At 44.1% G+C, this 72,089-nt stretch overlaps 2 protein-coding genes across 2 annotated transcripts in view; both read right to left on the minus strand.

Annotated features, from left to right (window-relative positions):
- Positions 1–47,695: 47,695 nt before the first annotated feature.
- LOC142581862 (acetylcholinesterase-1-like) lies at positions 47,696–52,633 on the minus strand. Its single transcript, XM_075691308.1, has 3 exons — positions 52,165–52,633; positions 49,190–50,262; positions 47,696–48,076 (listed from the first exon to the last, which is right to left on the minus strand). Exons 1-3 carry the CDS (start codon positions 52,579–52,581, stop codon positions 47,944–47,946), a joined length of 1,623 nt encoding a protein of 540 aa, XP_075547423.1. The 5' UTR covers positions 52,582–52,633; the 3' UTR covers positions 47,696–47,943.
- A 16,640-nt stretch (positions 52,634–69,273) lies between these two features.
- The window catches only part of LOC142583532 (acetylcholinesterase-1-like), a 3,626-nt gene continuing 810 nt past the window's right edge, over positions 69,274–72,089 (minus strand). Inside the window, exons 2-3 of the mRNA XM_075694020.1 lie at positions 71,014–71,347; positions 69,274–70,419 (exon numbers count right to left, since the gene is read on the minus strand). Of these exons, the coding sequence (XP_075550135.1) occupies positions 69,274–70,419; positions 71,014–71,347 (1,480 nt within the window). The remainder of the gene's footprint in view (positions 70,420–71,013; positions 71,348–72,089) is intronic.

A 72,089-nucleotide genomic window follows, 5' to 3' on the forward strand; every position in this document is an offset into this window, starting at 1 on the left:
ATAAACGTCGGAATGACCTCTCCCTCCTAGCTGACAACAGTGAATCTGTTTGGATTGAAATTGATGACGAACATACACAAACTGATGCTGAAAAAACCATCTTAGCTTGCATATATCGCTCGCCATCATCGTCAGTCTCAGAGTTCTGCTCTGCACTATACGAAAGCCTAGATAAGATATCCTGCGAAAGAAAAAACGTTGTTATTATGGGAGATATCAACATTAACCTTCTGGATGAATCCAATCAGAACGCGGTTGAATAATCGAATTGCTTTGGGGCTTTGGTTACGAACAGCTGCTTACAGTACCAACAAGATGTATCACAGGTGGCCCAAGCACGCTTATTGACCATATTTTATCTAACTACATATCATGTGAAGAGTGTGGCGTAACAACACTCGACATTACAGACCACTATCCCATCTTTTGTCGCTTGTCTCATGCCTCACCACGCGCTGAGCGTTCTTTCCAAAAGTCCTTCTTTAACAAAGTTCAATTCATAGATTCCATCTCTTCTTTTGACTGGTCGACGATAAAATCTGAATCAAACGCTGAGCTAGCTTTTGTACGCTTTTCATCTGTAATACAGCAATGTGTCCATGATGCAACCACTTTTGTTCGATGTAACAAGAAGTATCCAGCACCCCACAACCCGTGGCTCACAGATGCTTTGCTAATGTGCATGCGCAAGAAAGAGAATATGTACAAGAAAATTAAACGTTGCCCATTTAACTTCAGATTGCAGAAGCGATATGCTTGCTACAAAAATGTCCTAAACAAATTGTTAAAAGATGCCAAAAAGAAGTACTATGAAATTAAAATTAATGAAGCTGAAGGTATCGCTAAACAGTGGAAGCTCATAAACTCTTTTTTGAACAGAAACTTAAAAGACTCGCCAATAAGTGAGATTTCAAGCTCTAGTGGCACGTATCGAAATCCATCAGACATCGCAAATGAATTTAATAATTTCTTTTCCGATAATAATAAGCCCCTTCCTACCAGTCCTATAACAGCACCCCAGAGACAACCACAATATTTTTTTTTTACATCCTACCATTCCGGACGAAATATACAATGTCATACAACAACTAAAGCTAACAAGTGCAGGTCTTGATGAAATACAACCAGTGCACCTAAAATATGTTGCTGATATCATTGCTGACCCATTTTCTTATGTAATTACCCTTTTATTTAAATGCGGTATATTTCCATCTAAACTTAAGAAAGCCAAAATAATACCTGTATTTAAAAAAGGTTATAGAGGGTTGATTTCTAACTATCGCCCTATTGCTATATTATCCGTGTTCAACAAAATTATAGAGAAATGTTTTGAAAAGCGCCTAACTAAGTATCTAACAAAATTTGACATTCTTTGCACCACGCAGTTTGGCTTTCGAGCAGGTTACTCTACTAATCTTGCACTTCTTTCATTCACTGATCGAATTAGGCACCACACTGACGAAGGTAAATATGCAGGAGCAGTGTTTATTGACCTCACCAAAGCGTTTGATTCAATTCTCCATAACATTTTAATTACTAAATTAAACGCAATCGGCGTTGTAGGACCGGCGCTGGCTTTTGTTCGCGATTATTTAACTAATAGACAACAGGCTGTTAGTATTTCTAATCACCTTTCTAACTTCAAATTAATTGATAGGGGAGTTCCTCAGGGGTCTATACTAGGCACATTACTCTTCACTATCTACATTAATGACTTAACTGCCCATCTTTCGCATTGTGATCCTTATCTCTATGCGGACGACACTACGATTCTAACTGCTGACACGTATATTAATAGCCTCACTTCTAAGCTCAATACCGATTTGGAAAACATTGTTCGCTGGTGTCGTTGCAACTCTTTAGAAATTAACCGTAGTAAAACAGTCTTCATGCTATTTCACCCCACTCAAAAGAAAATAATAAATATTCCAACCATAGCTATCGATAGTTACCCCATCAAACCTTCTACTCATTGTCGTTTTTTGGGGGTTGTCCTCGATTCCAATTTAAAGTACACTACCCATATTTCACATCTAAAGCAAAAAATTGGATACGGTATCCGGATTCTTATAAAAGCACGTCCATACTTTTGACTACCAACCTTGCTATCTCTTTATCATGCATTTATTCACAGTCACTTCAATTACTGAATTGCGACTTGGGGCAACACATATAGCTCTCATCTTGTTCCTTTACAATACGTCCAGAACCAGGCCATCCGCATTATTACTTTCCAGTCACCTCGATGTAGTGCATCTGCTCTTTTGCAAGAGCATCGCATTATCACAATTCATAAACTATTTCAATTAAACATGGCAATCCTTGTCTATAATTCCCTTCACTTAAACATTCCCCAAATAATCTTTAACACTGAACAACTTGCTAATCATAATAATACTCGATTTGCATTAGCTAACAACTTCTTATTACCCAAAATCAGAACTAATTTTGGCAAATTCACTTCTTCGTTCACAGCGATCTCTTACTGGAACTGTATTCCAACGGACATAAAGCTGTCTCCCAGTATAGGCAGCTTTAAAAAGCATTTATTCTCATATTTACTTAATTTGTAAATGCTGTAATGTAATTTAACATGTTCTGTTTGCTTCATTATGGGTAAAACATTATATCTCTTTAACATTTCACATTTCGCCATTTCACCAACATTTCATCATATCTGTCCACTTGTTTCCTTGTGTCAGTTATTGTTAGAACACTGCCTCATAGGCTACATTTCACTTCCCATGTTTTGTTTTGTTTTCAGTTCAGTACATGATGTAATTCTATACAGTGTTATGCCATGTTTTCAGTTTACTTGTTTTCTTGCATTAATACATGTTAACAATTCTACCTCTTTGCTATATTTGCATTAACCTGAATTGTTTTGTTACTTTTATTTGTTCATAACGCCATTCTTTGCACTATCATATGTTTTGGTTCCTTTGCTGTCATGTGTAATTATTTGTAGACAACTTTAAAACTTTGCTGCGGTTGCTGTAACCTAACTTGTTTTGATCTTTCTAATTAGAACAGGAGGTCCCCCTACAGCCTTGCGCTTTGGGACCTCCTTCTGTATATCTTGTTACTGTGATTTTATTTTCTTGAGTGAATAAATAAAATTCTTCTTCTTCTTCTTCGCTATGTTCGTTCGTTCGTTTACGCCGACGTTCGCCGCAGGAATGGGCGCCTAAGAGATGTGCTCTAACAGACAAATTACCGCACGCGGAGCCAAATCCGCTTCCGATCGATATGCGAAACTCCGCAAACAGGCTGTCCCGGGCACTGGGCATGCCCCAACCAACATGGCCGACCTGCCGCTGGAACTCTTGAGGTTAAGAGGTACGTTCTAAAAGCTCGCACGTTGTCAGGAACGATGGACAGCAGTGATGGCACCGTCAGTCCCACAACTTTGACTCCTTGTGTAAATACTACACGCACTGTGTGCAGAGAAGCGTACTGGTTGGTTTAGCATTGCCTTTCATTTTAATACGGAGGTCGTGGCTGTAAGCATACTAGCGGAATATTGTGCAAAATACATTTATAAATGAATACCTTATTTTACAGTTTGCCTCAGACATGTACACCACGTATTGAAGGGCTAGTTTGTTAGACATATTGACAAGCGCACATTGATTGTCTTTTCCCGGTGTCCGTTTTTCATCGCCTAAACACTGTTACGAAGTTACCACTTGGTGCAAGGCGGGGTTCCATGTATAGGAATTTTCGTGAATTTTGTCGCCGATTCCATAGGTAAAGGATATTGTTTAATCAGCGTGCGTGTACAACGCTTATAGTAGTGTACCATCTCGAGCAATAATAACAACAGGAAAGAAATTGCTTTCAAAACGCTATAACGGCTAAACAGATTTTTCCAGCACAAAAATGCTTAGTGCAGCCAAACATTAGAGGGAGAGCTACTTGTTGCATGTTAAGGTGCCATGTTTGAATACAGGCATCACGAGTAACTGTTTCTTTCAAAGAAATTTAGTGTTCCCACTCATATCGCTCACGACTACAGCTCTGGAACGTACGCGAAGGCAAGCGAATACGCTGGAAACTCCTATGAGACATGCATGCATAGCTCGACCCACATAACCGGTAGATGTCCGCAGAAGAAATTTCGACGACGGACAACTGGACTAGCCGCCATTGTTATACTTTAACTGTCAGTGGTCTGTTTTGGCCCGCGTTCACGCCATAAAAAGTTAGGAATCTTAGAGCCCTTCCCCCATTGTAGGGTAGCAAACCGGACGTGCTTCTGGTTGACCTACCTACCTACCTTTCCTTCCTTCTTTTTCTCCTCCTTCTCCTACTCACAGTTTTGGCACTGCTTTGTTCTTCACCGTCACCACAGCGTGACAATATTTAAGGAGCTGAGGGTATAAAGAACAGTGGACACAAGAAAGCTTTAAAAGTGTGTCAGCTTCACACGTTGGCTTGCCTTGTCGTTAGGGTTTACCGAACCATAACTACGCTTAAGTGCTGTATCGGGCAAAGACAGAAGCAAAAAAAAAATATAGAGAAAGAGAGATGCCTTGTTTCGCAGTGGCTCACTCTGTCCTTGTCTTTTATTTTCATTTCTCTCTGATAGCCAAAAACCTTCGCAGTTGGCAAGAGTTGTCTCTCGCGAGAGCAGCGTCGTTATTCTTGCCTTATCAACCGTGAAAATAAGGAGTCCATGTGGAGCTTCATGCTATATTTTAACTATTCACGGTGCAGAAGTTCGTGGCAAGTGTCTCGGAGCTCGTTATTTCCGGAATAATAAGGTAGTTTACGCCACATCGTTGTTTGGGTCAGTGAGCTTACGGGGAAAATAAAATGAAAATGGGGTGGGGAGGGAAGAGGGGGAAGATGGTTGTGGCACTTCTAGCAGTTATCACGGTGGTCGACGAGTGCTTTTCAAGAAATAACATATCGGGCTGCGCTCATGCGTGATCCGCACACAAGTGCGTTATATATGAGCTGGCGTTCCTTTAGATCTTTACTACGTTGGGCAACTAGGAAAGTAATTCAGGAATGAAAGGCAGTGTATTTAACGAAAGTGGGTTATATTATTTTCAGGGCGTGTATAGCTACATTTTCCCCTTTCCGTAGAATTATTATAGCTGTAACGAAGTTTCTTCTAATCGCGACAGATACACCTATGTTTACATAACCACTTACTGTCGAACAGCGTCTCTGGCGAAGGGTTTTACTTATGGAAGAACTAGTGAACAATGTACTCCGTGGGCAGTTCTGATTCAATGTGGTCTCCTCTCATGCTCTCTCAATTGTCATTCAACTCGATATATTTCGAGATTAAATGTATTACCACGCCATTATTATTTTCTTTTTCTTTGCGGAAAGGCGGGGGGGGGGGGCATATATGCGCAGATAACAACACAAAGCAACAGTAATTACAATGCCATAATTTTAGTTCTTTACAACAAGCAGTTGCGTTTTCCCTTGCGTCTCTACGTGCTGAGTAAAGAATTTCATTGCATCTCATTGTACTCCCATTTACTTTCACCACGCTGAAGTATGCGCCGAGCTAAGCCCATTTAGTGGCCTTCAAAGGTCAACTTTTGTTGCAGTGAAACACTTACTTTAGTAGTATACTACTAAAGTCCATATACGGACATTAGCTCAAATTATAAGGGACGATCGATGGTATGGGCAGCGGGATCGCGTTCGTTGTTTCATTGCTTTGCCCCTATCCTATGTCTTAGTGTGTGGAAATGATAGAGCGTCCGCCCTATTGTTATTTCATTTTTATACCTATTTAATTTGTTAATTTCTCGCAGAAAGCTTGCGGTTTCTATATATGTGTAATAGAGCAGCCGGAGACGCACTGCTTTCAACCTCTCCAGTGGAACTTAATTTAATCCTGCACCTACCTTCCTACCAGATTAAAGCAGCAGCACGTGAAGCTTAAAAATTCTATATTTTTTAACATCTTCCAAGTACAAGTACTTTTTCTTACAAGAACCGAATAAAGTTATTTTACGCTTCAATGCATTTGTGGAACGTAGAAAACATGCAAAGCTTGGCCCATTCGTATGTGACTACTTAGATGAACCAGCGATGTCACAGCACTTAATACAAATAACCGGTATGGCGGTGATCAGACCGAGGGGAAGAAAGTCAGACTGGTGGGGAGAATGTGCTAGGCGACGCTTCAGTTTATATGATCGTCGGCACTTCCCTTCTTCAACTCTATGCTCATGTCTTTTTCAATGGCGCTCTTCCGAAAATGTCTGGCTTGATCTTCAAATGGAATGGTTTTCCGCAAAATGGCGGCCCGCGCCAGAGCGCGACGCAGAATAGCGTGTCGGCCATCCTCGGCCGAGACACGTCGGCTAGTAATGGCTCGATAGCACGACATCCGGCACTTCTCCGCCCTGAGGGAATGAATACGCACGGTCTGAATGACCGACGTACTAAGCACAAATATTTCATTGTCCCACATTCCGGGACAGATGCGCACCTGTCTTCTTTCGTTATGTTCGCATTCTCGCGCCATCCGCGACATGGAGTTGCAAGCACCGTCCCGTGATCCGCTGTTGCCGTCAGCGATCGGTGCCCGAATTCTCAAAGCTTTTCGTCCGCAAGTGTTCATTCCCACTGGCATCTCACCTTCGCTACTAATGTGCCTAGCACCAGGATTAGCTGGAACTTCATCTTACGAACAATTTTAGCTTAAGAACTTTCTGTGAATGCAGGCCCCGTTGCGCACGTATACTGCGAACACCATTGCTAGGATCTTAAGAACATTTACGCACTGCAACTTAACCGCTCTCCACTTGTTTACTCACTTAGCCGCTGGAACAAATACTGTCACTTATTCCGTTCGTTGCAATTAAAAGTACACGTATGTAAAGAAAGACGAAGTTGGGTGTTTGTGGCGCCTTTATAATAAAAGACGAAGGCAATCAAGTTCTTTCAAGTTCATGTCACTACTGAACAGAACTTCTTTTGGAAAAAGTGTATAGTGAATAGCGTTCACGTGTGCCGGGCTCGGAAATTCCTTTGTACCCCATTTTGGTCCCCTATCTTTTCGGCACATCAGCGTCTGTATGGCGGAATGACATTCATATGTGTCTTTTGCAGCTCTCTGCCATTTATTCAACTCGCTCGTTTCAATGTATCTTTGTGCGTGTTTGTCACGAGGTTATGTACGCGTACACCCTTCTGATTTAAAAAAAAAATATTTGCCATAAGGCCATTGTTTATGCAGGCCTCATCAAGCCATTCCTAAATGATTGTTGTTGTGTGTTATTCCTCCTTTTAAAATGGCTTACGAGGACGATAATATCTGAGAATCCACATTGAAACGGAGCATTGGTTCATGCGGGCAACCAAGCTCGTTATTTTTAGCGTTCTCGTATATCTTACTCCTTATGAACATTAAACAAGAAAATGCAAAGCGCTGTCTATCCGCGGGAATACTGAGCTGATCATCTGTTCTTCGCCCTCCGAACATGGTCAACTATCCTTTCAATTTCTGTAAAAAAGAAAACCCTGTTACCAGACAGCCAGTGGTATTTGCGTCTCTGTGGCTTCTTTCTTCTTTTTTTGTTACAAATTACAAGCTTTGTTCAATCGAACGAGAACTTTACTTTTTATTTCGTGTGTATTTGAATAAACACCCGACCTCAAGCTTCCTATTATCGAATAAACCCTAGTCGTACGACTATTCCTCAGAAATTCGCTAAGACGAGTAGCACATAGCCGTGCTGCTACGCTGACAGACATCTTAACCGTATACATTGCTTGGCAAGTGGCTGCATACCTAAACCAACGCGAAAGTTAAGAAACGATTGCATAATTTCAGTTTATGTTTCTCCGTATAACTCTCGGCTTTATAGCTCTACTGTCCAAAGAGATGCGTCGGTGATCCATTGGCACTCTGATTATTCGTGGTTTCAGTTTTATGGCTATCACTGTGCAAAGCAATAAAAAAATACTTATTCATTGGAATAAAACGGACTATCTATGTGAGCCGAGTCCAAACAGCTCTCAAGTACGTGACCTAGGTACAACTTATTTAGAATAGGAACTCTACGCATTAAAGGTTAAGAAAAATGGTGCTAGGAAAGAAGGAGGTGACCTTTTCAGAGCACAAATCATCCGTGCAGAAAGTGACAGGCCGCACCGGGGAGCCAGTCAGACAAGTTCGTCAACATGGGCACGCGTGCCGGCGACGAGCTGCCATTACGATAAAATTGTTTTGCCGTTACGTTACGTTACACACATTCACAATCACCGCATTCTAATAGGGCGGATAATTTATACCAAAAGCTGTAAGCGATAAACGGCCACACTTATACGATTTGATGAAAGTGCTAAGTACGCAAGAGCTGGTACCCTGGAGCGCTACTGCTTGGCCGCATGAAAACTGTGTGCCCGCGATATGCGAAAAATACCATGTGATGGCTCACTCGTGTGCGCTAACAGCTCCGCTGGTGCAGTTTGGATAAGGTGAACGGTGCTTCCTTCGGCAACCTCGACTTGTTTCGCCAGTCTATGACATTCCTTTGACCTGTGGCAAAAGGTATATCGGTCAAATAGGAAGGTGTGTGAATGACAGATTGAGAGAGCACGCCTTGAATAATAGAAAGATCGAAAGAACGCATTTGGCGGATCACATGAACTCTTGCGAAGTGTTTGAGGCATTATTTCGTGACGCAAAGATTCTAGGTAAAAGGCACTGTGAAGAGGCCCTCTTGATACTAGAAACATATCCCACAAAAATAGGGGAGAAGATCGCATCAGTGAGCCTTCGTTAAGCCTGGACACAAAATAATTTGCATACCTTGACGCGCATATGAATTAGGCGTTTCTTGTTCATATATTCATATCTTGCATTTTTTTCATAAACGGATCTGCGCATGTGCCTGTGTCATATATATTTTTGTCGATGTTGTCGAATAAACAGGTGAAAGTACCTCCTGTCCTGTGAATGACCTTCCTTTTGTGCCATGTTCCTTGTTTGCGCTTTGAAAAATATTTCTCAATTGCAAATATGGTTTAAAGAAGAAGAAAAATGAGAAAACTGTAAAAAGGTGAGGTAAAGCTAAACAATTAATTAGACAGCATGGAAAATAGATATTGTGTTACGGGAAGCATTTACGCCCGATTAACAGCAGGTCAGGTTTATGCACGATGTTTGTAGTGTCATTAAGCTCATGGCTACATTCACCTGGCACATCCTGTGTAACTTTTTCATTTATTGTGGTTACTGGGTTGTGTACAATGCTTATTCAATCATTGGAAACTTTATCTTGCACTCCTTGCATATGGGAATTAAGGAAAAGTTCTGAATTCGCAGATTCAGCATCCCATTCATTGCTTCCTAACCTGCCACTGTGGCCACTTGTTATGAAGCATCAGGCTGACCTGCTACTAACCACAAAGTAGTCGGCTGGGTTATCGGTCACGCGGCCGCATTCTTCTGGCATCGCAATGAATGAACGTTCATTCAGTTAGATTTTGGTGCATGTTGTGAAACGTACACGGTTTAACAACCAGTGTTCGTGCAGAGTAATTAAAGAAATCACTGAAATCAATTCATTTATCCCCTGTCATGAAGCTTTCTAAATGATATTTTTTTCCTTTTTACGCCATTTCGCATCGAAAGAAAGACGTTTATTTACACATTGCAAAAGTTATACATACACTCGCATATAGGCAACCTTACACAGCTAGCTATCTTGCGTGTGAGCTACTTCCACACATTGCTCGTTCAGTGTAAAAAAATTGATGAAGCACGTTTTTGTTGCTGTAGCGTGTACTACATAAAAAAATTACAGCCCACCGAAAGTGGTGCAGCAAGGGCACCTTGTTCTAAACTCAGCTGATCTCTTGGCAGACTTAGATGTCTTGTGCAATCACAGTGACGGTCAGAATAATTGGTATTGTTGCTGCTTTTATCGGGGCCCTCCACCCACCTCCGCTTTCCTCAAATGGTTCTCTTAGTGTTATGATGAATGACAGACCACGCTCTAAAGACTACCGCCCTTTCTGTGCGACTACCTTCTCAGATGCATAAGACTAAACTAACTGTACCTTTTCCCAAAGCGCAGCTTGACATTTTCCTGACCCTGAGGCTGTAAGTAGTCGTGCCAACACAACTGAAGTTCGTCAGCACAACAAACCTTTCCACAATGACTCTTCACACTAAAATTTCGATTAAATACCGCATCGTGGCGTTGCCCTTACTGAGAGTCTCGTAAAGACCTATTCGATGACGCCCAACATGTCGAATCTCGCAAGCGAAAGTAGAATGAGTTTTTAAGCCGCTACGCAGGTAATCCGCTGCGATAACAGTGCGCGTGAAAGCGTTCTATTTGCATCAGGGGATTTCTGGGGACTCGTTGTTCTTGAGCAAATAAAGTCAGACATTATTGATGGGCCTGGTACGTATTGACACTAAGTAAAATGTAATTACCCTGTTTTCGTTTAATTGAGGCCTCTACCACCAAGGCAAAAAAAAAAAAAAGAAAAGAAAACCGTGAGAGTCACGCAGAACTCGGGAGCCTCCCTGATAGGTTGACTTTCTTTTTAGTTTGTTTATACTAGGGGAGCTAGTTTTGGGGTAGACAAAGAGAAGAGCCAGTGTGGCTTCGTTCTTTGTTATATCTAGTTTCTTGCCCAGTCACAGGCTAATGCTGTGTGTGGGCAGAGGTCACAAATGTGCTGAAGCCTGAAGTCCTTATCAACCTGAGGTCACGGGGGGGAGGGGGGGTAAAGAGGTGGTTCTGTAAGTCTGTTGCTCAAGTTCTGACTGGATGGGCTGCGGTGTCTTACCATGTCCCGATCTCTTGAGAGTGTCGCGGCAGCGGCCTTTTCGTTGCCTTGGGTATTAATTGCGGAAAGTAGGGATACTTGTGCATTATGCCGCATCCATGTATTTTGTGTTATGGTCTGCAGAGAATTTGCTGCGAAGTGCTCGTGCTCTTTGCCGGTCTTCTTTCCGTATAATAATTTGGATGCATATTGCGGGGTATTGATCCCTCTGAGATTGAGTCCCGTTTGTGCGTTGGGAGCTTCGATTTGGCGTCCAATCTCGCAGTTGTTTCCGCATCGTAACCGAACCTTAATAGCATGCTTCTGCAGGCGGGAGTCTATATGAGTTTTTGTCAATCTGAATTGTTTTGTTGCCTTCTGCGTGTTCTTCCCATGTGTTGTGAAGAACGAATTTGAGTAATCGTTGCGTACATGCTTTCTCGTGAATTGCCAACGCAGCCGTGGTAGCTTCTTTAGTAATGTTCAGTTTTTCAATTTCTGCATTCTTGAGGGCCAGATAGGAAGTGCAACGCTTGATTCGGCTCGTGATGAGCGCCTGAACGATACGCAGTGGGTGTTGCTATTTGAAGTGGTATCTTTGGTTTGCAGCTCTCTTAATGAGATGCATCACTTGGGTCGGCGATGCTTGAAATTTGGGAAGGGTCGCGGCTCCCGACCTGTCTCCAAGGCCGACGATTCGCAACGACTCCATTCGTGGTATTTCGATTCCGTTTTGCTCCGGCCGGGTTGCTCGTGGGCTGGTGGTCTGCCTCGAGTTCTCACTGTGAAAATGCATCACCGTGATTAAAGTCGAGCTTACCGACCCTTGAGGCGTTCTCTTGTTCGGCACCTCAATTTTTTTTTGTCTTTAAGTTGCCAACTAAAATGGTGATCGTTCTGTCCGACAAGAAGTATCGTACGTATCGAAACAATCACTCACCACAGTCGTTCCCCTGGAGGTTGTGGAGTACCGCCTCGTGGACCACGTTGTCAGTTTGGCGTCAGTTACCAGAATGAAGTACTGTTGATGTTTTGCTAGGTAGTCTAGTAGGTCTTCCTTGAGTTGTGATAGCACATCTAGCATGGAAAGGTGTTGCATGAAGCCAAAGATTGGATTGGGCATCGTATATTTGTCTACGAGGTGAAGAGTAAGGAGTTCGTGCACCATGCATTCCATCAGCTTTCCGGCACACGATGTGAGAAAAATAGAGCGGAGATTCCCTGCTTGAAGCGGTTTCTTCGGCTTTGGAATGATGATTTCGGCATGCTGCCATGCTGCTGGGGCTTCACTCCTCTCCCAGCACTCGTTCATGTAATTTAGTAGATTGTTTAATGATTTCTTGTTGAGGTTTCGAATTATTTTACAAGTGGCCTCGTCCATTCCGGGCGAGGTGTTTCGAGATACAACGTTGCCAGTGCCGCCTCGATCTCTGCGTGGGGAAAGGCTCTGTGCAAATCCTGATGGGGCGTGCCTTTGTATAGCTTTAGATTACTCCTTCTCGGGGTTTTTGCGCCCTTAAACTTTTTTTAATTTCTTCCAATACTTGCTGCTCGGTAGACTAGCAATAATATTGATAATACGCTGGCAAAGATACTTCACTATTAGCAAAGTAGAACAGCTACATAGGAATGTTTTTTTTTATTTCTGGGTGTTTATTATCTCTAACAAAGTGAAGGAATATAACTTCTGCCTAGAATGCAAATGTGTAAAACAGAATGCTTGTTTTCTGCCATGCATGCATGCATGCGTGCTTGCGTGACTGCATGCGTCCGTGACTGCGTGCGTGTGTGTGTACGCGGGAGTGGTGCGTCTGTGTGTGTGTGTGTGTGTGTGTGTGTGTGTGTGTGTGTGTGTGTGTGTGTGTGTGTGCATGTGCGTGTGTGTGTGCGCGCGCGTATGCGTGTGTGTGTGAAGTAACTTGGGAAAAGTGCTAAAAAGATTCGGCACAATTGACAATATTACGGGGGAAAAGATGTAGAAAGCTTACGACAAGCTTATTTCTCTTGTTTTTTGATTGTGAATAACAGTTGAATAAACTGAAAAAAATGTTGAAGCGGTCTTAAACGCAGGAACATTGGCGAAACATGCAGAACTCCACAGGGCGGGCGCATTAAAGCTTCCAACGGGACGTTCAATCAGTACCTAAGTGGTTGTACACTTGCCTTTTTTACGTATGCTGATTGACTTTCTGTGTGAATGGCGGTGAGGGACGTGTACAAGTTGAACAATTCTGACCTCTACAAGTGCATTTTCGTTAAGTTATGCATTGTACCCTTCAATTGTGCTCACACAATAGGCTAACGAAAGGACCGATTTGCGATTCCTCAGCCCTAAGTAAGCACTTAATGCTCCGGCGTGCGTACGTGTAGCTCGTTTGTCCACGATTTAGACACGCGTGTCTTACTAGATTTTCAGCATGTAGACTGCGGTGACCTAATCATGCATGACTAATTTACTGTGGAAGCGCAAGTTCGTGAAAAGACAGCGCCTTTTTTGCGCATCTTGTTCCACGCTATATCTGGCGGCATTAAGACACACATTGTACGATATCAAATAAAGGCTTCTCTAAATTATGTCGATTTTCCCCGATTTCAAAGAGTGGGTGAGAGATTTAACTGCAGAGGGGCTGGCCATTGTAGAAGTAGTCGCGTGCTTGTTACTGTGCAAGCAAGGAAAATAATGAAGGCAATGACTCTGGAAGAAGCAACTCAGAAAGAAGTAAGAAAATCATAATTTGAAATATTGTTTCGTATGGTATTTAAGCCCGAGTACTTTTTTCTCACGGACACGGGAAGGGATAAACACAAGCGCTTCTGTGTATCCCTTCCTGTGTCCGCGCGAAAACATTCGCACTAAAATACTATATCAAACATGTAGCAGCAGGAACGGGGAGAGGGAGGGGAATGGGGAGCTGGGCTCGCCGCATATTTATACATAATATGCATTAATACATGTATTAAATGTATATAATATGTATTAATAAGTAATATTAATACACAAATGTGCTGTTCCCTGGTTACGCCAGTGCTCCACATGGCAATTATATCGTATAGGTGTGAGACTATAACGGGTGCGCTCGCATGCGCTCTTATAAAAATTTGGGAAAAGAAAATAAGTTAAAGAAAGAGAAATAATAGCAACATTCATTGCGACATTTTACGTCTCTAGTTTATTGTCGGACATATCAGCGCATAATACAACGCATGGCCCAGAGCATAATGCACCAATGATGCGCCCTCCGCGAACAGGACTGCGTATAACTCCGGCTTTGAGTTAGTCACCTCCGGCATTGCTCTCGCCGCAAGCGAATAGATTTATTGAAGGTGTATCGGGGTTTTAAACTAATTTGATATTTTTTAAGCGGTAGCTATGACTCAAGAAGAAGCCAGACATGTGTTACACGGCTCATTACCGCACATTTACGCAACGCAATGTAAATACACTTGTGTACAGAGGATAGGATGCATATTAGATAAATTTGGGTGGCGAGAAATAATCCGGCAATCTTCACTGCCTCTCGTGGTCCTTGTGGTTTGGAGACCCTAGAAGATATCGCTTCGACTTAATAGGACTTTAGTTATAAGAAAATTCAAGGCCCAAACATGGTTTGCACTTATCAGCTGTGCATCTACGGCAGGCGTTTCCTTTGATTTATAAGACGAAAGCCCCCTCCTTGTAGAGATATCTTCACAGAGGTGAAAGGCAATGGATCTTACCGCTGCCTGTTGACGAGGTTATTTTAGCATTTTTGGTGCTTATTATCACATCCATTCCCACCTATGGGCCCGTATTACGTGAATGTGTAAGAGATGCTGCTTCTTCGAATTACCCGAAATGATATTAACAATGTGGCAATTAAGTGAGAACTCCGACGCGTTTGCGCACTTCCCTGACGCAGATGCATAATTCTTAATGATACTAGAACCTTCATTGGGTAGAAGAAACGTATTGGGCTTCAATTTTGCGCGTGCAAGATGAGTGTAGGGGCGCTCGATATGCCGGGCGTTACCGTTGAGCAGCACCTCGGTGTTTAGCGACATTCCTCTTTCTATGCAGACGGCGAGAAATAGGCTCGCAAGAAAAGCACTACCTTCGCGCTCTCCTATACCGAGTCATTATGGCAAATTATCACATTACGAGTACTTTTTTGGCATCTTCTTAATTGTCATTAATAAAATTAGCGTCATCTACCTACTTCCTAGTCATTACGTGCAATTTCGTGTGCTCTTCAAGTGTCTTACGCATATGTGCTGGATAACTTTAATTTCACTTATTACTATCGTTACTCGCTCTCGCCTTTCTGCTTCATCGCTGTAACCTTATCCTCATTGTCTAGACCGCGCGGCTGATCTAAGTGCCTGGGGCTTCACAGGCATCGCATCTTCTGCTTTGACCGCATCGCGCTCGGTTTACGCATATTGTGGTTAGTGCGCCGCGCAGAGGGCGGTAGACTGAAGAAACGGCTACGCCACCACTTGAACTGCCCTCTCACCTAATTTTCGGGGAGGTTAACTCGAATGCAGCATAAAAGAGGCCCTCCGTGCACAGACGTCGTTCCGCATTTGTGAGGTCCGAGCGCAAGCGGAACAAGAGAGGTAAAGTACTCGACCTCCTGTTCCCTCCAATGTAATAGGCTCCTGGAAACGAACTTAACTCGGGAGCTCTACCGGGGGCCCTTTGCATCGCGGGGCTCGCTTCCCAACAATCCTCGTGGACACAGCCGCGTGGTGCATTGAACGACCACGGCATATGCGCCACTACCGGTGCGGGGGCAGCTTTCTAGCGAGCGGACCGGATGCGTCGACGCGCCGCTTCATTAAGCTGGCCCGACCAGCCGTCCCCTTTTGGAGCATGGGTACTCGCGCTCACAAATTCAATCACCGCCTTTTTTACCGTTGGAAACGGGCGCACGCTTTGGGCTCCATCCACTTTCCCGCTATTGCCAGAGTGCGCGCTCCGCCCGCTCAATCACAGCGGGCCTTTCAATGTCTGCGTAATACGCGCATACGCCAAGGCGCTAGTTCACGTGCCATTGGCTCGCGCGACAATGCGAAATAGGAAGAGAACTGAGCACTTCGGCGGCAACTTCTTTCTTCCTCTATTGTCTGGAGGACTAAGCACGTAGAAACGTGCAGGAGTGCATTAGCAAGGTGGTACCAGAGCTGTGCTATATACCGTGACGCAGCCGAAGTAAGGAAGGAAGGAAGGAAATCAACTTTATTCAGGTCCTGCAGGCCACGAGAGCAAGTAAGGAGAAGCAAGCAGCTATACGTAACTATGATGAGAGTGCCTGGTTAGGTTAACCCAGCGATAGTATAACAAATTCGGCGTCTTCACCGTGCAAGTCGTTCTTTTTCTTTTTTGCGGGCACCTTTAGAAGCTTCAGAAGTCGCCTGTCGAATAACGTAGTAATGCCCCAGCGGCTTCTGTGCGGTCATATAGAAAAATGACGGAGACCGCTATCCGCATGGTCATCGTTTTTCTTTGCAATGACTTTCCGCTAAACACGGAGACGTAAATCTACTAAAATTGACTAAACTGTTTAACGAAGGCGTCAAATACCTGTTAGAAGAACTCTCAGGTAAATATTGTCACAGCCTATTAGGAGACGGGAAAGCCGGTGTCGAGGACGTGTAAAAGCACTTTATGAGCGCAGTCAACGCGACGTCGTTGTCGTCTCTGTTTTTCTATTGGCGCGCTACTTCAGCGTCGTTTTCATTGCCTGGCACATACCCGCGGCGACCATAGAGGATGTGGCAATATAGCTTAGAAGACACACTGAATGTCCAAAATTCCATTTTTCGTATAATGGCGATTTTTCCGTAATAATGAAGCGCAACTTAAGTGCGGTTTGTGTTAGGGATATTCTAGCAGTCTCATAAATCATATCAGGAAATTTCCCCCATAAGGAATGTCACAATAAAGCGGGAAGCTCTTCCTCCGTTTGTTCTTTGAAAAAAAAAAAAAGAAATAAAGAAAATAAAGCTTCGCCAGGGGGCGTGCTTACGTACAGTGCTCGGAGATAATGAGGAGATGGGCACTGCACACCTCTCCCTGTTTTTTTTTTTTTTAATGTCGTTTACGGCGCATGCAATACAACGACAAATTTCCACGGACTGAATACAAAAAAAGTACCACAAGGAGCTATATACCGGGCTTTTAAGCCTCCTATATAGCTCACTGAGCGGCTTCGCTGAAGCACGTTCGAAAATGATTGGAGCTCTCATCGGACACTCTTAAATCCCAAAGCATTAGGACCTCGCGAACGAAGCCTTGCCTTTTTTTTCCTGGAGTCTATTTTGTCCACTACCACTGCGTCAAGGAAATGGTCGAAAGGCCGACTGAACCGCGTAGTGTCAAGTTCTAGCAAAGAAAAACAATGTAGTTAGGTCGAAAGTGCTATTTATTGTAAAATGAGATCATTGCTTGTAATAGAGTTGCGGCAGAGACGCTATAAACTCTAGCTCAATGTATATTTTTTTTTAAATGGGATAAAAACAAGGGCGGACGTCTTTTCAGTCAACTCAATAAGACTGCAGGAACTGATGACTACCCAAAGCTTCAAGCTTGGTCGGCCGCTGCCTGCTTTATCACGTGAAATATTATTCCGATTTTCTTGCTATCTTTCCTTTCTTTTTCTATCTTTTCGGATTCGTCTTACAATTGATTACATCATAAAAACTCTCTTTCTCCTTTAATGTGACGTACAGAGAAACGATGGCTTGTTTACCCTTCCCAGGGAGTTTTTCGAAAAGAGCAGTGCATTGTTTTATAAGCTTTCGTCTTCGTGATCTAAAATATACGGAATATTTCGTTTGGGGAAACGTGTGCGCACTTTATGAAATATTTGTATGCGTGTGTAATGAAAGATTCAGGAACCATCCGAAAATAAGTATGTTTGCTTCGAACCTTTATGTTGTCCATTGTGAACGACACACTAACATATTCAAGCACAGAGGCTGCCCATGACTAAATATATGCGGCTTACTATTCGAACACAACTTACTTTTAGCAACTGAACAAGCGATATTGTCGGAACGAATGGAGAAAAAAGCAACTCGAAAACCCATACTTCCTCCTTGTGGTATTTCTTGGGACACTTATGAACAACGGATGTGTGCGAAAATAAGCCGTCTATTACTTACGTGCTAGGTATTCCTGCTTTCAGACCTAAATACACTTTGTTGTAAAGTAGAAAACTCAAACATTCCTAGTCGATATATGGTAGCTATAACGAAGTTAATTTGCTGGAAATACTTTTGCCCGCAAAAACTCCCTAGGCAATGCCTTCTTCTGTTTGAAACTCCACTACCAGGAAAACCAACAGTACAACCAGAATTTCCTGATTTTCTGCCCTGCCCGCACAAATGTGTGAGGGCACAAAATAATTTATGGCAGTCCTTCGACAAAACCTTTCAAGTAGCAGATAGCTCAAATATTTGTGGGCGTACAGCGTATTAACCGATGTAGTTAGTTCAGAAACGAGAGGCAGGGAAGCGTGATATCGCACGTGCAGGATGGCGCGCAATCCAACCGAAGTACGTGGCCGCCTCCTCGAAGACTGTCAGTGACGCATAACATTTGCATTTCGATTTCTGAAGGAGAAGTAAGTTTCATGTAGGCTTCTGATGGCGTCAAATAAACAATCTGTTACAAAATTGAGTTTTAATCTTATGACAATAGTGATTATGGGTTGGGAATATGTGACTACATAGCTAGCGAAGGCCAACCGATAGATTCCTGTTTGTATTTTCAAGAAGCACATTGTTGTCGCCTGCATTGCTCCTCGAATTTCAATTGGTTAGGCACTTTGCACTTCACCAAAAAAACACGCCAGTCTCACAAAGGCAAGTAAGTCGACATTTCTGTGGCACATCTTTACAAAGCCGTCACGGCAGTGAAAATTATTGGTGATGATAAGCGTCCAGATGGTTTTCATCATCAAAAAAACGACAAAAAACGCAGATTGTTCCAGACTATCTGGATACCATTCAAAACGACGCTTCATATCGATCATAATGCGGTGTGTAGTTTTATTTGACTAGCGACCGAAATACTTTCAAGAGCTGCAATACTCAAAATTAGCTAGGTAGTCCAGAACGTAGTCATTACTTTTGCTTCAAAGTTGTTTCGAAAGTGTCTTTTATAATAAGGTTAGATTAGTCTAAATTCATTAGCACATTTTTTTAGTAACCGGTGTGGCTGAAATAGAAGCCCAACCCAAGCACATGTGTGGGTTCATTTGTGTAATGTATGAGTTAACATTTACAGTTTTGATCCAACAAATATTTTATAAGGTCCTAAAAAGAAATTACTCCATAAAATATTTTCCATTCATGATCGGCTCGCGCGTGGAGAGGAAAGGGATACCTCCTCTCCTGCCCACAACAAAATAATTTGCAGGCTTCACCTTTGCCTCCTATTGTTTAAACCTCCACTTCTGGGAATACCAAGAGTACAACAAGGATTTTCTTATATCCGTCGTCGTGGTATGTTACCACAAAAGTTGTGACGGACAAAACGCCTCGACAGACATGTGTCTTCTAACCTAGTTGTTCCACCCCTGCAACTGGAAGCGAAATGAGATTTTTATTTTTCCTGTCCGCTATTGAGGACAACTAATGTAATAGTATACCTCAAAGCGAAGGCCGTTGGGCAATGTGACGTGAATGGACAATGTCCAGAGAAATCCTTGAAACGGTGGCCGCACCAATGCCAGTGGCCTGTCACATCTGTGGCTGAAGTCTGCAATAACGTTTTCAAGAGGCGTCGCAAAAGAAACAGCGGCAGAATGGTTTCTGTCAAGAGAGCGCGCGACAGTCAACAAGAAAGAAATCAGTGCGCCAGTAAGCACAACTGGCTTCTTCATAGGCAAGAAGCGACGCCCATAAAGAATTGTTAAAGGACGGGCTGCGTTGTTTCCTGGAGTGGGGATGGCAGAGGCCATGTCGAGTAGTTTCTTTCATCACGGTTGAGAACACGACCAAAGTGAAAACGTTTTATTCCCAACCACCTTTTCTATTGATGAAAATAAAAATGGGGGCGTGTGGGATCCCTTCCCTGTGGTGTTGCCTAGCGTGGGATGTCCGCTAGCCGCCCTGTGGTATCCCCTCCTTTTCTTACTCCCTGTGTTTAGCCATGCTGCTGCGGCCGCGAACGTATACCAAACCGTCCGATTCGCAGGGGTTATTGAAGATCGCTGGGAGATAGTTTTACGGCACCGGGCGTAATAATAGTAACCATATTAATAGTAGTAACGAATGAACTAGAGCCTCACGGCATTATCTGGTGCAACAAGCGCCTTTCGTTCTCTGTAACACACTTAAGCGCATGCACGAACGCAGGCAAACACGCACGCACGCATACCACGCACACACGTGACATGTATACATATATATAGCTCGCTGGAAATTATAGCAATTTTATTATTCAGGTTTGCGTTCTTCGGAACTTGAGAGAATTTTTATGCGTGTGAAGAATCGAGTTTTATGCTCCGCGATTGATACGCGGTACTCGGACCTCAAGGCGGACCGTACTTTTGCGCCACCAGAAAGCTTCGCTTTATCGCTAAGGGCCGAATGCAGTCACAATGCATCACAAAGGTTCTCGCCTTCGTGCGATAGAAAAATTCATTAACTTGGTATCTACCGCCGCTCACCTGTGGCGCAAGAGGGCGCAGCAACGAGCAACGTGCTCTTAGTATCGCGTTTCAATCGCTGAGCACGCTGCATGTACAGCCACTACATTTTTCTTAGCGGTACTGTAACTCGATTTCAGCTGTATTCTTGAAGCTGTAGATAAACTGAAAAGCAGACGAACACTCAACAGAGAGAACAAGAGGCATTTGTGTTAAGTCGGCCTCTGTATTTTTTTCTCTTTCCTGAACTTCACAGAAAATCAAATCACGACGCAAATCTTCTTTGCTAAGCGTGAGAATTATGCACTGGTAACGTAATTACTTCCCCTCTATTGGTAGAGATTTGGGAGGCTGAGGAAATATAATTAGACCCACGCGACGACAAGAAATAGAAAAACAAAGACAAGTTTACTCACTACAGACGTTTTTTCTTGTACTTAAAGCAAGAACGTCGAAGATGAACTAATATTATTTTTTACATACCAGATCTAGTGCTGGTCGGCAAGACATTTAGTGGATTATGTGAAATCTTAACACATTGCTTTGGTTTAATGTGCATAATTTCTTTCTTTCAGTTTGAACAGATTGCCATTACTATTCACAGCCAAGTAAAGAAATATAATGTGTCTAACTACCACGAAAACTTCAGATTAGAAGGTATCAAATGGGTATATAAACAAGGTTAGTTTCTCTGTAGCTATTTCGGCCTCCTTTCTGCTTGTTGAGGAAGAGCTATGATTATCAGTAATTCGGCAAGCAAACCACGCCATTAAAAGCAATTAGCCTGTTGATGTCTCCAGTTTCATACTTTGCCTATTGCAGCTTAAAAGTCTGGAAGCTGTGTTGCTATCAACGCCAAACAACAGCAGGCATGGGTCTTATCTCTGGAGAGCTTCTTCCTGCAGCCGTCAGATGCCACGATAACGACTTACTGAAACTAGCAAGATTTATTTTAGAATTTCCTTTCAGAATAACTTGAGTTACTAGAGACATCAAAATTAGACACCTTGCAAGGCGGCTTCACGCCATCGTTCTACATTTCTCAAATACACTGATCGGGTGAACGCGTGCTAAATACCCCAAATACATACAAGAGGTGCCCTGGCGGAGCAAATTCGCCTGTAGTTGCAATATATCGCCCTGGTGTTAACTGCGCAAAACGTAGACGAGACACGAGACAAGAGGATGACACCACAAGCGCTGACTTTCAGCAACGTTTGTTTGAAAGACAACCTTGAAAGATAACATAAAAAAAAAACGTGGTTGAAAGTCAGCGCTTGCGGTGTCATCCTTTCGTCTCGTGTCTCGTCTACGTTTTGCGCTGTTAACACCAGGATGGAAAGCTAACAAGCCCAAGCTGCTATTCTAGAGCAATATATCGCCTATACCACAGGCCTATTTTTTTAGAAGCTATACACTGCTCTAGATGAATTTTTCTTCCATGCGTTCGTGTTGTGCATGGCGCAAGAAAATAAATGAACAGCAACGATCAACCCCACTGTTGATCTGCTACAGCGCCTTTTGCGCTGGGCGTTGAATCATCCTCGTTGCATATTAAATTTACAGCACTAAGATTTAGTTCGCTTTAGTGTCAACGTTCTGACGTGTTGATATTGTAAGGGAGCTATTTAGACGACAGTAGCTTGTTGCGACTGGTTATGGTGCAGTGCACAAACGTACAGTTGGTAGATTGGTTGGCCGATCCTAGCTGATAAGGCGCTACCCACTACTTGGGATGGATCGCGAATCAAGCTGCAGGAAAAAGAAAAGCTCAGACATAATTGAGTAAGATCAAAGAAAATATACTAAAAGAATAATAAAGTGACTAACAATAATGAAACAGATTCATTCTTCGAACTCTTTTATTATAGGCTTTATTAAATTGTTAAAGTGTGGATGCCACTAATATTGTTATTTATTTGTGTGTAGGGCAAAAAAAGAGAAAAAAAAAGTGAAGAGCCAATTCAACTTCTAGTTGACGTCGACGAAAGAGAACGGTCTTCCTGAGCGATTTGGAGGAGGGGGTAGTGGAGAGTGGGCCTACTACGTCACCGCGCACGACACTCGATCGTGTCACCACTCACCTGAGGTGACTAGGAGGAGCGACGAATTGCCTAAATATTTTTACTGCACAATTTTCGGGATCGGCGCACATTTTTATACTCCACTACCTTCGGAAGTGGCCCACGAAGTAGGCTAGAAAAAGATAACTGGTACGAAAAAAAGGGGGGGAGGGGCAACTTTGCTAAGGAAGCCACTGTCTTAAATTTAGTATGGCCGTGTCTTGGTATTACTTGTGTCAGTGCAGCATTCTACATGTATCAGTTTGTAGCATTCTTATGTAAGTTTGCATGAATTGAATAGGTTTTCGCATACGTTGTAGAATACGTTTTCGCATATTGTAGAAGCCTACTGCTGACACTTCTAGGGGGCGCTCGAGTAGAGTCGCACCAACATAGTTGTCGTCTTCGTAGCATTTTAGAGATCGTCTTAATGGTATTGAGAAGCCATGGCAATATATCGGCCACATTTTCTTTTTTGTTTAATAACTTTCTTGGTCATATCAAAAGTATAATTTCTTTTATACTCAAATGCTTTCTGCCACATATCGGGGAAAAAACCGGCAGAACGCAGCAGTTCACGAGCAATTCCGTACAGTACTGCAAAATGGGCATTCTTACATATGCTTGCGAGGTTGTATATACTTCGGGCCTAAATTACCCGTCAATGGTACATTACAGCCACGCCGGACTGAGACACGAGCGCGAAATTTTGGACTAGAAGGCGGGCTTTCCTTTTCCACATTCGCAACTGCGCATAAAATAGCGATGATTCATTTCCTTGAGCCCAGATTTGGGCAAGACGGCACTTAGGGCCCGGTCACGCGCTCATCAAATACCTCTTTGATTTCATCAAGTATAACAGGTGTTCTCTATTCCTTCCCATTTGTGTCTCAACCTGGCACGATAGTCCCTGCTCTAACCGGCAGGGTGCTACGTTCTTGGTGGGCTGTGTTGCGCAGCGCGCTCTCATTTGAGTGCACACTATATCTTAGCATGTGTCATGTTTCTCTAAGGAGGCCGCATGCTACAAACGACGTTATAACTCGCGCTCTTACTTGTTCTTCCTGTTGTGCACTGTGGCTGATCAGATATCGTGTGAGCAGTGCGCAGAATGTCGTCAAGCCATCGTCTTTTGAATTTTTTTTAGTAGAGGATAGAATGTTATATTGTATATTAATAAATGATAAACGCGAAGCCCGCATTGTCAATGATGGCAGCGTCGGTTAGACATTCCTTGTTTAGTAAAGAAAACATGGGAGGTCATGCATATGTTAACATACGTTAGCATTTGTTAGCACATGTAAGAGACCTTTGAGAAAATAAATACGCAAAATAAATAAATAAAGAAAACGCGCTATCGGCGGCACATTTAGCTTTTTGCGCCAACGATTCTGCTTTGAGAAATTGAGCTAAGCAAGGTCGTTTGTAAACGTTACAACAAAAATCACCCTGTACTGCTTAGAAAGGATCTATGAACTTACACTGATGCATTACCATCTGTCGTGACGAAACAATAATGATGGAAGCACGGAATCTGTGTGTGAAAGTAAAAACGCTTTGGCAATATGGTTCCGCGAACTGCACCTGTACGTTTCTCCGCGAGCAGTTCCGGGATGCTGAGTGCCTTTCTTTATCTAATATGATGATCCTGCGTGAAAAATTGGCACTAGTTTGTCCCAATTGTTCTCTGCTGTTTCTTGGCATGTCTGTTTGCATGTTGACTTCAGGTGTTACGGTAATAATAATAATAATAATAATAATAATAATAATAATAATAATAATAATAATAATAATAATAATAATAATAATAATAATAATAATAATAATAATAATAATAATAATAATAACAACAACAACACATTTATAACCCCTATTAAAGGCAGTACATTTATTCAGGCCTGACAAAGCCATTGAAGGCTTCAGCAGCAGAGCCTGGTAGGCAGCAAAACCATACACTGTGCATTAACAGAATAATATCAAGCAGTGAGCTCGAGTATAGCAGACAAGAAAAAAAATATGAATTATACAGTGTCTATGAAAAGAATTTTCATTGAGCATAATGAAACACAGAAACACAGCAATGCCGGTGAACAAAAATGACCATTCGATTCTAGATAAGCAAACACCAGTCCTGGTGCAAAGAGATTACACACGGACAAACACAAGCAATTAAGGTAAACAACGAAACAAATACGCCCAAAGAAGTCTGATTACGTTGTACTTCGTTTTTGTGCAGAACATGTTGGGGGGTAATTTATTGAAGAAGTTGAAACAAAGTGAGCACGTGCTCTAGTGCCGTACAACGTGGAACAATGTGGCCTCCAAAAGCGGTCTTTGGGCCTTCAACAAGGACAAGAAACGTATGGAACAAGGAATTCACTAGACCAGGAGTCTCTTAACGCAACCGTTCGTATCAAAAGATCCTTCAAATTTGGCATCAAAAAAGAATGGCAGAAACAGGCTTCATGAGTCCGAAAGTACGTACTGCAATGTGAGAGGGTCTATATGATCCTAATACATTGTTGGTGAGTCTGACTTAAGCCGACAAGGGTGCGCCTATTCAGCTTTTCATTACATACAAGTATAACAGGGCAAGTTGGCTATTGACTTCGAATGTCAGACATCGAATGTCACTGCCATTTTGACAGGCAAATTCTAGAAAAACACTGTGTACCTGTCCTGACATTTTAAGAAACGACACAATGAGCGCGTAAATTTTTGTGGTTTTGTATTTTGTTCCCGCTAACACAAGTTGTTCAAATCAGTCAGAGTGGCGCCTAACTTCATTACTCATTGCCCATAGACCATTCCCACACAAATAGAGATTTCTTCAGTAATATTTTTTAACATGGTAAGCCATATCGTCCTTTGTATTTTTGTTTACGGACAGCATGCACTTCTTTAGCACAGTTCACACGATTTAAACTGTCTGGTAAGTACGCAATTTAGGATTGATTGGGCTCGCGCTGCGTTTAACTATGTGCGAAAAAATGCGGTAACGAGCGTTTAGCGTAGTGGCCCTGAACAGGGCGCCCGTAACGCATGGCCGTGCGGGCCCATAAAACCAGGATTGCCTACCTTTGCTTCACCTCCATTCCATTTAATGGCCGCCTGTGCACAACCCAGCACGTGCGCGAGGTGGCCTGGCGCTGTTACGACGCCGGCGCTTCTGCGGCGTAAACAATAAACAGCTATCCCGCAGCCGAGCTTCTCCGAGCACATTGCCGCGCACACTTTGCCCGGGCCTGTTTTCGAGGGAGCATAGGTGGCGAGAAGTGCACAGCGCGAGACCAGCTCAGCCCTGCTGGTACCTAATGGCACGCGCATTTTTTTTTTCGTTGGGTCGCCGATCCGTGAGAGCTAGTGACAGCCATTGTGATTATGAGCGCCGAGTTCACTTATTCTTCCGTGTTTGCCGTGGCACGCAAGAGGCAAAATTAACTATACGCTGAAACCATTCCAAGTGTGTGCTTGAGTGTTAATTGAAATTCACCTGTGTCTTATTGGTTCCGATTTCCATTTGCATCCTCGCCGACTTCATCCTAAGCGCTATCCCCTTTTTATTGAGATGGAGACTGGCTCTGAGGAATAGTGATTGGTGTGCATTATATGAGCGCTTTAAGGTCTTTGCTGCGAGCGAGTGGTAAAAGCAGATGCCTGGAACTTAGTATGGACTTGTCCAGGCTTGCAAGCAGAATGTCGCTGTCTCCTGCTACAAGCTGGTCTCCACTACAATGCACGACGAGCCATGATCGCTGAGTACATGACAACGGATACTATACAAACGGCTGCTTGAAGTTCGCATTGAAAGCCTATAGGATGAGCCTGGAAAGAACTAGATTGCAGTAGATTCCCGCTGGGCGTCATCGCAATTCTGGTTAAGTTTCCTTCTGATTCTCACTTACTTTCATCACAGTGCTTGTTGGCTTGTCTGTGTGAAGAAATATCCCGTTTATATTACTTAGGAGTAAGCAAAAGGTAGTTCATGATTTAAAAAAAAAAATGTCACGCAACAAGATGAGAACATTCACGGGAAGGGTGATGTCTATTCTTTAGAGTGATCTTGAACTCGATGTAGTAATAAGTAGGAACACTGACTTATTTTACTAATATATTAGGCGTTAACGCGCTTTTGAAAAAGAGGCACTGCTATTCGGTGATATTTAGAGTATCCATCATCTGTTGAATTAAATGATTCATTCACATCCAAGCAAACTGTAGAAAGTGAGCTTTAAAAAACTAGACCAAGTTTGGTGACATAAACGAGCAAAACAACGGACGATCTAATTGAGATCTATCATCTTATTGACCAGAAAGCTGTTTCGCCGGTGCCGCTAAGTAATAGGTAAAAGGTGGTAACCTAATATATTCGTTATTATGTTGCAGTAGAATAGAAACATTCAGAGAAGGTACCGTCTATTTAGTTCCTGTTATTTTTTCCAGGCCATATTCATGTCCTTTTACAGTAACATGCCGGGAGCTATCTGTCATTTTCATGCTTTTTCTTTCTTACTTTTTACTTACTAGAGCCTTCACGCTCTTTCTTGCTCAATATGTCTCTACTGGCTATTTATTTAGGGACAATATGTCACAGTCACTAGGATTAGTTCAATAAGCAGCCTGCGGAGAATCTGAACATGCATTTTGTTGCAGAATTAAAAAAAAAGGAAAATGTCTTCTTCACTGAAACTGAGCTTTGATTTCTCTTTTTTTATCACCACTTCCGGTGGTAGACTGCAGTTGTTTGTAGGGTAGCGACTGTTCGTGCCTCAAATAAGAAGCGGCTCATATTCGACAAGTTTCGCACTTAAATGTTCCTCTTGTTCTTTAAATGATATATTTATCATTATTGGTTACAATTATTCCATTTACTTATGTTTTGGACCACATTAACGTCTATTATCCCTCATGGGTCTGTTACCATATTGATTAAATGTAACCATAGGAATTCATTATCCCCATTGATATGCAGCCGAGCTCCCGGCCGTGAATCCGAAAAAAAAAAGACTCTTTAATGTTAAGCCGACATGATAAATGAGAGAGTCACAGCAACCAAATCTGGCTACATTCAAGCTGGACTCGCGTCTCATAGCCCAGCTATCCCGGCCACGGCGGCCGCATTTCGATGGGGGCGAAATGCGAAAACTCCCGTGTGCTTAGATTTAGGTGCACGTTAAAGAACCCCAGGTGGTCAAAATTTCCGGAGTCCTCCACTACGGCGTGCCTCATAATCAGAAAGTGGTTTTGGCACGTAAAACCCCAAATATTCTTAGCCCAGCTGGCAACCGAATATATGTATGGTTTATGAACTGAATCTATGAATCATTTATTTGCTCTTTTATCGTTGGAAGACAGCGTATTGCATGGACGAACGGTGTGAAATAAGCAGATCGCTAATGTTCCGCACACACGCTCATCACAATGCAATCGCGCGCTGCTCCATCAAGTCTTATTTACGAACAAAATGTTTACTACGGTACATTCGCACAGTCTTCGCACAGCCCTTTTCTTATAAGCGCAGGCTTGGGCGCTGCGAGTCATGGCGTTACACAGGACGGTGTTTTTCGTGCGGTGCCGCTGCAACATTTTTGCGTACTAAATGTAAAGCTGTATGACTTATATACTATGGTCAAATATGGGTTAAAAACCGCCAATTCGTATCCACTTCATGGTACATGACTTCAAATAGCCATGTACCGGGCCCAGTAACATGCTTCAAATGCGATTCGTCGTCAGCCCAGCCCATTTAAGCTAGTGGTTTAGTTCGAGAGGAAGTGAAGGTCTTCTATTCCTTTGGGAAACATTAGCAAAAATACGTTATGACCTGTTCCAGAAAAATTTGCCACCTTAGCGTATATTTATGTGTTATCCCGGAAAAAGAAGTATGTGCAGGGAAACATTGAAGAGAGTGACCTATATAATTGGTGAACATAGTTAAACTTTATACGTATAGTCTTGAAGCAAACGAGGACTTTCAAGGCAAGTAATGCAGCGCTCTTGAGCAGCGTCAAAACATTGTAAAAAATTAGCGTGTGGGCATCTTCAGCGGATTATCAGTTTAGTCGCAGGGTGGCTGGTCGTTTCCAAATCACCGCCACGCAACGATACGGGCCATCGACAGCGTTTCTGACTCGAGCGATGGCTAATAAGCCTTTTTTCACAATAACAGGGTCGAGACAATACAGGCCAGCTTGCGAGCACTTATAAAGTTTGAATAGTCGTGAGCTACCACTTGTCTCTGGATGCATGCTAAACAGAAAACAACCATTATTCAGCAAGTAACTAAACTATCCACACAACAGTGGTGCTTTGCGCTGCCATGGAGCGTCTCCTCATCCATCACCGAGGAAAGCCGCCTTCAACGTCAGGATTACGCTCGCTCGTGGTTTTGCGAGAGACCACTGACGCAGGGTCTTGTCCTTCACGGTCGACAAACTGCGTATAATGAGCGCTTTCGGAAGTAGCACGTTGCATGGTGCCCGCAGAAGCTTCAGAAGCCTACAACCGCATCAAGCGCATCAAGCGGAAGATTAAGAAAGCAGGCTGGAAGTGATTTACGTTAGTGGCGTCATTGTAATACGGAAATGAAGGGCCCCTGTGTTCTGAAATCAGTTTATTTTTATATTCTGAGATCATTCTTGTTGCAATAAAGAAATAAAGAAATTTGTTTTCTCGGAAATTTTAATCCTCAACTTTTTCATCTCCCACTCAAGGGTACATCAAGTGGCAGTTTAATCATTTCGTTAAGAAAAGGAACCATAATTACATCATAGCTTCTTTGGCAGATATGTATAGGTAGGGGAGAAGTTTAAGAGGAGGGCATATGCTACCGAGCAGTGACAGGAGCTGACTCACGCAAGCGTGTCCTTTGAATAGGGGTGATTGCAAGTATTCCACATGACTCGGTATGTTGCTTATGTTTATTTCCACCGATTCCTTGCAGGAAGTTCTTTGGGCATGTAGTTGTATGCTTGTAGAAATTTTATTAGGATTGCATCACCTTTGCCGTTTTTGAATTGCTACAAATATCAACTACCAGAGCTAGTATTTCTCAAAAGAAAACAAGATTCTGAAGTGTTTACTGATAGCTTCTTGAATTGAAATATATTGCAAAATGGGCGTGTTGTAGCCCTTGTCGGACGAATTTGTCGCACCAACTATGGAATTCAATCAATAAGTAACCAAATTATTGCAATATGTAATAAACATCCTTAAATAATAGAATATGTAAGCGAAACCACTGATATACTGCAATTTAAGCAAAAAATTAGCCACATGTTAAAAGAACTATCTGCATGTACATAGAATCGAAACTACGATGCGTTGTCTCATACTATATATTTATCAAATTAAGTACGAATCCGTATTGACACATTTGTGAATATTTTGTTGTACTTTGCTAATTGCTTGCTTTTATGTAAATGTGTCATATGTTTGACACACATACATGTGTAATTAACACATGCATTGTGTATGACTGATGATTTGTGCGCTTGATTATTTATTTTGTTGATAATGATGTACCTAATCTTTTCTGTACACAGTGCGTTGTTTGTTTTGTATTCTGCTTTGCTGTACCTGCCCGAAGTGCAGCAAGAAGAGTAGGCCCAGCAAGGAGACAGATTGTCTCCTTTTGCCTGTCTTCGTGGGCATTTCTTGACGTGTCCGAATAAAAACGAAAATCTAAAAAAAAAATCTTTTAGTTCTTTAATTTAAGTACATTGTTCGAAATTGGCCAGTTAGCCATAATTCATCAATTCACAATAAACAGCGCAGTTCCGCTTTTCCCTGCGCATTTGGGGGCACACATTGCTAAGGCTTAAATCACACGATACAGCTGACCCATTCAGCAGACATTTCATGATTAGATAGTTTTCAGATATTCCCTATCAGTTAGTGAAAATTTACATTACTAAGGTTCCAATTTGTCTCTCTCAGCAGTGTGTGACAGTGTTTGCTTTGGGATTATGAATTAAAACCAACTTATTTTGTGGAACTCTTTTATCATGGTTATCTTGAAACGTGCGATGATGGTGCCATCTCGCGGGGGGATTTTTATTCGATTATTACCCAGTAAATATTGGTGCGCGTGCACTGAAGTGGATTACTAAGTTAGTTGCTTGGTGGGGGGGGGGGGGGCGAGGGTAAGTTTGTACGCTATACTTGGAATTTAAAACAGTGCGAAAGACCGAACACCAGTGAAAGAAGGACACCATGTGTCTGTTTCCCTTCTAATACTGGTGTTCTGCCTTTTATGCTGCTTTAAATTCCAATGAATCATTGTTTTATTTATTTATTTATTTTTTTTATTCATTTGTTTATTTAGAAACTTACATCGCCCAATTGGGCGTTATTGTAGGGGGGCGGTCGAAACAAGAGCCAGAATAAAAATAAGAAAGCAGGCAGCACAGCTGTCCCTTGAACATTCGTCTGTAGCATACATCTTGCAAGAAAGAGAAAAAATATATTTGCGGGAACATCTACAACACTCGCACCCAACTGATTCGTAAAATGAAAAAACAAAAGAATGCGCAAGTGCATCCATGTGACATCAAATTTCACGAACCTTTTTAGCATGATCATTTGTGTTTGATATGTAGTATTGGCTCATCATGTATAAACTTTTATTAATACCAGTTTCATCATTTTTTCATCGAATGAAAAAATTTTCTGCTCTGCAGGGGGCGTTCCCAACCTAATTCATCCTTAATGTGTGTTGTACTAGAATTAAAGTTATAATTAACGCTGACAAAGCGTACAACACCTTTTTGTATGCGTTCAAGTTTATTGATTAGTGTTTGGACATGAGGATCCCATACTGTACTAGCATATACATGGATTTGACGCACATTGGAGACATACAGATCCGCTTTAAGTCTTTTTGGGGCAGATTTGAAGTTACGTTTAATGAAATTTAACACACCATTGACTTTACCAGTTACATAGCCGATATGTTTATTCCAAGATAAATCGGAAGGTAAATAGACACCAAGGTGTTTAAAATGTTCAACGTGGCCGAGCGATGTATCAGACAGGCTGTAAAAAGAATGGAAGGGTTCGAATTTCCTAGTAAAACTAATACGACAAAACTTGCTTACATTCAAACTCATTTTCCATTTTCTTGCACTATGATACCACCGTCAAACGTGTCAAATCACGTGTCGAAATCACGTTGTAAGACATGAATATCATTCTTGCCGTGAATCAATTTATATATGGCATAATCATCCGCGTACAGTCTGCATTGGAAGTTCAGAGTTCTGAGAGATAATTAATGTAAACTAAATGAAGTTGGGGTCCTAGCACAGAACGCTGTGGCACTCTCGAAGCCACGTCAGCATACGACGAGGAAGCATTTACGACAATGGCCTGCTTTCTACGAAATAGATAATCCCTCAACCAACCAAGAACAGAAGCTGGAAAAGCTAAAAATGACAATTTATGTATTACAAGATCATGCGGAACAGTGTCGAATGCCATGTCAAAATAAAGGAATACCGAATCAACCTGTAGACCTCTATCGTGTAAAATTAAAACATGATAATTCACAGAATTTTCTGACACACGATAAACCGGACCTAAAACCATAATGTACTCAAGAAAGAAAAGTGATTGGATTCTAAAACATTTTACACTAGTGCTATAGAATACATACTCAAAGGTTTTACAACGCACACTTGTCAAGGAAATTAGTCTGTAGTTAGTGACGCTATATCTGCTGCCAGACTTTAGTATTGGCACAAAACTCTCGAACTTCCACTTAGAAGGGAGTTTCTGATCGTTTCATGATTTAGAAAACAACATAGCTAGAAAGGGCGCGAAGGCTCTTGCACATCTCTTCAATACATAGTAGGAAATGGCGTTAGGCCCTGGAGACAACAGAAAGAGAAACGAAGAGGGAAACGTAGAGAGGTTAACCGCGGACGTACCCTGTTGGCTACCCTACACTTGGGGAGGGGAAAAGGGAAAACAGATAAGGAGAGAAAAGAAAAGAGTTTGAATTAAGGCATTCGAGAAGAGCGCGCACACCATTTATGGAGACAACAATGTCAGTCATACGTTCAAAAGCACGGTTTGTAACAGATGGCATTTCACATTGAAATGGTTCAGAAAACACATATTGAAAGTATCTGTTAAGCGTACCGCCGTGTGTGTCTTCCGATAAGTGTGTTTGGTGATCAATAATGTCCGGGATGTAAACTGCGTCAACCTTTCTTGATTTAACGTATTTCCATGCCTCCTTGGGATTAGTAATACGTTTTCGCTCTTGGGAAACGAATATCTTTCGCTTCTCTTAATTCTTGTTTTAGCACCATTGCTTATTTCACTAAGTTCTTCCCGAACATCAGAAGTCTTTGCTAGCCTGAAGCGCTTGAAAACTCCGTTCTTTTTGTTAATGAACTTTTTCAATTTTGCAGTAATCCAGTGTTTAACAGCCCCATGCTTCCTTGTAATAACCTTAGAAGGTACATAGCAACTGACATAACTAGCGAACTTAGCTTTAAAGAAATCCCAAAGACTGGTAATGCTCATGAATAAAGAACACTCATAAAATTCAGTTAAAAACAGCGTAAGATTCGACGATATTGCGTTATAGTTACCGCTTTCACAAAAATAAATTCTTTACGGCTTCGCGGCTGCACATTTTATCGATTGTACACTCTCGCAAACAATACTACCGACAACTACCTTATAGTCCCTATTCCCCGTCATCGTTGTAACTGATATTATGAAGCTGGGAGGGGGGTTGAAAAAATGAGATCTAGCATGTTAGCACATGACGCACTATATTTTTTTTGGGGTGGGTGGGAATGAACAAACTGATCTAATTCATGCTCGTTAATAAGTTCCTCAAGTCTGAAGAAAGGGCCAGACAGCGAGCGCAGAACTGGAGCGTGACTTATTCAGGCAAGTGTGATTAAACTCTCTGCCTTTTTATGATTATTTTTTTCTTTCTATGCCTGTTTAAGATATTTGGTAAAGTATTGGTGACTACCTTTTTAAATTTTAAAATATTAAGAATATGTAATGTTGAGTTATGTCCGCATTTTCAGTGAAACCCATTCAAGAGGCGAAATTGTGCCATCTACAAAGGGTCGTTATTAAAAGATCACCTGGAACAGTGAAACGAAAACACTGCATAAACAGTGAAGCAAGGAAGTTACACCTGCCGCCCATAATGCAGAGCAGAAGTGTGTTAATTGATGCACTATTTTGCGCCGAATGTTTTTTTTTTTTTTACTGTTCTTTTTGGTATCGGTTGTATAGTAAACGTTCGCACTAGCGAGAAATTTTTTTGAGGAAAAGGAGCAAACTTTTATTATTTACGGAGGTAGTGTTCCCCAGCGGCGAAATAGAGTGACGCGGCTATTTCTTCCCCCTGTTTCATATGTCGCCTTACGCATTTTACTCCTGGCTTTGTTCAAACTTTTTCGTTTCGGTTCCAGTTGATATGTAAGCCGCAGGATCTGGCAGCAGCCATTCAGAGCCGCTAACGCCGCTACGGCACTCCGCGGGCGCAGTATTCTTCTCGACTAAACTGTAGATGGAGTGTCTGAGAGCAATAGATTAAGCAAAGACAAATACTTGCCCAGAGAATGGTGGCAACGACAAACAATTGTTCAAGGGATGCCAGTCTGCTTGGAACTCTGTTTAGTCATACGCATACCTCAACTGCACAATCATTCGATATAACTGTACTTTCAATGAAACGATAGGCTCGTCACTGGTTATATACAAATCATGCCTTCTTGTCTGTGCAAAGCCAATGAAGTGTGATGTTATTACCTTTTGCCTGTGGAATGCACGCATAGGGTGTTAAGCTCGCTGCGATCAATACCATGTATCAAAAAAAGAAAAGCAGCTGAGAGGTAAAACGTTCTACTGCCACTCTTTGGGAGCAGTGTTAGATTCAAAGACGGGGACTGCGCATTGTACAGCGAAGCTATTTATAGCTAGTATCCTGGGATTTCTTCTTACCGTAACTTCGACGGAAAAACTACCACCATCAATGGCTCAAACCCCCAAATGCAATGGTCCATAGCCCCTTGAGGCAGAGGCTACACACGCTCAGCAAAGTAAAGCGAACAGTGCGCACACTCCTCTAAATCAGGAATACAACATACAGACCAGCGTAACTTTCAATAAGCATACGTTTCAATAAAGAAAAAGCTCAACAAAACAAGCATAGGAACCACATAATCGGTGATAAGGCGCTCCTGCGCCCATGACATGCGAAGCACGTATGCGCTTCGCGCATATATCTCCCGGTAAAGATTACTTTCGCGCATGCTGCCGCAGCCAAGGTACTTGCGACATAGGTAGTAACGTCCCCAGCCTTTCGCATACGAAATAACTAGCCTGTCAACTGATTTCAATGTTATTGCAGCACCGCTGTGGGAGGTTACTCCCATTACTTCCACTACTTTAATATAGCATTACTACCATTATGAAATAGCATTACTACCGTTACTCTAGAAACATAAAGCATTCCATATTCCTTCAGCAGTTGTAATGGTGCTTTTCAACACTTTTGCCAGACATTCACTTTCGCATGGCCCGGATTGCGTGTCAATTTTTCGCCATAGAGAAGTTTTCGCAAACCATATTTGTATTTACGCGTACAGCAACGGCGGACACCGGTGCTGGTGGTGGATATGAAAACGATTCGGGAAATGAGCCCATCAAAGCTATCACTATGAAAGTGCCATCTATGATAATTTTATTACAGAGTCTTACTTTGGTTTAAGTGTAGTGTTCCGCTGTCGGTAATACCAAAACCACCGTGTCAAATGCAAACGATCCCTCCTTCGAGTAGATTAAATTAGTACCGCAAGGCGTTCGAACTTGTACTGGCCGTGAGTCGACGTAATCTCAGAGGTAAGCGCAAAAACTGCATTGAACACGCGTGGACAGAAGGCAGTTAGTTGTCTTAAACGAGGTATCCTTGGGCATTCTGTTAAAGTAGACTTTGTAGTCAGAGCGACGAAGAGAGCACCAGGGAGGCATGTTGACATGCTTCACGGCGACTTGCAGGCGTGTTACGATGTCTGTGTCAGTTTTTGTAAGAAGCGAAGGATGCTTCGTGTACATTGTGACTTTCGTGCGCACTAGAACGCTTGGCTGAAGTGTAGGCCAGCTAAGTCCGGAATAATGTTTGACTTTTCCATTAGCTGGTTGTTGCCGTGGCAATAGAACCCTCCGGGAATTTCTCTCACAGAAGGCGAAACTAAGTTACGAGTCGAGGCGATGTAAACAACCGATGCAGTATCAAGTTTTTACTTCAAGTGCTGCCAAACTCTTTGCTTTTCTTAGATGTGTTTTCAGCTCTGACGATTGACGTACGGCGCGAACAAAACACACTTTCTCATATAAACATTTAATTTGGAAATTTACGCAACTGAATATAAAATTCTAGGCACTATTGGTTTCCGATGGTGTTCGTACAATCGCGCAAGCAGAACTTTGAGAAAGAAATTTGCTGGGGTAAGCAGAGTGCATGACTTAGAGTAAGAAGTAATTTAATGCACACTGATTTCTCAACTTTTTATAAAGTTTAATTGGTGAATGGGTCATGCTGGGTGTGACTAAGCGAAGTTTATGAACATGACATATGCCAGAAACTGGAACCCAAAGGTTAGCCAGTTCATATTCCTGGGGCTTTCTGCGTCTTTACAGCGAAGTACTAAGCCTCCCAAAGAATAATTAAAAAACATTAAAGGGAAAGCGCGATGCACCGAAAGAAAAGGCAGAGAAGTGGGCAAGACATCTATGAACAACCGACAACTCTTGTTAATTGCTCCCGTACCGTGCAATTCTTACTTCTTTGTCCATTTTATCGTGCTTTACGTTTAAATTATCCTTTACCAACCTGCCTAAAAGAATATTCTGCTGGACCGTTTAGAAAGTTGAGAAAAGAAAAAACAATTGCAGAACTGCCCTAAATATGGCGGCCATGAAATCGTGAATAGGTGTTTAATAGGTAGGAGATGCGCCGTTATTTCTTTCGAGCATTTGACGTTGAGAAATGGACGAGGGCAAGAACAACGCGCAAGTCGAACAATATTCAGCATTTTATAATTTCGTGCTTCGCCATGTATTGCGCAATGCGCATTGCGTGGAAGCCAGCTAAACGGTTGATTGCCTCTTTCTTAGGATGACATATATATACTACCGCGTTCGGTTCTGCGGAAGGTCCACAACCAACGGACGTGCAAATAGATCGGCATAATCGTTTCACAACCCTTTTGAAGAAACTCCACAAAATACCTGCTGAGATTTTTATGTACAGCATAGCCATACGTTTGAAGCTGCAACACTCAACCACGCGAGAGTGCGTTGCGACTTCTGTGTGTTTGTGAAATTTCCACTGTTGATCCAGGTTACATGAAGTTTTCAAACAACATAATCAGGAAATGCAAATCATTCGCTTGCAAACGCCACTATACAATGTATAGGCACACCTGCATGTCCGAGAGGCACTAGTGATCAGCATAACCTATAATAAATGATTCCACCGTGCTCAAATTTCAGCAAGAACAACCAAATGCACCCAATAGTTTACGGTGGCAAACGTTCATCGACCTGTTTGTTATCTCTGCGAGCCACTCGGGTACACGCCCTCTACATTCCAGTATTTAGGGCAAAAAATAAATGCGGCGTGCTTGCTCCACTGCGCACTAACGGCCATCCTTATTAAAAGAAGAAGAGACGTGGCGAAGGACTGGAAAAGCACGCTTGAAATCCATATTTGTGTTTTTAATAGTTATGCTTTATGAAATGCTCAAACGAGACGCAATGCATACGCCAGTTTACGGATTGAGCGACCCGATTCGCTCCAGCGAGAAACGTTTCACTGACAGCAGTGACTCGCAGGGTAAAAGAACACGGAAAACAAAAATCGAGAGCAAAGTTTAGTGCTATATATAAAAAATGGTACCAACCGGTTTTCAAGAGCATTTACTGACACTCACTCTGAGCTGGAAACCATCAGCGCAGCAACATACATTAGTCGCAAGCCTACTGGCACCAGAATAATCTCATATTTGGCCGCGAAAAACTCGAACATATTTATTTGAAAGGAGTATTTGGTATTCGGACATAAAAAGGCACACGGAGATTTGTGCGTTTCTTTTTTAAGATAAAGAAATTGACAATATATCAATCTTTTCGTTTTTCTTTACGCGAAAGCGTCAAATGGCCAACTGAGCGAAAACGCCGGCAGCGTCTGTAGCAGCGCAACGGTGCCTAACTTCCTGTCAGCTGTGGCGCTGCAGGCTCGCGTTTGCTGGCTCGGGTCTCGATAGAGCAGAGGGCCAGAGAGGGAACACCTCCTGCCGCGGAATTACGTGAGGCATGGCGGCATAACCCCGAGACCCCACGTCACCGTCGACCTCGCTCTCGGAAGCCTGCGTTATACGCGCGTTTCTTGTCCGCGCAAGCTCTCGCTTACGTTTTAACTGCACCTCGGTAAGGCGAAATCAAAACGCGCCAAACGTCTCAACGCACTCGCTTGCCCCCGAGCAGTTCATAACTCGAGGGACTTCTCAGCGTCGGTCAATTAGACATTAATGCCTTCGCATTCACAATTCATATGAAGTGCCTGTACTCGCGGATAACTTTCTGTGGCAATGAAGGGAAAGCTACGGAGGCAAAGCGCGCACAAGTGAGAGTGCTTCTGAAAAGAGTCCCGTGTTTTCTTCCACGTCAGTTTAGGGCGGGGAAGAGGAAACATAAACACCTTATTAGCAACAGTCAAATAAGATAAAACACACCACTGAATTCAAAAGCTTACTTATTTTGCGGCTGTTTCCTTCTTTGTCTGGGCAAGCGCGAAACCGTCGACGGCGAAGCTGCGTCGATTCACCGTTTGTTCCGACCAACCAAAAGCCCTGTCAAAAGCTGGCGGACTACTTGGCGCCGTAACACGTGTGCAGCAGCGACGGGCGCGTAGCTTACCCTTCGTTGCCACAGAAAGTTGTCCGCGAGTATAGGTGTCCTCGGGTTCTTTATCATGGTTTCATTTCTCACCTTTGTTGCTGTAAACTATTGTGTGTCTGACGCGAATTGGATATAGCCATTGGTTTCAGCAGTGGTTCACTTGTGAACTAAGCAGTCATTTGTTCCGCTTGCATCGCGTTTGCACAATCCAAAGAATGACATGTGACTTTCTCTGTGTCTCCTTCGAGCGTAACCAAACTTTAGTCAATTGATCTGATGTTTCTTTCGAGCAAGAACACCAGCAGGATGAACTCCCGCGCAAAGTGTTTCGCACATACCCATGTCCATAATGCGCAGTTGCTAAGTCCAAAACGCACACCACAGAAGGTGTCGTTATCACGTGCCACAGGTGACACCATCATTTCTGTGAGTAACTTGAAGGCACAACTTCGTCTGTCCCGGGACCTACCGACGGATTTATTTATTTAGATTGTAGTGAAGATGAATGCTCGACCCTGCAGCAACGTCGCCAGTTCTCCGCGGAGGCGCGAGCTCGAGATTGCCTGGACCGCTCTGGCTGTAACGTTACCGACGCTCGTGATGTAGCATGCTTCCTCCTGAAAAAATTTTCTCCGTCACGACGCACCTCGCGAACTTTTGAGTGATAGACGACGTGTGCTCCTCATCGAAGTCGTAAACGGGCTCCTTGCCGAATGTGGCACCGAATGTGGCACCAATTTCGCCTCACGCGGCCCGCGGGACAATCGCGTGATGAGGAACCAAACGTCGGCCTTTTGAACCCGTACAAGATAGCGGCCATAGTGCCAACAAAAATATGCTGGCCTCTCATCCAAGCTTGGTTCCAAATATGAAGGACCCTACCGTGTTGTAGCGCGGACATCGCCTGTGAACTACATCGTCGAGCCTGTCATGCCACCTACGGACCAACGCTGTCGGGGTCGTGAAACCGTCCACGTACAGCGCCGGAAGCCGTATTATGTGGTTGCAGCGCCGAGCCAATGCCTCCTTTACTAGATGCCTGCCGCGTCGCTAGTCTTCCTATTGGAGCGGAGGTTCCTGTAGTTCAGGGTAGTTGCGGAGAGACGGCGCTCGCAGCCGACCCACTTCCTTTTGCGGAGGAAGTGACGATAACTAGGCTGGCGCGCGCTCGACCAATGGCTTGACCAGAGACTGTGGGTCCTGTGCCTCCGGGATCGCATCAGACGCCGCTAAAATCTCGGAGGCATGGCTACGTGATTTAGGTTTGCAGCGGCCACCGCAGCTAGCGCTCGCAGCCGATCCGGGTTAACCTGGGTGGGGAAGAGTAAAGAGGAAAGGGGCAGGAACCAGCTTCTCGGCTCACGCGGCAGGCATCTAGTAAAGGAGGCATTGGCCGAGCATTCCTCTTCACTACAGTTTGTTTAATTATTTATTTATTTATTTATTTATTTATTTATTTATTTATTTATTTATTTCACCTCCAAAGTATGGACCCCGAAGAGGGGTGTCGAACCCGTCATCTCGGGCTCAACATCATGGTGTGCCACAGCCACTGAGCAACCACAGCAGGTTGTCTGACACGGGGCTCCCTCCAGAGCACAAGTGAGCTCTAAGAATGTTCCTTTCGTTCAGGACGTGCTTTTCTTTTATTCGCTAAGATGATTCGCTTCATTCAGATTTTATTTCCTATGTGGTTATTGGTTAGAAAAAGTTCCTATTGCTTTATTATAGTAGCCTTTGCGAGGATACCGTGCGATTACTTCATTATCGTCGTCTTCATAAAAAAACATGACACGCACCGAGATTGTTACATTAAAATAGAAGCATGATTATACGTACCCTAATTAGTTTATAATTATAGTTCTCGCCTAATGTATTTTTAACAACCGGTGTGTGATTATGTAAATAAATGGCCTATATTGAGAATTTATTATCTTTTTATTTTTGTTTATTTTACATGCTTCTCTTTGTCACGCCCCATTTTTATGTGAACTGTTCGTGTTTATATATTTCGCGGTTTTTTCTACTACTTTAGTCATTATATTTTCTCTATCTTCCCTGCTCGCACTCTTAACGTTCTTTATAGCTGTTGTATAGTTGTATTTTTTTCTTATTCAACTGCTCTTATTTTTACTGCATACGTCTTTTGAAAAAGTACTCTCAGAAGATCCACCTGACAGATTTTTTCTTTGTGTCAAATTTCTGTTATCATATTCTTTGTGAAGCCTACATGCAGTAAACTCTCATTTCCTGCAAGCAAGTACAATATCTTGTTTAAAGAAACAATCGCACGTTTTAAGGCTGTTCCAGTCTAGTTCCAATGACTTCAGTACCAGAGAAATAAATATTTATTTACCACAGTGCACCTAACTAAGATATGAGAGATATCACTGCAGGACATATGCAATTGAGGGAGCTTGCATGATAATATCAAAATTAATATTATAACTCAGGGAATAACGCCATATTTTAGACAGTGGTATCACGAAGCCTGTTTATAGTTTGAGCAATAAGAATGCAAATCTCTAGTTACGTATTTTTTTTTACTTTCTACATACAAGTTTCTTTACCTTTATCTAATCTCGATGCAAAGAGAAAATGCTCTCTAGCCTTGACTATAGGTGCTCCATGAAGCAAGCGATGAAGAAATGCAAGGCGAGAAATCCAGGATATATACTCGTATGCACAGCATTCCCAGGGCTACCTTGGGTGAAATAAGTGAGCATAAATAACCAAGAAAACGCACGGAGACAATATCATTACTATAGCTCAATTGCTACTAGATTGTGATTGCATATGCAATTGCAGAGCGAGAGCTTTGACTCAGGTTGCGTACAAAGGTTACTAGTGAGCTGCCTGCTTCTAAGGTAACGTAGTACATGACACCTGCAATTTAGCCATGTTCCACATTCATCGCGACGGTAGTTAGTTACGTTGCCTATTAATGCCAGGGCCATCTTTATCAGATGTAAATTTCAATCGGCTATAGCTGTTTATTTGCTGCACACTAGCTAGCCCAACAACTGCACTATATTAGCTGAAAAACATTGCAATGAAACTGACTCGTTACCGGCGTGATCTCAGAAGCTTCTATGTTTTGTTGATAAAGCCATATTTAAAATGTGCGCTTACAGCTTTAACACATGTTATTCCTTAGTATGAGAGCAAGAACAGCAACCATATCAAATGCTCCGACTTTCTAGATATACTTTTATTTTGCTTAAGGAGATGGATTTTAATAGTTTAACAACACTTTAATTCAACGGAAAAAGAGAGAAATAAGAAAATAAAAGTAACTTACAGAACGCTGTCCAAATAAAACGCCATTAGTCTCTACACGCAAAGAACAACATTCTGATTGGCGGCGTCATATAAAATAATCGACCGGCACCGAAAGCCGGTACACTGTTTGCAAAAAAAACAACATGATTCTCTTACCGCTCTTTACCTGTACGTTTCGTTCCGGTTGATGCGATATCGCCATCGGTCTGAATCCTTTAACTGAGTCAATACCATTCGTCTTTCTAAGAAACGAGCTTTGAAGTAAACGTATAAACCGCGTCGCTGCCTTATTTCATAGCCAATATAGCAGCGGGGACTCAAGTACATTTTCTGGATCACAGCGGGTTTCGTGCCCTGAGGGAAATTTGGGTAAATGGCGGGCAACGGGGAGAACATTGTCAATTTTTTTTTCTCTCTTCTCTAGGGAAGAAAGCAGAAACATACAGATGGAATGAAAAGATGTTTTCTCGGTGCCCGGTTCCTTTTTCGACTGTTGTGCTATAGCGGTGGACGAGATTGAAATGCCTGAAGAGCGGAGAGTCTTGAGAGTAACTGCACGCCTTATGTTTGCGTGTGTGCGCGCATCACGTCGCTGTCCATTCTATACTGTGTGTTTCCCCGTCTGTGCGCAAGTGTGCTCACGTGGAACTTGCTCAGAGCCAAGTATTGGAGCGTTTCAAAACTTTTCCGCGATAGAGTGTATGCCTATGTGTCTGCCGCTTCTTAAACATCAGGGCTCTCGGAAATTATTCGGTGGGTGGATTTGCGTGCGCTGATTGAAACGCATCTGGCTTGGCTAAACTTGGAAGAAAGCGCTGAAGGGGTCGTAAACATGGCTTTAGCCGTAGGTGGACTTATTGCCCCACCACAGCTTCTTCTAGGTCCATTTTCTTTTTCCATTTGAAGGCAGGTGGGTCATAAAGAAGGTAGTCAGCCTCGATTCGAAGAAAGATGGGACAGAAAGTCGGACACAGAGAAGCGAATCGCGAGAACAAAACGTTTTGAGAAACTATTTATTGCAGAAACGAGAAGTTCATTCCTAGAATGCTATTGCCCAAGATATCGTGTGAAAGCTGGACTATGTAGCTGTAGTCGGTTCGTACATTGTAGATTTTGAAAGAAGTGCGTAGATTGCTCACCGTATGTAAAATTCAGTCCCGATGTACACATCTGTGTGCGTGACTTGGCTTTGCCAGTGTTTCCAAGTAGTGACAAGGAAAAAAAATACAGTGTACTATTGAGCTTCAGGTAAATTGAATGCCCTGCGTATTCAACGCGACATTTTTTATTAATTGTGTTCAAGGATATGCTGGAGTCTGATCGTACTCTCCTCTTAGGTCAAGGATGCGCTCGGAAAAAGATTCTGACAAAGAACACAGTAAAAGGCACAGCGACAACGTTTTTTTTTATGTTCACATACACACAAGCAAAACAAATGCTTGTTTCCCAATTCTAAGGCTGGTTTTGGAGTGCAATTTATGTCCTTCGCTGGTGGAAAACGCAGCCCATACGAACACACATACTTGCCACGGTTTCATTTCACTTCCGTGCGCTGCGTGCAACCAGGGCTACTCACAATCACGTTGTTGAGCTCCCTACAATGTTTGACGGGTTGTTCGACATGCACCGTTCCTTCATGAATGACGAAAGAATGGTTTCTTTTTTGCTCGTAAGGACTTCCAGCCAATAAATTAACCTGCGCGCTGCCTTCGATCAAGCTACACAAATTTTTTTAAAGAACGCAACACAGTCGACTGTAAGATAATATGCAATTTATAATTGAGCCATAATTATTAGCACTTACCTTAAAATAACTAAATCGTCATTCAACATCCATGACTTTCCTTCGACGGAGTCAGCAACGCCTTGGAGCAAAATTACGTAACTTTGGCAAATTCATCCACACTCCATCGCAATTCGTGATTGAAGGGGAAATTTTTCTATCACGCGTATGCTTGCTTTCTCTATAATTTTTATGGCGTTCAAATCTTTGTAGTGTTTATACGCCATGGGGTTGACTGTTAGGGCTACGTTTTAAAGGGCTGATATTTCGTTTTTCTAGATACTCACCGTAGTAGATCGACATCGGTAATCGGAGATAGCAGGGAGAGGCCTTCGTCTTGCAGTGGGCATAAAAATAAGCTGATGATGATGATGATTAGGATGATTATGATGATGATGATGACCCACTGCTGTAGCTCAATGAGTGTGGTGTTGCGCTGCTAAGATCGAGGTCGCGTGTTCAATCCATGCAGCGGCAGCAGCGTTCCAATGAGAGCAGAATGCAAAAACGCTGATGTGGCCTACATTTAGGTGCGTTTTAAAGAACCACGGGCATAGTCAAAGTTATTCCGGAGCTTCCCACTACGGCATGCCATGTAATCATATCGCGGTTCCTGCACCTAAAACCCCGGAATGTACCGTTTTTAAAAAGCTTCTACTAATTCTTTTCCTACAATTGTATTCATTTCACGCCATTCGTCGCGCTGAGTGGCCGCTCTCAGCGATAAACGGCGACACGCATTCGTACGAATCAATATCGAGAGACACATACAAAAAAACGAAGAAATTCAAAAAAAGGATTCATTGAAATGCAGTCCCGATCTGATTCTCCAATTAGAAAATTCAGCTGATAGCTTGAATAGAAAAACTATTCTTAATTATTCTTTACGGTCTTCTCAGGATTATCATAAAGTTATTTGTACACGAGCTGTGCTAATTGGCAGTGTGACTACTGATGTTGTAAGAGATATCAAATAAATATTGAAATGTGCGCAGTAATCTGATATATGAGACGCGAAGATGGTTGCCGAATGACAATATTTGTTCAAAGGAATAGCGGCGTTATTTCAGCGCTAGCGCGTGAGGTAACTTTAAGGTATCGAGGTGCTGTACAGAGCGAATTTTTATTATGGGTTGAAATGTGCCACTAACGTAGATTCACATGTAAATTTTAGACTATATGTATTCTTCCAGTTCAAGTTCTGCTTTAAGAGAAAATTCAACTCTTCGGAGAGAGAGCTAAACTTTTAGTCTTAAAGAAGTGCGTTTTACTACGTTGTCACCGGTCCTCTAATTGAACTTACTACAAATTATCAACCTCCTAACGCTATTATGCAGTGTGCTCGTTCTGATGGTCGGTATAGCATATATTCTGCTGATATGGAAAAGGACAGCGAAGTCCTCTCTTCCCGGAAACGCAGAACGAATACATTTTCCTGCAAATGCGGTTGGACCAACGCTTTACCAAAGAGTACCTTTTAAACGGTGAGTTGTACTCCTGTTTGCGAGCGATATCTTTATTTTGTGCGCTCTTCTTTTCAACGAAAACGGGAAGAGCGCTATTAGGTGGCGCGAAAGATTAATAGTGTGGACCTAACAAGCTTTTTGCTCGCGAGAGAACGCAGAGCCATACATCAGCCAGAACTGACGGCAGAACAAACAGCGGTCCTCGGTCGTTTTGTCAGGGCGGATGTTCCCAGTGCTGTGCCTCACGCTTTGCGTTAATTTCCTGGCATTTCTCTTGTAAAGCGGGACAAACGTTTCTGAACATTTCTTTTTCACTTTTTTTGACGAGCTTCTTAAGGCCAGAAAACACGTGCTCTGTAGAAGGTAAAAAAAAAAAGTACGTAACTAGAGATAAAGGTAAAAGGTAAAAGGTAAAAGGTTTTCACCCTGTATACATCCTCTTAATCTTTTTTTCTTCCTCAAGACAATTAATTCATTCCTTGATGAACCCCCGGATGTGGATAAGCACCACATAGATTATACAAAACCCAAACAACCTTGTACCGCTACCTATGCAACTGCTACATGGTGTGTGACCTTGAGTAATAATATGCAAATGCAATCCAAATTGTGCATGCATTCACGCTACGCGGTGCACATCTTACATCGCGTGAAGAGTGGAACGATACGATGGTAATGACGATGATGATGAATATGATGATTTATTGGTATCCCCTTTGAAAGGCGGCGGTGACAAACAGTAACCTAGCCTGCTTGATTTAATTAGGTGCATGTTCCATACAAGTATTTCATATACGTATGGCGCCCGTCTATGAATTTTTTCTTTCTCAAGAAAATCCTAGCATTTATTGGCCAATCTCTCACAGTGGGCAGGAGCCTGGCGAGAGCAGTTGCGTGCAGCGGCGGTGGTGGCAATCAACATCACCAGCCGAAAAGATTAATGGAACGAGCTCATAACAGCTGACGCTGTAAAATGCACTTTCAATTTCGCATGCAGGACACAGAAAGCGGCAGCATAAAAACCAAATACAGACTGGATGATCAACATTATGACAGTATTACCTATCTATTTGGAATCAATAAGTAGGAATTTAGTATGATCTCCAACAAACTAGTGGATTTGTTAAAAGCTCGACGTTTCGTAGCCAACTCTGCTTTTTGTTCAGCGGTTAACGACGGATTGCGGCGGGGCGCAGCTTCTTACAAGTTCTTCCTAACTGGGGGAAGGAGGTGGACGGAGACTTCAACTAGGGGTGGTAACCAGTAAAAGGACACATGAAAACAAGTTACAACCCCTAGTGAGACTATCCTTCCAGTTCTGTCTCCATATGGTGAAGGACTCCTAAAAACAGCGGATTTGGCTACGAAACGTCGAATTCCAATAAATCGCCTACTTTGCGGGAGACGCTCACAAATTCTCGAAATCAAATATGAACGTTGCCGCGAAGGATTTTATAAGGACGAAACTGGAGAAAAGCTCAACTTCCTTGTGACTTAGCCGCTAAGCCCTATAATGAACTAGCGGATTCAGTGCGGATACAAGGGCCGAGCACGGCCGTACTTTTCACTTGCGATGAGTGCTTTGATGGCAACGAAATTTCATGTTGTCGCGATGTCTGTGAGCTCAATCCCATAGTCTGGTCAGTATGGCGGAGTGAAACGGGTGCACGTTCAATGTGTGGTACCTGCGCTGTTTATAATGTCTTAGTCTCGTCTTTCTTTCTCGGTCTACGTTACAGATCGCTATGTCCACTGTATGTAGAGCGCGGTCAACCGCTAAAGTGAACATCTAATCAACAATAAAACGATGATGACATTCCTTTTTGGAATCACTATAACCACTTGTATGTACTTTTATACATTTAAATAAGCAGTCGCTGCAAATTTATGCCATAATTCAGCAATTTTCGGCAGTAGACCATAACCACACGTTTCTTCCCGTACAGAGTCATACTCTGCAGCAAACTAGGCAAATTTTCTACCCACAGTCCGGTTAAAGACTAAAAAAAATATGTTTGCCCACTACGGGTAAATCTATGCCTTTAATTTGTCTGTGGGAAGGAGAATTTGCTTGAAATATTATTATAATCAATAGGTAAAGACACTAGAAATGAGCAGGAAGAGTACAGCTACTCTGAGAGAACAGTACATGTATATAACGAGGCACTGAAGAAGCGAATGATGCCTCTCCCTTTGCCGTCCTCTCTGCACATCAAACTCTAACGAAAAAAGAAAACTACACCGATATTTAGGTGTATTTCTTGAATGCGATTTACTCACGGTAGAGCTGATATTCTAGTCTATGTAGAACATATACTAATAATAATAAGGGCTGTGATACTTTCAAATTCAAATTAAAATTCTTTATTTTTCAATGAAAATACGAACAAAGAAGCAGGAGCCGGAACGGCTAAGCGATGCCCACTCCCGGAGATGCAAGAAACACATTTGAGAGTGCGCTTGAGTATGTGCACATGAATTACTTAGCTTACAACCACTAAAATACTTCATCCTTACAAAGCAACGCCTGGCCCTTTCATCCATATCGTCAAAGCCAATCCATGATCGTATCCAAAAATAAAAATGAACGCGTTAAGCAAGCATGAACTGTGTCACAGCTCGTGTTAATGGCGTCATCCTACTTCCTGTTGAATACTGCAGTTCTTCATGAAAACTTTAAACACCTTGTAAATTCCCGCATGTTTCATTTTTTTAGAAAACTAGAAACTAGAGACTAGAAAGAAATAAGATTCATTAGTTGTTCCTTTCGAGGATGAACATCTTTGTTTAAATTTGCTTATTGCCAAATGCATGTCATTCAAATTTTCTTAGATTTTAACTATCATAAAACATTCTTTACTTGTGCATGATTTTCTTTAAAGAAGGAACTGGGGAAAGAAACGCCAACAATAAGTAAAACTTATGAAACACTACAACACTGTCCCGAGGGCTTCAACATGTGGACCTTCCAACATTCCATATGCATGTCGCAGATAGTTCCACACTTATTGAATGAGGGCTCGGGATATTTGATGCGTCAGCGAACAGTCGTTTCCTTCCGATTTCACTAGTTGTCGTGAAGTGTCATTGGCGAGCAACATGACGTTGCCTTTGGAAAACATGGGCCAGCTGACGCTCCTGCAATAATGGACAAGAACATTTTTTGCGAACGGACGGGGCACATAGCACCGTGCCCAGCATAGTACACTGGAAAGCGTTCGCGTCATGTTAAGTAGACGCAACGCCTGCTAGCACCATTAGTGCTTCCTTCAGTATAATTAAACTGCGAAGGTGGCGCGTCATAGAGAGGCTACAATTGCCAATGGCTTCACTAGTGCATTAAGCACCACTGGCTCATTAACGCGCCGGGGAAGGGCGATTGATTTATCATTCTTTGAATGCACGCAGTTACTACAAGGCCGCAATTTTGCAAACATTACTTATGCAAAAGAAAAAAATTATTTGGGCGTACACTACTACATTTTGCCTCAATCTCAAGAACGTTTTTTTGAATGCACAAAAAAAAGCATGTGTCACGAACGACATGTGCCTAATTTATGTGACGCCGTAGCGCAATCACAAGTACATATTTATTGGCATGCGCCAATTTTCTCCACCACATCACAAAAATTAGTAGCTCTCAAATGCCCCCGAAGCATTATGGTAGTCAAAGGTAATTAAAACAAGCGTTATTTTCGCGCGCCTTTGAACTCTGCGACACGACAAGTGGCACGACGCAACAATTTCGACGCTTAAGAATTGCTCTCTTAATAGCATCGAAAACTCAGCAAGTTGGTGCGCGCTGACCTTGTGATTTGTGCAGCGCTCGCGAAAACAATGGCGCAAAACCGAAAGGAAGCGCGTATAGTTAACGACAAGCGCTTGCTCGCGACTAAAGTCCAATTGAACGCTAACGTACAAATGCACAAGCGAACACTCGAAAAAGCCCGTGTGTCACAACGCCTTGCTACCTCATTTAGGGACAGGCATATATTAGAACATTCAAACTATATATATACGCGCCCTCGCATGGTGCATAATCTCAATGTCCCTCAGGGTAATGAACATCTGGCTCACGCCACCATCTAGTTTCCTTCCAATATTGCTGTATTCGGATGTTTTCCTGTACTTGTATAATATGTTAGCATCCGTCTAATAAAACAGAGTTGTCAGTCGGTGTGTTACATCCGTGTTTTTCGTAAGCGCTGCGCAAATACCAAAATACATTTTTTTTTCAGAGATGATGCTCACCCTTGTTTCACAAAGGCGACAATATCGGCCATCATCAAAGCTGGTTCCAAAAGGTTGTGCGCACCGCCAGAGCCGTAAAGGTGGACGGAAGCTCCCTTTGCTGTCATCTCCCGAGCCAGTTCAATCATAGGGCAGCGCAGGACCATGTCTGACACCAATTCACTGAAACCTTGCTCTCTAGCCTTGCCGGCTTCATTGAGCTCACGCTGCACCTGGACTGGCAGATCCTTAAAATTATGCTTTCCTTTTTTTCCGGTGAAAAATATTTGAAGTTTGTCGAACATTTCTTCTGGGTTTTGACTGTCTAGCTTTCTGGATTGTTTCAGGATGTACCGCCTGAAAAGCTCGTGGCCGTCATTCTTGTTGTAGCCACAAAGTATAGCCACACCAGCCAATGAACCTGGAAGCTTTGCGAAGATCTTGTCGCAACCATCAAAAGGAGGCCTGTCGCAGTTAGGCGTGAAGAGCAGAGACAGTTTCGCAGCTTCTTCGTATATGCGTTTCAGGTCATTTGCCCTGAGGCATTCGACGAGCGAAGATGTGCTAGTTGTGGTCGGGCACTGCAACGAAATCGCGAGGTTTCTCAAGTCGTCAGGTTTGAGACGCGGAAGCAGAGAAGCTGGTGAGACGCCGTCCAGAAGCAGACGCTTAAAGAATTTCTGCTTGCTCTGCGTTTGATCAAACAAGTCAATCGACGCAATGTACGCACCTGCTCCAAAACCAAAACCCACGAGACTAGCAGGATCGCCGTGGAAAGCTCGGATGTGCTCGCTTATCCACTTGAGAGCGAGGAAAACGTCTTCGACACCAACATATCCGGACGCTTCGTTCAAATTAGCATCCAGGAAGCCTAGGAGACCGAGTCTATGTTTGATGGTGACGATGACGATATCTCCTCCGAGGCTCAGAGTCGCCCACTTGCGGTCAAGTTGACCAGTGTTGTCGAACTGGAACCATTCGGAAGCCACGACCACCAACACGGTCTTGAGTGGGCTGCTAGCAGGGCACACGACAGGGACCCAGATGGATAGGGTCAGGCACTCCTCGTCCATGCTCGGATCTGCAAGGTCTCCCTGCACATAAGCGATTATTTGAGCTGTTGACACAAAGCTGGGAACTTAAGTCCAAGAACTAGTATCTTGATAAAACTGCTGCTGCTTCCCAAGCAATACTGTAACTACTCCGCACGAATCCAGCAATGAACGCGTTACTGTAGCTTTCACCATGATGTCTAAAGAAACACTGCTGGACTCCCTCAAATTCTTTAGCGAATGCAACCACGCACACACACAAAAAAAACTTTAACTGCTCATTTTCATCTCCTACTAATGTGCGTGGTTCTATTTATCGCGTTAACTGTGTCAAAACGAATTAGGCTATTCATCGCAGCGTGTGTTGTACATCTCCGCTAGATGCTAGCAAATATTAAACCCTGCAGCTAACTTGGCACCACTACTAAATCGTCACTGCCGTTAATTTGGCACCACTAATAAATAATAACGCCCATGGTTTCGCATGCATGCGAACGCAATAATTTTTTTCTGCTCATCGCTTAAGGTATGTACGTGCCTTGCGGCAAACGTAATTTATTTATGCAACCTTGACAGCAGAACTCTGGATGATAGCCGACTTGCGGCCCAAATAATAATTCACAGAAACCCTCCCGAAATATCAGCTATGTATTGTTTCTTTTATCGAGATCTGTGATAGTACCAAAATAGATAGCGACGACTTCGGACAGGTCACAAATGTGAACTAATATACGTGGGGAAGAAATCACAAGGTGTAGGGCAACATTCCATTAGATCTTATTCGCCTACGCCAATGCTTAGAATCCCGGTAAAATATTATCGTGTAATGTAATATCACTGTTTTTGTGTATTTGGACTGTGTATGTGGGAAAGAAGCTAAGTGATGACTCTATGACCATCCGAACTAATAACAAGGTAGCGCCATGCATATGGTGTCGACTACATTGTTGCATCATTATGATCCTGTGTATTCATTGAGAATTCACTTAAGCACTATCATAATGAACAGCGAAGGTACGTCACGTCACGCTGTTGGTAAACCCTTTCGGAAATGCAACATTATTTACAGAAGCTGCTTTGCACATTTTGGGAAGCAAATAAAGAAGTGATGGTTTCGTAGAGTTTAGGTCGGCACGTATATCGAGGTTTTCTAACCGCAAGCAAGAAGCGAGGGCAGACATTAAAAAAGCTTTATTGGCTCACTAACGTATGTCCTGCGTGCGCTGCGCAACACTGAAGGTGAATACGTGCCAACTGTTCTCACTTCTGTGTCACAAATGAACGTGCAACTTCTTTCATGTAGACTAACTGCATGCTCTAAGATCATAAATTTATTGAGTGGGATGCAACAACGCAATCTGAGATATTTGAAGTAAATCATTTATTGGCGCACGTCATACCAACTGTCAACCGAAACAGTTGCAGCTCATTTAACTATCCCTTGAATGCGTGAAATGGCTTCCGAAAGAAACATGGGCGTCTTGTTCTGATGCTGCGAAATGCTAAAAAACGGCAACTAACGCTTGTCCTGCCACCGGTTCATAATTAAGGTCATCTTTCTGCGGTGTTCTTACATCAAGAAATCTGGTCGCGTTATACTTAGATACGTGCAATAATTGGTTCACGTGCAACGGCAGACGCCGTGTAAAAACAAATTCGACACCATAAGATAACGACTTCCGAATTTCTGAGCAACTATATTGCGCTACTATAGATGCCTTACACATATATAGCTGTGCAGATTCCATGAATGTCGTCCTCTTACCGTCCTACCGGTGCCCCTTCCTTATATATATCGAACTATACGATAACCTCTACGAGGTGCTTGTTTCCAATTGGTACTTCCTGACGCCAGACTGACGTGTCTTTACACATTTAGAAGCTTTGTACGCCTTCGACAAGAATCTGACGCGGCGTGCATATAGGTTACAAGTAATACTACACCTGAGGACACTGTGGACCGTGTACATGAGCATAGAAGGACCCGTTCTCGCCCAAGCTCGTTACGTTCTGCGCAAGCTGGAACCTCCGTGCGGTGCTCACGTTCCGGCCGTACGGGATGCCGAAGAACTTGCGCAGCCTGCCGCTGCTGTCGAGCTTGCCGTACACCGTGGCGCCGAGGGATGCGAGGTGCACCTGAGGCTCGTCAAGCGGCACGTTGCACGCGCTGGTGTAAAACTGCGTGCTGCCACTCGGCCCAGTCACTCGTTCGCTCAGCGCGATCCACACGGTCACGGCAGAAGCGATGACTAGCACGGCGACGAGAATTACCAGGACACTGCGATGTATGACGAGAAAAGAAAGAAAAAGAAAGAACAAGAAGTTTGCTAGAATAGCAGCTTGGACTTGTTGGTTTTTCATCCTGCTAGTAACAGCGCTTGTGGTGTCTTCTTGTCTCGTCTCTTGTCTACGTTTTGCGCTGTTACTAGCAGGAAGAAGTTTGCCACTTCTGAGATTTGCAAGATGCTTCAAGGAAGAAGTGTACATTTGCGCTAACCTATTCCGGAATGATATATGCTTGGGCAGCCAAGCGCATCCAGATATTTGTTGTGTTACTGAGTAATTGAAGCGGCTCTTTGTCTTTTTATCTTATATTTCACGTTACGTGAAATAGAATATTGTTGCGTGAACAAAGGATTAAGACTGGACACTATTTACAAAGTATAGTTACCAAAGGTAACTGCAGCGCTGACCAGTTCAACCGACAGCTCGAGATCCAGAGAGCGTTCGTCGTCTTCTTCGAAGCGCCCACGTGCATCGGCCACAAGAAACACGCAATATGCATGCATCATTACCCCCCGCGGCAGAAGCACCGTCTCAGGGCGTCTAAATATCTGTGATAACAGGAGAGTAATATGGCTTGAGGGCGACATGCACAACGTCAGTGGAATTTGTGGCAGATGAAGCACTGGTACTGACTGAGGCGATTTCGTACGTAACTAGAGTCATGGCACGCAGCACTCGATATGGGCCTGTGTACCGAGACAAACGTTTTTCTGACAGGCCAACTTTACGAGTGGGGGCCACAGGAGTACCAGAGATCCAGGCGAGAAGTGGACGTCTCCGTGCTGGCGATCGTACAAGGGCCGTTACTTGTCTTGAGAGGTTAGGAGGCGAGCGCGGGCTATTTCGCGTGCTTGGGCTGCCCTGGTGATGGCGTGCAAGTGCATACTCGCTGGTCGTTGCTGCGGCGGATGGAAGGGATACGTCCAGTGGCATTCTGAGTTCTCGGCGGAACAGCAGAAAGAGCGGGGAAAAACCAGCAATGTCGTGACGCGAAGAATTATATGCAAAAGTTACATAAGGTAGGGCAAGGTCTCAATCAGTATGGTCGGACGAGACATACTTTGCAAGCATGTCTGTTAGAGTGCGATTCAGACGCTCAGTGGGGATGGGGATGGGGATGGCAAGGCGTAGTCAGCTTGTGCTTGGAGCAGGACTGCAGGATGTCGGCTATGACTTGAGAAAGAAATGTCCGACCATGGTCTGTGAGCAGTTGGTGTGGAGCACCATGCGGCAGAATCACGTCGCGTAAAAGAAAATCGGCGACATCTGTGGCGAAGCTTGTTGGAAGCGCTCTGGTGATGGCGTAGCGCGTGGCGTAATCTGTCGCCACAGCAACCCACTTGTTGCCAGACGTGGATAGCGCGAAAGGGCCCAGTAAGTCCAAGTCAACGCGAAATAACGTCTCCGAAGGAATGTCGAGCGGTTGAAGGCACCAGGCAGGCAGCGTAGATGGTGTTTTTCGGCGCTGGCATTCTTCGCCCGCCGCAACGTATTTCCAGGCGGAGCGGGCAAGGCCTGTCCAAAAGAAGCATCGGCGGATCCGGTCGTACGTGCGGGAGACACCAAGGTGACCTGCCGTTGGTAAATCGTGAAGTTCTTGGAGAACAGCTGACCAGAGGTGCTTAGGAATGACGAGGAGTAGGGCAGGACCGTCTAGGCGTACATTGTGGCGGTATAATACTCCATCCCGGAGAACAAACAGGTGAAGGGACGAATCAGTGGGCGAAGATTTCAAGCCATCAATGATGGCGCGCAAAGTGGCATGCCGGCGTTGCTCGTCGGCAACCTGTAGCAGCTGAGATACAGAGAAAACGCAAGCGTTGGTATCGGGGTCAGGGTCGCCGGGTGGTTCGCCCACTCGATAGCGTGATAAACAGCCTGCCTCTTGATGTAATCGGCCCGACTTGTACACTACTGTATAGGAATATTCTTGCAGCCGCAGAGCCCAGCGAACAAGCCGGCCGGTACGATCCTTGAATGAGGAAAGCCAGCAGAGCGCGTGGTGGTCCGTAACTGCCCTGACGAGAGCCAGGCATTCACGATCTGTAATCGAATAGTTGCGCTCCACTGCTGTGAGGAGGCGGCTAACGAATTCGATAACGCGATCTTGATCCTGTTGGCACTGGGCTAAGACGGCTCCGATACCGTGACCACTGGAATCGGTACGCACCTCTGTAGGAGAGGACGGGTCAAAGAGGGCCAGTATAGGTGGCGTGGTGAGGGTGTTGGTGAGGTGGGCAAACGTGGCAGTTTGAGCGAGGCCCCATATAAACGGCACGTCCTTCTTCAGAAGATCAGTAAGGGGTCGGGCAATCGCTGCGAAGTATTTAACGAAGCGTCGGAAGTAGTAGCAGAGTGCAACAAAACTTCGGACGTCTTTGATAGACTGAGGTACAGGAAAAGACATGACAGCATGAATTTTCTCCGGGTCTGGTTGGATTCCGGAAGCGTCGACGAGGTGGCCCAGCATTTCGAGTGACAATTTGGGGAATTTAGTTGGAGCCCAGCCTCGCGGAAGACTTCAAAAACAGCTGATAAGCGCTCAAGGTGTGTCTCAAATGTAGGCGAAAATACGAGAATGTTGTCTAGGTAGCAGAGGCATGTTGACCATTCAAACCCTTGAAGCAAGGAGTCCATCATTCATTCGAACGTTGCTGGGGCGTTGCATAGACCAAATGGCATAACTTCGAATTGATCTAGACCATCAGGAGTGATGAACGCGGTCTTGTCTTGGTCATCTTGATCCACACAAATCTGCCAATAACCAGACCTCAGGTCTCTGGATGAAAAGTAGTTGGCACGGTCGAGACAATCGAGGGCGTTGTCAATGCGAGGCAAGGGGGGGACGTCTTTCTTGGTAATGCGGTTTATATGACAATAATCTACGCAGAAACGCCATGTGCTATCTTTCTTTTTAGCAAGCGCCACGGGTGATGGCCAAGGGCTCGATGAAGGTTCAACAATGCCTTTGGAAAGCATCTTGTTCACTTCTTCTTGAATAACCTTACGCTCTGAAGCAGAAACTCGATATGGCCAGCGATGAAAAGGACTGGCATCACCCGTATTTATGCGATGCTTAACAATTGAAGTGTGGCCCAATTGGCGATTGCTGATGTCGAATATATCGTGGTAGGAAACCAAAAGGCGACACAGATATGCTGCTTGTTCAGGCAATAGGTCCGCAGCAATCATAGCCTGAAACGTTGCGTCAGGGCAAATAACATCGTCTGGACGTGGTGAAGAATCTGAGAAGACGTCTGCGGAAAACGTCGTTACGTGGTCATCTCCGATAGTACGCAGCACTGCAACCGATATGCCTTTGGGTGGAACTTCCTTTGTCAGACCAAAATTAACGACAGGGAGGCATGTCCGGTTATCGGCGACGGTGACGACGGAGTGGGGCACAGTGCTATTGCGCATCAAAAGGACATCAGGAACAGGTGTGGCGGCGTAATCACCATCGGGCACAGGAAAAGATGATAGTAAATCGACGAAAGCCAAGGCTTTAGACGGCAGGCGGACGAAGGCGGTCGTACTAAAGTTGTTCGGCAGTTCGGCACGAATATGCGCGAGTAGAGGAAGTTCTAGGCACAGGGTACTGGCAGAAGAGTCGATCAAAGCTGAATGCGCCGCAAGAAAGTCGAGTCCGAGAATTTGGTCAGCACTGTATAAAGAACAGGAACGTGGCGGCCGGCGATACTTATACGGGAAGTACACATTCCAGTGACGTCAACAGTGCTTCCATCGGCCACGCGTACGGCTCGAGTAGTAGGAGACGCGAGAACTTTTCTCAGTCGACGACGGAGGTTACAACACATTATGGACAGCTGGGCTCCAGTATCAATTAACGCCGTCAAAGGGACATCATAGACGTGAACATCAAGTAAGTTCTGGTTCGTTGGGAGCGTCAATGGAGGATTTCGACACGACGAAGATAATGCAGCACTACTTCCAGGAGCTGCATGGTCTAGTTTTCCTCCGGGATGGTCCATAATTGGTCGGCGACGAATAGCGGCGTGGCTGGGGCGACGGAGACCGACGGCGCTGAGGTGACGGTGAGCGAGCAGGACGACTGACATCGACGGATAAGTCAGAGGTAGGAGGCATACGGCGAGGCGAGTAACGGCGCGGATCGGTATATGGACGAGGAGACGGGGAAAAGGAGCTCGAATACGGCGACGTCCAAAAGGTGCGGCAGTGGCGAGCGACGTGGCCAGTGCTGAGGCAACGGAAGTAAATAGGCTTGTCGTCCGGAGCTCTCCACTCGGTAGGTTTGCGGTATCTGGGAAAGGAATATAGATTGCCGTGAGGCGAAGCAGTCGGCACCGGTCCGGCATCAGGTCGGGAGACGGAGCAGGCAGCAGAAAAACCCAGGTTTGCAAATTCTTGCCGTACAACTGCCTGAATAAAAGAGATCACTGGGGCTGGTTGGTGAATGGCGGGTCAATTGGGCGTGAATGGAACGGCGCAGGACTTGTAGCCTCGAGTTCGCGGCGAGCAATACGTGTGATGTGCTCATTTAAAGGTGGTGAAACGGTAAGGTCAACGCAAGACGACGTCGCAGCCGTGTTAGGGAGCCGCAAGAACTGTGTAATGACGCGGGGGCTTTTGGCGAGGTCAAAGCGGCGGGATTCCTTGACAATGACGTCGATGGTGGACACATTGTTGAAGACCAACAAGTTGAAGGCGTCGTCCGCGATCCCTTTGAGTACGTGGCCCACTTCGTCAACCTCGGCCATCTTCTTGTCGACTTTCCGGCAAAGAGCGAGCACGTCTTGTATGTACGAGACATACGATTCAGTAGAAGACTCAACTCGAGTAGCAAGCCCTTTTCTAACAGCCAGCTGTCGACCGGTGGGATTTCCAAAAAGGTCGACGAGCTTCTCCTTGAAAACATCCCAGCTAGAGATCTCGTCCTCGTGTGTCCGGAACCAGACACGAGGAGTTCCGCCCAAGTAGAATAGGACATTATCTAGCATAATGGAAGGGTCCCAGCGGTTGTTTCGGCTAACATGCTCATACAGGTTGAGCCAATCCTCAACGTCGACATTATCTTGGCCGGAGAATATGCCAGGATCGCGTGGATTGGTAACGGTAACGCACGTTGTTGTCGGGGTCACAGAAGTAGAAGGACACAAGGTGTCGTCACCTGGAGCCATGGGGGAAAGCAGGACGGTGTGGCCGCTGCGGAGCTCCGTGGCGAGGGCGGGCAACGTCACCCTCCACCGAAATGTTACGCGAACGAAGGATTAAGAAAGGAGACTATACACAAAGTATATTTACAAAAGGTAACTGCGGCGCTGGCCAGTTCAGACGACAGCTTGAGAGCCAGAGAGCGTTCGTCGTCTTCGGCGGGGCACCCACGTGCATCGGCCACAAGAAACATGCAATATGCATGTATCAATATAGTAATAGCCTGCGTACTTGGTAGAAGTGAATAATTTATTGTTAAGAGGAAGTGGGCTCTTGATGAAATCTCCATAAAAAATTTTTTTGTTCAAGGCTAATACGTCCTTGTGAGGTAAACAAAAGTTTAAACTGATTTCCATATCTCGAGAATATCTCTTCGCAATTTTCACATAAAGAAAGTGGATGTGGTTTTGCCTCAGCTAATTACCAAAGTTAAATGAGCTAAGCATTGTCACAGTGGTATTTTGCATGGTGATTGGCGACATGCTATTAGTGCTACAGGTCTTCCTGTTTCAGTTAAAAAAAACACATGTCACTGTTAAACGGTAAACATGATTACCTCAGGGATCCGTCAAACGACAAAAAAAATTTTGGCAAATTTAATCGCGCAGAACGCGTTGGACGAGCTACGCAGTGGCGGCGTAGACGCAGTGTTCGCCACACGTCAACACATCTAAGCCTTCAAAAACAAGCGGCACGTTCTATTTGCTTTCGGTGTTCAGTCACAGCATCAAGCAAGGTTTCTTTTTTAAGCATTTTTTCCGCCTATGCTAGCTTTACAGAACGGAGTGTACATCGTATCTAATGTGATATAGTTGACACTCAAATTAGGCACATAAAACGCGGTAGCAATGATCATTGGACACTTTGTAACATTTGCAGGTGGAAGAACATTCCAGTCTCTTATCGTCCGAGGAGAAAAACGAATGACGCAAGGTGTCATCTTCAAAATGAAATTTAAGTTTTTAGATTAGGGTCTATTTTTTAAAAGATATATGACGGTTGTCTAATATACGTTTTTACATACATATACGTGTTTTAAAGTAGTATGCACTGTTTAAACAAAGCCATTTTTGTGTTCTTATAGGTGTTTGTATTAAAGCTCACGCTTACTCTCAGTCATGCCAAGCTTTTAGGTATTATTTCTTTTTACAAATCAAATAATTTACTGGTGTGGGGATCCCAGAAAACACATGCGTATTCAAGTATCGGGCGTGCATGAGTAAAGTAGCGCTGTTCTTCGAGGTTTCTGGGTTATCCAGAACAATCCCGACGTGGTTATCCTAAACTACGAGCTGCTTTGTTCCTAATATTGCTAACATGTCTGTTCCATTTTAGGTTAGACGTGAATATATATATGACACCCTTACATTTTCATCCATAACGTTGCGTAAACGCACGTTGCTCATTTCATGCTTGTATTCGTCGGAATGCCAAAGCATCCATCTTAAGACGTGCTGCATCATTGCCATGGGTTGCGTACTGCGATGCACGCTGGTTCACAATGCTAATATATGAAACGCCTCTGCACTTCTGGGTGGGGAGGGGCGGAGAGGAGTGGGGCAGATTGGCGACAGTGGCTTTGATCTCCATCTGGCGTGAATGGAGGGTGGGTACCAGAAAGACCAAGTCTGCTACAGACTGAAATGAACGTTTCCGTGTTAAAGGTGATGCTTACAGTATTTGTTTAACGTTAATTGGCACCCCCAATTTCGTATGTCAAGAAGACACTATAGCCAAGTCTCTATTAGTTATAACAAAATCAGCTTCAATATATTTATCACCTTACAAGATTCCAACCTTCGAGGCAGCACACTTACTAATATCATTTGTGCATGCTAAAGACAAAAGCGGCCTCTAAGCATGTCCATGGGGCACAACAGAGGTTACCGCACAAAGTGCCGAAGAACTCCCATAAAGAACCACAGGCTATTGCCTAAAAGAGAGGTACTCATCTAACCATGCAATTGTCTTAGAGTCTATCTTATGCACATAATTTACTGTTCAGTAGGCCGTGGGCAACAATATCGAACGCTTTCCTGAAACCTAAAAAACACTGAGAATTACATCTCCTTTGTCTATTGCTAAGGCCAAATCATATACTTGTACACCTAGTTGTACACCTAGAGTTGAAAAATAATCCGAGGCTAATGCATCGTTCCTCGCCAAACAACATCTCAAAGAGGTTTTAACAACCCTGTATTATCGTTTTTAAGTGGTCTTTCTGAATATGTAACAAACGAGGCCACTTACGGAATGCATTTCTTGAGCCATGCTCTGTGGTGTATGTTGTAGAGCGACAAAGTGGAGATAAGCTCCCGGAGCGATGATCTCCTCGGCAGCGTTGTACTCCCATTTCCAGTGGCCGGAGAGACACAATCTTCAATCACGGGACTCCCTAACGACGAAGGACTGGTCGCCTGCGCTAACGACTCCTGCTGGTACGATTCCGCAAGTTGCACTTGAGGCGTCATACTCAAGCGAACGCCCCGGGAAGAACTCAGGGATGGCTTGGACGGCTTCCTCGCTTTAGCCGGATATTTAGCCATGATGTTCGTTCCCCGTAACATGATGCCACAACGAATCACTTTGGCAGCTGTCGTCTTCTTTCTCTTCTTTCTTTTCTTCCGATGTGCGGACTTCTGAGACGGGGCTTTTTGCGCATGTAGTGGATTGCGCAGTACTTAACACCTGCTCCTTGGTGGCCTTATAAACGCTTTCGTTCGAGCCTAAGAGACTGCAGGCAGGAGCTTCTTGATAAACTAAACTCCTTATAAACAAAACTTATTTGCCTGGTCTACGTATGAAAGAAAAACTGAGGAAAAGTGTACAAATCTGCAAGCCTGCTATCTTCAGCTGATCCAGGCGTATACTGCAGAACGCTGAGTGTGGGAAAGAGGTAATCCATGCAGTACATGCTTTGATCCCCGCCAAATTTAAGAGCTCAAAGCGGCGTCGCCTGTTATAGCTTCTCGCGTAGGCAATTTAACTGGTGAAATGTAATTCATTACTGAAAAAAAGTAAATAAATTACAGCGGGTGTTGCTGAGTAAACAAAGTAATCGTTAAGTTACAGCATTACCCCAAAAACGTAATTGATTACTAGTAATTATTTCAATGTTGTTCGTTACGGACAAATTTTTTGTGTAACATATGTGTTGCCGCAACGCATAATGTGTTAACTACAAACGTCGTCAAAACTGCCGGACAAGTGCTTCTCATAAAGCCCAAAATGGTACTCGGATGAAGAGCTGGTCACTTACGTGAGACTTCAGGGAGTATTCCATGCGAGAAGAATCATCCGTCAGGCCCAAACGTCATTGTCTGAATGGTAGTCAAGGCGCATTGACTCTGTTGTTATAACATTCGCTCCAAATTCTGAGCTGTCGGAGAAGATTGACCTCGGTTTTACGAGACACAACTTTGTCGACTGCGTGGGGACACCATCACGCTGTTTTAAGTGCCAGCATTTCGAACACGTAGCTAAGCACTGTCGTGATGAGCAGATATGTAAGCGCTGTGGGGGGCTTCATGGCTTTAAGACGTGTGAAAGGAAAGGCAATTTTATCTGTGCAAACTGCGGAGGTGACCACACAGCTAGCTACGGTAGATGTCCTGCAAGGACAGCCACTCAGTGAAGGAAGATAATGTTTGCCTTGGATCTAAAGGATGCAAGCGCGCCATCCAACAAGAAAAAGACGTCCAGCGCACCACAACTAAGTGGTTTGGAATTTGCCGCGTCTCACGCCGTCAAGAGAAGTTTTTAGCCAACGCAACTGGTCAACGCCGCTGGAGAACATGTTCCAAAAGAGTCCGAAAAGCGCACCTTTGCAGCAGCAGTGAACCCACCTGAGGTACCAGTTGGAAGTATTCAGCAGGAAACCTGCCAACGTGTTATACGCGCTTTGTTCACGGTATTAAGCTCACACGTCACGAAGATGATTGTGAGTTCAACGAAGCATATGCTGGAAGCAGTACTGGCTCTTGAGTCAGTAATACACTGCTCTACTTCCGCGTACCCTTAATAACATTAAGTCAATTTCTCGCCCACCTGACTCATTCCACCTTTCAAGAGTGCCCTTAATAATTCAATGGAACTGCGTTGGTATTCTACAGTGTCTGTACGAATTTAGTATTTTCGTTCGAGACATCCCTACACTAATTCTAGCCCTTTCGGAGGATGGTCTCCTAAATAGAGGAACGATCTCAGGTTACATCAGACACGGAAAACCAAGTATCCAAGTGCCATTTGCTAATGGCAGTGCAATGATATATGCGAAATACCTCACGTCACCTTACGAGTGCAAGAAGTTTGTTCTACCTCCTTGAAAGTCGCCGCTGTGCACGTGTACCTAGGAAACCGAAAACTCAGTGTGGTGTTGGTGTATTTAAGTCCACGAAGGAAGGTCTCCATGCAGGCGTTTCTAAAGGACCGTTGCATTCGTTGCCCTTCACCTAATATAATCTGTGGGGACATAACGCACATCAATCGCTTGGAGGAGATGAGATTATAGATTTGCGCGGCAAAGAATTTGTCGCTGCCGCAGATGCTGCTGACTTATGTGTGGCGAACGATGGCAAACCGAATTTCTTCAGGCCACCAGATTCGTGACGTGCCTCAGCGCTCGTGTTACAGACCTTTTGTTATAATCGAGTACGGCCCCAGACAGTATCGGTAGCGACCATTTCCCAATCTTCACAAACATCATCGGATTCTGACTGCCAGTTGACAATTGTGCACTGTGACACGCTAGGGCACATAGAGAGAAGCGTGGATGAATCCCCCTGGTGAGCTGTTCGCAGATATATTGCGGAGCAAGAGAGTGGTTACTTCAGTGTTGAAATCTACCTACACGCTGTGGGCTACACAGCGTGTAGGAGAGCGGAGCGAAACCTAATGAGCAAAAAGGGAAATCCCTCTGCGTAAACTAGATATATCAAGATAAACGCTGTCATCCGTCGTCACACAAAAGGTTAAGACGAGTTCATTGGGCTCCTTTATGTGGGAGTTTGTCGGCATTTACTCCCAAGACAAGGATATGCGGAGTAATCAATAGCCTATCTGGAAAGATTCGTCCACACAAGCCATTCGAAGCACTTGCTTTAAGGCAAGGAAAAGATTTGCCAATCCTTGGAGAATATTTTTTAGATGTGTACACATTTGGCAGATCAGCAGGAATGGCGAACCCTCTGTCATCTCAATCATTCGATGCGATGGATATGCCATTCACCTTTCGTGAGTTGGATTTGGCGCTAAGCAGATTAAAAAGACGCTGTAGTGTGCGTCCCGATTTGATCAGCAACCAAATGCTAACAAATCTACCATCCGAGAGAAGGCGGGCCCTTCTGGACATATTTAATCTCGTCTGGAGCACAAGAGAGATCCCCAAAACGGGGAAGACAGCATGTTTAGTGCCAGCGCTCAAGTCCGGAAAGGATCCTGCGAACCTTGCCTCATATCGGCCAGTATCTTTAACATCATGCGTATCAAAGTTAATGAAAAGACTGATATGTACGAGATTAACTTGGTATTTAAAGCAAGGAAATAGACTGCCATCATGTATGACCGGATTTCGTCTACGGTTGAGGGCCCAGAACAGTGTCTTGGATTTACTAAGCCATATAGAGCACCTCTGAGTCGACCGCCATTCGACACTCGCCATGCTTATGGACGTTGACAAGCATACAACAGTGTGCTTCACACTGGCATCGTAAACGGGGTCGAAGCCCTGGGTGTCTCCAGAAATTCTGTTTGATTCGTCCGCTAATTTCTTAGAGAGGACATCTTCAGGTTAAACTCGGAAATTTAATGAGCGAAAAGCTACGCATTTCCCTCGGCGTCCCACAAGAAAGTGTCCTATATCTTTTGCTTTTTAACGTTGTCATAGCCCCCCTTCCAGACGCACTGAAGGCAGGTTGGACGGCTGTTAAAATATCCATCTACGCAGAAGACATCTTCATTTGTATCTCGAGGCACCAATACAAACGTTTGGCATAGATATATCCCTGGGTGTAATCTCCGTCATCGATCGTCACTAATCGACGCTTGGCCTATTTTATCAGCAGAAAAATCTGCCTTCATGCTTTTACCGGGAGTGAGGCCCAAGTCTACTCGCCTGTCGCTGAATATTAGAGGCCATCCAATTTGCCACTCAACTATTGTTCGATTCCTGTGCATCACCATCGACAGCAAGCTACTAGGCCATGCGCGGTTGAAAGTGTTGTGGCTGCATCAGCGCGAAGACTCAACGCACTTCGTCGCATGGCAGCTGCACGTTGGAGAGACAATCCTATGTGTATGCTTAAACTGAACGCCGCACTGATAACAAGCCGCATTCTTTATCAACTGCTGCTCATATCACCATCTCCGAGCCAATTCGAGGGCTTGGAGGCAGTGTCCAGAAAGAGGCTTCGCCTGGCGATGGGAGTTCCTCAGGCGGCTTCAAACGAGGAGGTTAGTAATGAAGCGGGGTCTCTTCCACTCCGCCTTTTGGCATCTCAGGCCTTGCTGATGCAGCTTTTAAGGATGGGCGAGTCCCTCTCAGGCGCGGCGCTTCTCCGGCGGCTAAGAGCAAGAACTCGCTCCCATGTCCATGCGGCGCTGAACGCCTTTCGATATTTAGGTTTGGAGTGGCCTAAATGGAGCCGCCTAGACCCACCATGGTCTTTTTCTGACGTTACGTGCAGCATCAGTGTACCCCCACCTACCGGCGAAACGCACCATTTCAACTGCCGAAGCAAAGTTTCTGGTGGTATGCCACTCGAGCACACCGTTTCAAAGCCACCTGAAAGTCTGCACAGACGTGTCCGTGTGGACACCGACAGACAGCTGCGCAGCGGAATTCGGCATACCTTCCCTAGATCTGTTATGTTTTGGTTGCCTGGATCGCGTAGTTTTGTCTACAACAGTAGAAAGTGCCGCCATTACCGCGGCCTTGCGAAAACTACGTGCTTATTCCGCATGGGACGTCGTGGTACTGACGGGCTCAAAATCATTGTTACAACGATTACGCCGTGACCTACCTCGATACATGTTTACAAAGCGATCCCTGCCACTGAGCAAAGTTCTAATAAGCAAGGCATTTATTGTTAATTTTAATGGATCCCATCCTACGTAGGAATTGAAGGAAATGAAAAGGCCCATGCTCTTGCACACCTGCAACTGAAATGTAAGAGCTCCAAAGATTTTTCAGAACCCTAAGGATGCAATCAACATTCACTTTAGGGCGTTCCACCAGATTCCACACCCAGCCTGTGTGACTCATGGACTAACGCACGGAGAAGCAACGCTGCCGTACCGCATCTGAACAGACTCCTCATACACCCCGGCTTGGTTATTCAAGACTCAACGGTGCTCTTCCCCGTTCTGTGCCTTCTGTGGTGGTATCGCCGACATCGAACATTTCATTTGGATATACCCGCGTTTCGACATACAAAGGAAAGCGATGGTCGGCAGCCTGCAAAAGAATGGTCTTTCGCACCGGACCTTTGAAGACGTTGTTTTCACCGGAGGGCCTGCGGCGATCAGGAAGTGGGCGCAGCGACTGCTGATTGCTTTCATGCGAAACATGGAGCTGTTCGACACCTGGTGACCCACCCAGTGACACTCATAGGAGGCTCGAGTGGAACAATTGCCGGCTATGTATGCCAGGCTAACCCCGCCTGCTGCAACTCCAGCATCACCCCTGCCGCCACCACTTCTGCCACTGAAAATTGAACTTGTGTCCCTGCTGCAAAAGACGGGAGCCAAACACGGGAACTGCTGGGTGATCGTGCAACATTTGTTCTTGGTAATATGTGCTGGGCGCCACACAGGATTTGATAGTTGTGGAGTGTGTGAATGTATTAGGGAGGCTAGTGCAGGCAATAGTATAGTGGACAAGGCAGGTTGGCTGGTTGATTCTATGTGGTATGGCGCAACTCACTATTCTTGGGATAAATCTTGCAGACTAGGACGGCGTTTAGTGAACCTCATTTAAGACAACAATCTTTTTTTCTCTCCTGCCACCGTATTTTGTACTTCCGCAGAATGTTCCTTGTACTTTCGATAAGCAATCTAAAGCTTAAATTTATGCAAATCAAAACTAGTGCACTTCGGTGCGCATTACTTAGGCACCAGCCATAGGTGCATTACAGCAGCTCTGCATAAGCACGTTGAACAGTGCAGATTGTTGTGCTGCATGGGGTGCCGAACATGGCGAAGTAATTTTTAATAAAATATCGTCTCTCAAAGTCCTGTTGTTTTTATGCGAGGCAATGTTTCCTTTCTGATTTTTTGTTGTTGTGTGTACTCTTCGTCACCTTCACTGCGGCTCATCCCTTTTTTGAGTTTGAGCCATGATTTGAAGCCATAAGTTCTTGCGAATGCTCTCCGCAGTGAGAATGTGCTACTGCCGCTGTAAACGGATGCGCGCTAAAAAAATTGCTGAGGACTGCAGATGTTTTAGCTGTGCATATATCCTACAGTTGCTGAGGGCGCAACCCTTTCTGCAGTGACAGAAAATATATTTTTTATAGACAATTGACCGTAAGCCAGTATGGTTGCAAAATGCCGGCGGGCCTTCTTTTCCCCCTATTCATTAAATGTCATGCAAGTGGCATGACGCCCACTTTGGCTTGAGCCAAGGTTATAAAAAATCATGAAACTGCTATCATGAACAGTGGTAGCAAACACCACAGTAGGACCAACATAGAAGGAGCAAAGACTACGAAGTGCTGAACTACTGGACGGTTTTATTGCCAACAACATAAGTAGCAATATTAACCTACATGGAAAAGCATGAGCACATTGTTCGATAAGGGCAGAGAACCTGCAATATTTCAACTGATAAGTGTTGCTTATAAAAGGCCTAAAAATCATGAGCCATTACACTTTGTGAAGATGGTTTAAGAGCGAAGCTGTTTAGCACACCACACCGAGGTGATGCTTAATTTTGAACGAAAATACGAACTCATTTATTCTCTTGATGGTTGGTCATCGTGACGAAAGGTACGCAAACTCATTTATTGTAGTGATCGGTGGTCATTATCTCACTCGCAATTGCAATCACATTTTTTTTTGATAATGTCAAATTGATGCACGTACACCGCTAGGTGTTCGGTTAGCCGGATTGGTGTGGCATCGCAAGGGATATGTCTGCAACACGGGACTCGTAAACCACTTCTTTTTCGCTACCGGCACATCCGCATGTAAATAAACGACAACAGGTGTCGTGTCATCGCAGCTAATTCACGCAAAGTGAATATTTCAATCGCATCTGGGATCCCATTCTTTGATAATGTCAAATCGATGCACGTGCGCCGCTGGGTGGTCGGTCGGGCCCGATCGGTGTGCCATCGCAAATGATATGCCTGCAACAAGGAACCCGTAAACCGGTCCCTTTTCTGTACCGACACATCCACATTGAAATCACCGACAACGACAACAAGGGTAGTGTCATCGCAGCTAATTCACGCAAAGTGATAATAATAATAATATTTGGGGTTTTACGTGCCAAAACCACTTTCTGATTATGAGGCACGCCGTAGTGGAGGACTCCGGAAATTTTGACCACCTGGGGTTCTTTAACGTGCACCTAAATCTAAGCACACGGGTGTTTTCGCATTTCGCCCCCATCGAAATGCGGCCGCCGTGGCCGGGATTCGATCCCGCGACCTCGTGCTCAACAGCCCAACACCATAGCCACTGAGCAACCACGGCGGGTTGACGCAAAGTGAGTAGCCATGCACTTTACGGGACTATGATTTATAGAATCTTTCACTTGTTCACGGGGGTATGAGCCATTGATGATGATACTTTTGGACATGATGTTCTGTATGTCGTATGCGTGATTAGAAATAATACAAGGAAATACTTCACGTTGCTGAGTGCTTGTAGCCTCTGGCTTACGGGACTATGAGCGTTGAATTTTTTTTTGCTTGCATACGGGAGTATGAATGCTTACGGGGGTATAAGCCATTGATGATGATAGTTATTGTTTACAGAAAACATAACCCACGAAACCCTAGCCATATACAGCTTCGATGTATACGCAGCTTTCTGATCACTGATTCTCACAATACTGCGTCAAGGCACACGACTTTTTAAATCTAATGCTAAAAGTTATAAGCCGGCGCTATCTTACTGCTTCACCTTCCACTTGTGAAAATCAGAAGCACATCCACACCTAAGGCTATTGTCGCTGCCGTTTCTCCGGCGCAGCTTTGCTCACCGAGCAGCGGGTTGAGAAAGCAACCCATCTGCCCAAAGTAGGTTTATCTACGGGGTACTTGACTTCGTTGATGACGCCATCTGCACACTTCATGTAGGGATTTGTCTGCCTTGTAGTACACCTACTCTGCTTGGGCTCGTCCATATTCACGTGCCCAAACACTCGACTCAACTGGTTTGAAGCTGAAAGAACGAACGTCGGCGCTTTGCCCAACTTTATCTTGTGTGAAGAACTATGTTCGGAATGAAGAATATTTGATATTTAACAAGACATTTACTATATTCCATATTCTATCTAAGATGCTTTTCATAAACTTTTGGCGGGAAAAAGAGTCCGACAGCGCTAAGTCAACTCGAAATCCATAATATCACACTGACGTGCGCAGACGTCGAAGTCAGTGAGCATAACATAGAAAAATAGAAGATTAGCCTATTTTCTCTGCTACTAACATACCTTGTCGTCTCAATAAATTATGTCTTGCTGATGGCAGTACTTCATCAGTCTAATCGGGTTTCTGCTCTTTAGTGACATTATAAAATAATATGACAAAATGGGCGAGGATTTGCAATGTACAAATGTTTATTTTTTCTATTCCTAAAACCGCAATTTGGCTATGAATAAACGAACGTGAAGGCAGCAATAATTAGTGAAATTAAAAAAAAAACTACATGAAATATCACATGCGCAGAGGTCTAGCACCTATTTTGTTGCCGAGTCAATGAAATATGGTTTGTGATATCCGATTCGGCAGCGAGCAATCGTTTCCATGCCATTTTGCCACTTCTTTAAACGTTACATTTGCAAACAGAATATGGTTGCCATCCGAAAACATCGGCCAGTTCACGGTCCTGAAATCAATGAGAAGAGAAACAATTAGAGCGCGCAATACAATAGGACGCTGCCACTTGCCATAGAACTAGTTTTCCACCAATAGTGAACAATAATTATGTAACGATTATATACAGCTACCAAAGCTTATGACGCTACCAGCTAACTATCTGGTAGCGTCATAAGTTTCCGAAATCGATCTAATAATTTCTTGGAAAGGTACGTGAGAAGATACTTCTTGAAAATATGTTTCGCACTATTGCGGCTATAATGGAAATTCAAGAATTTCACATTTAAACACGTACAGTAGCCAAGGATGCAGCTTTCAGCTGTATGATTAGCATCGTCTGTTTAAGCGCAGTGTGTGATTATGCCACCAGGTGCATGTGTTTTTTCTTTCTAACTTCTCAACGTTGTGATGCACGCATTGTTGGCCAGCACTGTTTACTCTGTCGCACATTAAAAGGTAATTAAAAGCAGAAGAGAAACTAGTAGAACGGGCTCACAGGAAGTGTCGTCTTATCTTCGTACCTTCAGACTCAGTAACTACATGAATGCAACCAGTTGCTTAGACCTTTCCTGACTGCCAATTTTTCTTTAGAAATGAAGACTACTTGCCCTCTTTTCGCAAATGCAACAATGTCCGCCATCATGACCGCAGGTTCCAAGAGCTTGTTAGAGTTGTCAGAGCCATAAAGGTAGACGGAAGCTCCTTTTGCGGCTGTCTGGCGCGCCAGCTCGATCATAGGGCAACGCAATGACATATCTGACACCAACTCTATGAAACCATGTACGTCAGCGTCTCCATCTTTGTCGAGCGCTCGTTGTTTCTCAACGGGTAAATCCTTGAATGTATGCTGCCTTTTCTTCCTAGTGAAAAGTGTTTGAAGCTTTTCAAACACTTGAATGGTGTTTCGGTTTCTTGATTGTTCAAGAACATACTGGTTGAGGAACTCGCGGCCGTCGTTCACATTGTAGCCGCAGAGTATCTCAATCCCTCTCAAAGATGACGGAAGTTTGGTGAAGATCTTGTCACAACCATCAAAAGGAGGTTGGTCGCAGTCAGGCGTGAAAAATAGCGGTTGCAGTTTTGCGGCTTCTTCATAAATACGTTTCAGACTGGCCTTCTTGAGGCACTCGACGCAAGCCTTCGAATTAGTGGCGGAGGGGCACTGCAATGCAGTCATGAGCTTGCTTAAGTCATCCAGCCTTACTCGAGGAATCAAAGACGCTGGCGAAATGCCATGAAGGAGTAGACGCTTGAAGTATCTCTTCCTGCTTTGCGCTTCCGCAAACAAATCCATCGACACAATGTACGCGCCTGATCCAAAACCGAAACCCACGAGTCTTCCGGGGTCGCCGTGAAACGCTTGGATGTGCTCACTTATCCACTTGATAGCTAGAAAGACGTCATCGACACCTACATATCCAGGTGTTTCGTTTGAATTTGCATCCAAGAAACCGAGCAGGCTGAGTCTATGCTTAATGACGACGACAGCGATGTCTCCGCCCAGGCTAAGAGTCTCGCACTTGCGGTCAAGTTGACCAGTGTTGTCGAACTGGAACCATTCGGATGCCACGATCACCAATACGGTCTTGAGTGGGCTGCTTGTGGTGCACACAACGGGGACCCAGATAGACAGGGTCAGACACTCCTCGTTCACACTCAGTTTTGGGAAGTCGCCCTGCGAATAAGCCATTTCAGAAGCTGTTCAAATAGGAAGCTGCTGATAATTGTACAGTAATGACTGCCTAACACATTCTCGGCTAAGTATCTGCTGCCAAGCCTCTTCGTTTTTTTACATTGTCACCGACTCCTGACTTACATTCACCTAATTAAGTTACCCTATACCTAAGACCCCCACCCTCCCCAACAGCAGTTTTACCTAGGAACCTCTTCCTGTAGTCTTTCTTTTCCACATGTACTACTTTAACATAAACAGAAATAAACTCGAACATGCAATGCATCTTCAACTGTACTGCAAGAAAGGGAAGCTATAAGTTTTGATAATCTACCTTTGACACTCTGAGCGAGAAATTTGTGTTGTGAAAGCCTTCAGCTTTACTCAAAAAACGAATGCGGCCATTGTTGCTCCATGCTGGTGGCCCTAGCCTCCAACCATCGAATAAAACACAGTTGCAAACATACCCAAGAGAACAACCCGAGTGACCCGTTTGCGCCTGAAACTCAACAACGTTGAGTGGATGTGCTTAAACATTACACATGTCCTTCATCTCGAAGCAGATCTCGCTCGGCGCGTATAACAGGACTACCGCACCTGAGGACAGTCTGGGCCGTGCCGGTGGGCATACAAGCTTCCATTATCGCCAATACCGGTTACGCCTTGCGCACGCTCAAACCTCCGGGCCAAGCTCACGTTCCGGCCATAAGGAATGCCGAAGAACTTGCGCAGTTGGCGGCTCTGGTCCAGGTCGCCGTGTACTGTGGTCCCCAAAGACTCGAATCTGACAGTCGGGTCGCCGGGTGGTGCGGTGCACATGCTGGTGGAAGCGGTCGTGCTGCCGTTTGGCGATACCACTCGCCGCCTTAGTACGATCCATACGGTCACGGCAGACACAGCGACCAGCACAACAGCGACAATTGCCAGGGCACTGCGGCACACGGCAAAAAATTAATGTGCGTTCCTAAACACAAGGTCCTAATGATCTGAACGTTGGGCGCAACAAAAAAGCCAGAATCCGCATTGTCAAGCAACCAACGCTGATCAACATTTCGTCCTACGTGCTTTGTGGGTGAGCATGCAGCGAACATGGCCGTTCTCATGGTAGCACTCGGCAAGTCTGTTACGTTTGCTGGCAAGTTGTGTTGCCGAGAAGTAACTATAACCAAATGATGCGCTTAATGTTGTATAGATATATATTTAAGTTATCACCGCAACAAGTGTCTGCTGATCTGTACAGAAGAAAGCACGGCGATATAGAAAAGGCCTCTTTTATGTTGATGATAACATTGTCACTGCTACTATTCCAGACGCATCCAGACAACATGGGGTGCCAGGATTAAGATGTAAAGATGAAGGCTGGGTCACTGCCGCGTGGGCGAGCGCGTATGCGGCTGTGGCTGACTCGTGACGGAACAAACATGAAATGCGTCCTACTACAAAAAAAAAAGTTCGCAGTCATCTCATTACAAACGCCTTTGCTGTACAGAATGCACATGTTTGCACGGGCGAAAGTTTGTTAGTATGTTTAGGATAGAGGCCGAACGCACTGTGAAGGAGTGCTGACGGCAGTAAGGATGACCAGTTGTGCGTAGGGAAAAGAGGTGAACAACTCTTAGTACTAAAATTAGCTTTTCCTGGGGAGACGGGAACCATTACAAATATTTTCACGT

This window comes from Dermacentor variabilis, chromosome 5 (genome assembly GCF_050947875.1).
Source record: "Dermacentor variabilis isolate Ectoservices chromosome 5, ASM5094787v1, whole genome shotgun sequence".
Taxonomy (NCBI): domain Eukaryota; kingdom Metazoa; phylum Arthropoda; class Arachnida; order Ixodida; family Ixodidae; genus Dermacentor; species Dermacentor variabilis.

Excerpts from the sequence above, each read along its gene's own strand:
- LOC142581862 (XM_075691308.1), bottom strand. The coding sequence starts at position 52,581 with ATGAAAAACCAACAAGTCCAAGCTGCTATTCTAGCAAACTTCTTGTTC. Across the intron at positions 50,263-52,164 it reads ACGGTCCACAGTGTCCTCAG|GGAGACCTTGCAGATCCGAG; the intron begins GTGTAGTATTAC and ends GCTTATGTGCAG. Across the intron at positions 48,077-49,189 it reads GTCGCCTTTGTGAAACAAGG|GAGCGTCAGCTGGCCCATGT; the intron begins GTGAGCATCATC and ends CCATTATTGCAG.